The 70396-nt window shown below is 51.2% G+C and overlaps 2 protein-coding genes and 1 long non-coding RNA gene across 4 annotated transcripts; all 3 read right to left on the minus strand.

The window, feature by feature from the left end:
• Window positions 1-4811: 4811 nt before the first annotated feature.
• Window positions 4812-7006, minus strand: OLIG1 (oligodendrocyte transcription factor 1). The gene has a single exon (XM_061412783.1). It carries the CDS (start codon window positions 6884-6886, stop codon window positions 6086-6088), a length of 801 nt encoding a protein of 266 aa, XP_061268767.1. The 5' UTR covers window positions 6887-7006; the 3' UTR covers window positions 4812-6085.
• Window positions 7007-13423: 6417 nt separating this feature from the next.
• On the minus strand, window positions 13424-16898 carry LOC133244980 (uncharacterized). Its single transcript, XR_009735582.1, has 3 exons — window positions 16301-16898; window positions 14653-14831; window positions 13424-14499 (listed from the first exon to the last, which is right to left on the minus strand). It is a non-coding gene; the product is annotated as an uncharacterized LOC133244980 (long non-coding RNA).
• A 35366-nt stretch (window positions 16899-52264) lies between these two features.
• Window positions 52265-55818, minus strand: OLIG2 (oligodendrocyte transcription factor 2). 2 transcript variants are annotated; one of them, XM_061414665.1, is made up of 2 exons: window positions 55618-55818; window positions 52265-54692 (listed from the first exon to the last, which is right to left on the minus strand). In XM_061414665.1, exon 2 carries the CDS (start codon window positions 54621-54623, stop codon window positions 53652-53654), a length of 972 nt encoding a protein of 323 aa, XP_061270649.1. In that variant the 5' UTR covers window positions 54624-54692; window positions 55618-55818; the 3' UTR covers window positions 52265-53651. The 2 variants fall into 2 exon arrangements, with proteins under 2 accessions (XP_061270649.1, XP_061270563.1); XM_061414579.1 differs by having other exon boundaries at window positions 52265-54695.
• Window positions 55819-70396: the final 14578 nt, after the last annotated feature.

Here is a 70396-nt window from a genome sequence, read left to right on the forward strand (position 1 = left end):
CCACGCTGTTGAGAAAATCATGGTCCATCATTATCAGAACATCACGTGTCACCATGGAAACACGGAGGTGGAAGCCCGCTTTCCCCTCCGCCCTGCCTCCCTTGTCTGTTCGCAGTCTATTCCCTCCTCTTCTGAACAGTGCTTTCTGAAGCCCTGATGACAAACCTGTAACCATCAGAGCATCTCCCAAAGGGTTTGCTTTGCACCCTGGACTCCCTTGGGGCTCCCGGGCAAGACTGCTGGAGAAAGTTCAGGTGGCTAAAAGTGCCCCCGGGTCACCTGGCAGGGCACTGGCCCTGCATCTGTCCCTTCTGGATGCAGTCTGCAGGGGCAGACCGGGGCGCTGAGCAGAGATGCTGGTGGGCCAGAGGTTTTCAGGGGGAGGGGCAAGAAGGATGGGCTCACTCCCCATCAGGACTCCTGTTTCCAGGGGACTTCAGGCCCACTGGGACAAACTGAGGAAGGAGTTTTTGTCTATGCAAAGCAGGTACTGGATCCTGGCATCCCCACCTCTGACCACCTGTGTGGCCTTGGGCATATCTCGTGAGTTTATTCAGTAGGGAGAAGGGTGGACAGATAACCCCGAGTTTCTCTTGCCCATTGGCACTCTGCGGGACTCAGCGATGATCTGGTACCTGTGGCCTTTGTCCCGGCTCAATGGCCGGCTGTCCTCTGTGGCCATCGAGGAAAGCCAAGTGCCCAGGAGCTTTCAATCCAGGCATCACCTTGCTCCCGGGCCTCAGGCAGCCTGTAATGTTTAAGGTCTTGGTTGTCCCGATCTTAGAGTCTGAGCTCTGGCCTGTCACCCTTAGCTGGAGGCCTAAGGGAAAGTTTTCTAACTGCGGGGCCAGCAGAAAGAACTTGGCTTGACTTCAGATCAGGCATTTCAGCTTTTATGCTGGGCTTAGTTTAAAAAAGGACAAAATGGAAACTGCCTGAAGAGGTCATTTGCAATATCCCCATAGATAAAGGACTTCCCTGGTGGCTCAGATGGTAAAGCGTCTGTCTACAATGAGGGAGATCCAGGTTCGAACCCTGGGTCAAGAAGATCCCCTGGAGAAGGAAATGGCAACCCGCCCCAGTACTATTGCCTGGAAAATCCCGTGGGTGGAGGAGCCTGATAGACTACAGTCCATGGGTCGCAAAGAGTCTGACATGACTGAGCGACTTCACTTTACTTTCTTTCACTTTTCATAGACAAAGAGGTCAGTTTAGGTCTTGAGAATTAACTTGCTAACTCTTGTGTTCACATCCTGCATTTGGTAGGAGAAGCTGGACTTTGCTTGGAAACAATGTTTCCCTGAAACTAAAATTTTTTTTTTTTTTTTTCCTGAAACTAAAATCTGCTTGATAAAAGCCAATCTGTGTTTTAGAAAAACATGACATTTTCCAATCTGTGGCTTATTGAGCCTACATCAGGGAAGGTGCTAATCTTCTTATTGATATTTGTGAGTGTGCAGAAGAAGGGAGGGGTAGGAAGCTAGAGGGGAAAAAAAATCCTCCTGGAAGAAAGGCATTTTCCCAATAGATGTGTTATGTGACATGGTGAGAAAAAGCTCTTTCTAATCAGCACCTTGTTCTTGGCAAGATCATAATGTATCCTTGTGTGGCAGCCTCCTTCTGGCTGGCTTCCTTTATGGCTTACGAGGTCCAGCTAGCAGGCAGAATCTTTACTGACTGCCAGCTTGGACCTGGCCTCACCTGCACTCCTGGGAAGTCAGCAAAGACTAGATGCTGCTAAACTGCTAAGTTGCTTCAGTCGTGTCTGACTCTGTGCAACCCCATAGACAGCAGCCCACCAGGCTTCCCTGTCCCTGGGATTCTCCAGGCAAGAACAATGGAGTGGGTTGCCAGTTCCTTCTCCAGTGCATGAAAGTGAAAAGTGAAAGTGAAGTCGCTCAGTCGTGTCCGACTCTTAGCGACCCCATGGACTGCAGCCCAACAGGCTCCTCCGTCCATGGGATTTTCCAGGCAAGAGTATTGGAGTGGGGTGCCATTGCCTTCTCCGAAGACTAGATGGGTAACTCTTAATTAGACCCATATCATGGAAGCACCGTTGTTGATAATCTGAACTTTGGTAAAGTGAAATACTTTGCATGCTTGGGGTGGAGCCTCTTTCTTGATGGGAACGCTTGCCTTCTAAGTTATATATTTTACAAGGTTGTATTTTCATGCCTGGTATAACCAGTCTCCCTGCGAGGAGAACACCTATAAATAGACCATCACTACAGGTTGGGGAAACCCCACAGCGCACTGAATATGTCCTCTGTTTACTGATTGCTCAGCTGGGCTCCTGCACATAGAATAGCATAATTTCTCAGGGCCTTGTGTCTTTTCCCCTTGGGTCCTGTGCACTCTCATCGCTGGGATCACAAGTTGGTGGTTGACTGGATGCAGTGACCTTTTTGGGGGCATCAAGCCACACGTTCCTCTCTATCATGCTTCTGAACCCTGGTGAATCTTTCTCAAGGAGCCTGTCTTACACGCTCTTTGCTTTCCCAAGCCCTTCCAAGACCAGCTTCAACTTGTTCCTTCTGCTAAAAGCCTGCCTGCAGATTTCAAAAAGCAACTCCTTGCTCTACAACATACATGTCCATTCTTAAATATGGTGCCTACAGAATACACTGCCCTCCCATAGACATATGTCTAACTTTGCATAGGTCTAACTTTGCATTTGGGGCACTGTATATAGTTAACTTTTATTCCTCAGGACGCCTGAGTGCCTGCTGCTGCTGTTTTTCAGGATGCAAATTCCTTTAAAATGTGAGTCTGCTCAATGGAGACACTGACATGGAGAACAGGCTTGTGGACATGAGGGTGGGGGAGTGGGCGGGGAGGAAGAAGCAGGTGAGATGTATGGAGAGAGTAACATGGAAATTTACTTATCTTATGTAAAATAGATAGCCAATGGGGATTTGCTGTATGACTCAGGGAACTCAAACAGGGGCTCTGTATCAACCTAGAGGGGTGAAAGGGGAGGGAAATGGGAGTGAGGTTCAAGAGGGAGGGGACATATGTATTAGTTCAGTTCAGTCACTCAGTCATGTCCAACCCTTTGTGACCCCATGGACTGCAGCACACCAGGCCTCCCTACCCATCACTAACTCCTGGAGCTTGCTCAAACTCATGCCCAACCATCTCATCCTCTGTCTTCCCTTTCGCCTCCTGCCTTCAGTCTTTCCCAGCATCAGGGTCTTTTCTAAGGAGTCAGTTCTTCGCATCAGGTGGCCAGAGTATTGGAGCTTCAGCTTCAGCATTTGCCCTTCCAAAGAATATTCAGGACTGACTGCCTTTAGGATTGACCTATGTATACCTGTGGCTGATTCATGTTGATGTTTGGCAGAAACCAACAAAATTCTGTAAAGCAATTATCCTTCAATTAAAAAATAAATAAACTTTTAAAAGTGAGTCTGTTAATCTTCCTTGGCACGCTAAGATGCCACATGCAGGTAGATAAATAATTTGATGATACTCAAAACAGCCCTACTTATCCTTGTGAAATTCACTCATAATCTTTGGTTCTGGAAACCATGATAGGGTTTGATTTTTTGATATAAAAAATCACATGTAGTGTTATCTTTCTTATCTTTCCCTATAAAGCTTCAATTAATAAGAAGAGACAGGAGGGAGACCACACACCCCTTTCTGCCCTGTGGCTCTCTGCTTCTCTTAGAGATGGTTTCAAAGTAAAGATGGCATCTAGGTGATACAGTTGGGACGATGGGAGGAACTGTTTATTTCTAATATCCTAGAAATGTTTTTTTAGGGAGCGGACCTGATCTGGTTTTGATTAGTTGTTCATTTTCTTTCTGTCCATCGTCAAGATGCAAAGTAAGCAAAGACAGCCATTAAATACACAGAAGGTTACAATTCAAATTTAGTTATAATAGAAGCCTGTGACTTTTCTGATGGCAGAGTCAGGAAGAATGAGATATTCTTCCCCAAAATGGGTTGGAACCATAGAGTTACTTTCCCTCACATCCTCTCCTGCCCATCCTCCCTGAGTAAACAGACACTTATCAAGGATGGTAGAGAAAAAAATTCCATCCTGCTGGCACTCCCTCCCACCAATCCCATCTGTGTTCCCAAAGCGAATGCTTATTTTTCCTAAATGTATACATGATTCAGACTAGCCAGTGTGGATAAAATTCAGTAAATTGCCTTCTCTGGCCTTTCTTTAATTTCCCGCAGGTTAAAGGGGACACTACTTCATCCCCACAGTCCCCCTACCTTTAAATGTGGCTGGATTTCATTAGTAACTATGAATATTTAAATACTACATGTGAGCAAGTTCACATTCCAATTTCTTTATCACATCTTCAGACAGAACAGCTTTCTTCACCTGTTAGAACAAAATGATTTCCAAGGTCACAATTTCCTAGGAGACGGCTCCAACCTGATTTAAATGATGGGGGGAATGCTCACAGCTTTGAGTTTCTGCCCACTAAGACAGAAATGGTAGATTTCTGAGAAAGATGATGAGATGTAAAGTAAGTTTATCATAAATATATTTCATAACCCATTTTTCAGAGGCCAAAGTTGTAGTGTGAAAAGACCCACCCCCACCAAGTTTGGCTAAGAACTGATTCCTGGGATCCCTCCCTCTCTCCTCATCCACCCCTTCCCCTGCCTGCCCCTTCAGATGCCTCTCAACTTGACCAACAGTTGACTTCATTGGATTAGTTTTTACAAACCAGGAAGTCAGGTTTAAACCTTTTGATCAGAATCATTTAATTATTACCCTTCATCCTGAGGTTCTCAATCCATCAGGGTATCAGGACTTTTTTATTAACAAATCAGACGAAAAAATGTAAGGCCCTTACATGTTTATTTTGTTGATTCTTCACAGCGCAGGGAAACAAAGTTAGAGAGAGAGAAAAAAAAAAATGAAATGCCAGTTAAATTCGGCTGCTATCCACAACCCCGAAACCTTAAAATCCAAAGCAAGCTGCTGAAAGATCATGAAGTCATCTTGGATGAAGTAATTTGCTAACGTCTATAACAAACCAATGTAGTTTTTCCATCGCGAAGCGGCCAGAAGACCTGCCCCACGCGCTGGTCCAAGACCCCCGAACGCGAAGGGACCACGCAGAAGACGCCACCCCGCCGTGGCCACCGCAGCGGGGTCCCTGGTCCCCCTCCCTGTTTAACGAGGCAGAACGTTAATTAGAGATCTTGCCTTCTGCCAAGCCAGAAACCGCGAAACGCATTGTTACCTATTTTCTTTGAGTACGCCCGGAAGCCCGTCTGCGGGGAAAAGGTGGTTGTTTTTAAGCAAGCTCAAATGTTGCCTACGCTACCCCTGCGGGAAGGGGAGACAAAAGGAGGAATCTCGAGGTCCAAACCGCCCTTCTCAGAAGATTTCAGATTTAAGAGCGCATCATCGCGACAAAACATCCGGTTCTGCGATTCTCAAAAAACTGCACTCTCATAGACGGGGTATGAAAGCGGGCTTTCCGATCCAGCACACTCATAGACCTGGGAATTGTCACCGCCCCTCCCGCGGTACCGCGATGCCAACCGCCTGGCCGCCGAGGGTCTGTCTGTCCGTCTGTTATGCGCGAGGCCGTCTGCACTGACAGCGTGGTCTTTCTCGGCTTCCCAAGGGTCAGCCAGCCTCCTCTAATCGGGACTGGCTGCTGGTGAACAAGGGCGCCTGTGACCTCTGGCTGAAGAGAAGGAAACACCTCCAAGTCTACCCCCAGCCCCCCGCCCTCCGAGAGCAGCCCCTTGGTTCCCTGGCTCGGCAGGTGTAGGCCCACCGCCGCACCCGGGCTAGCCCGGCGCGCTAAAGTCCGCATCGCTCTTGCAAAACGCACGACTCCAGGAACCGTGAGACATGGGCGCGGGGTGAAGGTGAGAGCGCGCACGTGAGCGCAAAGCAGCTGGAAGCCACCCAGAACCCTAAAGAGCCCCGACGCTCTGTCGAACATCCGCTCGGGTCACTTTAATTTCCCCGGGATGGGGGCGGGGAAGGGGACGCCCAGCAGTCCCTGTCTCTGGGCGAGGAGGTCCGCAGTGCCCTCCTGGCTCTGCTCGGCTTGGGCGGCGGGAGGCCGGGCCGAGGTGGCGCCCGAGCCGGCCCTCACTTGGAGAACTGCGCCGGCACAGCGGCCAGGCCAAGGCCGGCCGGGACCAGGTGCGGGAACTTGCAGACGGCGCAGGTGCAGAGGCCAGGGCCGCCCGCGCCGCCGCCCGGACCGCCACCGGGGAGCGCGAACTGGCCGCACGGCGGCTCCTCGAGCGCCAGCGACAGGTACTTGGCCGGGCGCAGCGCATCGGGCGGCCCCACAGCGCCGGGCGCCAGCAGCACCGAGCCGGGCGCGGCGGCGAGCAGCGGCAGGCCGGCCAGCAGCAGGCGCGGCGCGGCGGGCCCCGCGCCCTCGCCGAGCGCGCGGCGCAGCTCCTGCAGCGAGCTGCCCAGCAGCAGGATGTAGTTGCGGGCTAGCAGCAGCGTGGCGATCTTGGAGAGCTTGCGGCCTGGAGCGCCCTGGCAGTGCGCCGCCGAGTAGGGCAGGATGACCTCGCGCAGCGCGTCCATGGCCAGGTTCAGGTCGTGCATCCGCTTCCTCTCTCTGCTGTTGATCTTGCGCCGCAGCTGCTGTTGCTGCTCCTCTTTGGCATCGGCCCGGGGCCCGCCGCCCGCGTGCGCCCCAGTCCCGGGTCCTGTGCCCGGCGTGTCGGCGGGCGCCTCCGGCTTCTCGCGCGCAGCCTTGGGGAGGAGCGCGGCCCCCGTCGGGGAGGAAGAAGAGGACGAGGAGGGCGGCTGCCGGTAGCCCACCAGCTCGTAGAGGGAGGCCCCGACCGGCACGTCTCCCGGCCTCGGCGGCCGCAGCATGCTCGCGGGGGCCGCGTTCACGCGCGCCTGGGAAACTGCATAATACATCTGGGGGAACGGTGGGGGCGGCCGAGGCGCCCTTCAGGAACGCCCCGGGGTGGGCCTGTCGGCAGGCCGCCCCGCCCCGCAGACCTGCGCGCGGGGAGCGGATGGCGAGGCAGGAGCCCGCGCGCGACCGCTTTAAACCCGGCTTGGGAACCTGCGGGGTCGCGGGCTGCAGGGCGCAGCCAATGCGGGTGCGAGGTGCGGCTCCGGCGCGTGCTCATTGGCCGCCCGCTCACCCGGGGCGGGCGCCGAGGTACCGCTGGCGCGGCTTAAGGAGATTATTGTGAGCACAAGACGGAAAATCACAGGACACTCCACCCGCTACCCGCCTACCCCCGCCCCAACCGCGGGATGGAGGGAGGCAGGGACGCGCGTTTTCGGGTGGAGTGGGGCTCTTGGAGGACTGGTGTTGGGATGGTGGGGCTAAAGCTCCTGTGCTCTCTGTCTCTGCTTTTTTTTTGTATACGTATGCATATTGTTGTTTGTTGTTCACTCGCTCAGTCGTGTCCGACTCTTTGCGACCCCATGGACTGCAGCACGCCAGGCTTCCCTGTCCATCACCATCTCCCGGAGCTTGCTCAAACTCATGTCCGTTGAGTCAATGATGCCATCCCACCATCTCATCCTCTGTCGTCCCCTTCTCCTCCGACCTTCCATCTTTCCCAGAATCAGGAGCTTTTCTAACGAGTCGGGTCTTTGCATCAGGTGGCCAAAGTACTGGAGCTTCAGCTTCATCATCAGTCCTTCTAATGAATATTCAGGATACACAATGGTTTGTTTTAAATTGTGGTCAAATACACATAACATCTAATCTAGCGTCTTAACCATATGTAACCGTACAGTTGCATGCAGGCACATTGCTGTGCACCCAAATCCGCAGAACTCTTCGTCTTTAAAAGCTGTAATTCTGTATTTACTAAGCAGTCCCCCATCCTCCCTGCAACTCCTGGCAACCATTATTCCTCTATGAATCCGGCTACTCTAAGTACCTCCTACAGGGGATCACACCGTGTTTATTTTCTAATGACACTTGTTTCAGTAGTATAATGTCTTCGCTGTTCATCCCAGCTTTAGTGTCAGGATTTCCTTTCTTTTTAAGGCTGGGTAACAGTCCATTGTATGTATATACCATGTTTTGTTTATCCAGTTCTCTGTAGATGGACATTTCCATTGCTTCCATGTTTTTGGCCATTGCAAATAAAGCTGCTATGAGAATGGTTGAAACAGGTGTTTTATAAATATGTGATTTTCTTCAAGGCTTTGAGAACCAAATTTCTGGGCTCAAGGACCAGTAGCATTAGAATATTTACTTCCAGCCTCTTTCTCTCTTCTCTTTCTGATTAAAAAGGGCTTTAGGGACTAAGGAGCTTCTTTCCTACCCCAAAGGGACACGTATTCACTTTATCAGTGACTCGATTCTTGGTTAAACAAAAACACAGAAATCTGCCTTTTATCAGAAAAAAAAAAAAAAAAAAAGCCAGCCAAAATAACAAAACAGCAACTCACCCACACACTCGTATCTGTTCAGGGTAGAACTGAACCTTTCTCTTCCCTAAATGAAAGAGCATGGCTTGGTGGCTGTGAGTGTTTTCTTCCCCAGCACCAGGGGATACTACTGCAGCTTGTCATCATCCCACGGGAGAGTAGCATAGGCTGAGTACCTTTTGGTATCTAAACCTCCACTATCCACTATGGTAGCCGCCAGCACCTGTGCCTGTTACAATTTAATTTGCTAAACTAAGATGAAGCTAGAATTCAGTTGCTTGGTTGCACTAGCATTGCCTCAAGTGCTTAGTCGTGGCTGTCATGGCCATCTGTTGGACAGCACAGAGAACACTGCATCGTCACAGGGAGGTCTACTGGACAGCACTGATGTTGACGCTAACTTCGAGAAAATGAGCTTCTCCCCCGTGGTCCCCTTTCGTGTAAGAAGAAGGATGCTGTTGAAGGACCTATCATTGCAGGGACTGATTACAGCTCTCGTGGTCCATTGGCTGTGCTTGCTGATTTCAGGGCTGTTTTGTTCCGTTTTCTTCCATTAACATTCTCCCCGTAGGCTCCCTCTGACCTTTTGCTTCTTTTTTATTGTTGTTAATTTTTATCACAGTATAGTTGCTCTACAATGTTGTGTCAGTTTCTACTGTACAGCAAAATGAATCTGCCACACCTGAATATATCCCCTCCCTTTTGGATTTCCCTCCCGTTTAGGTCACAACAGTGCATGAAGTAGAGTGCCCTGCACCACACAATATATTCCCATCAGTTCTCTATTTTATACATAGTATCAGTAGTGTATGTGTCAGTCCCCACATCCCACTTTGATCTTTGCTTCTGACCTCCAGTTCAGTACAGTTCAGTTGCTCAGTTGTGTTCCACTCTTTGCAGTCCCATGGACTGCAGCACGCCAGGCTTCCCTGTCCATCACCAGCTCCCAGAGCTTATTCAAACTAATGTCTGTCGAGTCAGTGATGCCATCCAACCATCTCATCCTCTGTTGTCCCCTTCTCCTCCTGCCCTCAATCTTTCCCAGCATCAGGGTCTTTTCCAATGAGTCGGTTCTTCACATCAGATGGCCAATGTTTTGGAGCTTCAGCCCCAGCATCAGTCCTTCCAATGAATGTTCAGGACTGATTTCCTTTAGGATTGACTGGTTGGATCTCCTTGCAAAACAAGGGACTCTCAAGAGTCTGACCTCCAGTTTTGCGTAACATCCTGTCCAGGCCTTGGGTTCAGCTCCAATTTACTTTCTTCTCAAAGTCTTGGTGATTTCTCATCTTCTTCCCCTCATCAGTCTTGGCAAACCATTGGCAGCTTTTCCCTGTAGCCTAGATTGTGTTATGTGGAGGTTATCCCTGCATTTACTTGTGATTGTTTTGAGGGTGGGAACCACTTGTTCATTTCTTTATCCTCCCAGAGCTTTGCAACGACAGTGTGTCCTGGGGGTGTCTGAGTATTTGGTTTGAAATCTCCACTAGCTCACAGGTTCCTCCTTGAAATGTGTGAAAACTCCATTGGAAAATGGAGCTTTAATCCAAGAGTTTCCCCTAGGCTTCACAGAGAGTCAAGGGTCTTGGTAGGATCCCCTAGCACACTAGAGGGACTCACTTAGGGAGAGAGGAAGAGGCCTCAGGAAGGATCTGAGTCCCCTGCAGAATTGTATGGACAAGAGGGAGAGAGATCAAGGAAATCACCTTAAAAGTGAACTCCGGGAGTTGGTGATAGACAGGGAGGCCTGGCATGCTGCAGTCCATGGGGTCGCAAAGAGTGGGACATGACTGAGTGACTGAACTGAACTGAACTGACCCGCTTGAAACTTTCAAGGTGATTTCCTTGATCTCTCTCCTTCTTGTCCATATAATTCTGCAGGGGACTCAGATCCTTTCTGAGGCCTCTTCCTCTCTCCCTAAGTAAGTCCCTCAAGTGTGCTAGGGGATCCTACAAAGACCCTTCAAGCAGGTAAGTGTGTGTGTAATCATTTGCCCTTGTGTTAAGGCATCCTGTTTCTCAAAGCATTTTCACAGACACTTGCATTTGACTCTCAGGGGAACCCTAAGAGCTGAGCATTTTTAAAATCCCTGCTGCGGATGGTGAAACTAAGGCTCCCAGAGGGTGATGAGTTTCTGGGGTTGAGGATTAACCTTCAGACAGGACAGGCAGAGCTGCCCCATCGGTGACCAGCTTCCAGAATTCCCTCCAGCTGGACCAGGCCTCCAGGAAGCTGGGGAGGGGGCCATGATGAGGAGGGTTGGGGACGGGGTGAAAGGCTGGAGGAGACAGCCTGGGCCAAGCCAGTATGGTGGAGTTGATGGGTTTGGGCTTGTCCTAGAAGAGAGGGCTCCTGGGATCCCACCTACATGGCCCTCCTCTAGCAAAGCTTGCCCTCACCCTGAGGACCCCACTGTCCTGTAGCTGAGGACCCTCTGGCTTCCTCCTCTGCCCACATCCTAGGTGTGGACCCTGGGGCTTTCACCTGCCAGCAGAAAGAGAAAGTGGATGAGAAAGAAGCTCAACCAAGGAAAGTAAAAGTGAAGTCGCTTAGTCGTGTCCAACTCTTTGCCTACCAGGGTCCTCCATCCATGGGATTTTCCAGGCAAGAATACTGAAGTGGGTTACCATGCCCTTCTCCAGGGGATCTTCCCAACCCAGGGATCAAACCCAGGTCTCCTGCATTGTAGGCAGACGTTTTACCACCTAAGCCACCTGGGAAGCTCAACCTAGGACAGTGGCTTAAAAACTCCCCCTCCACAGACAGGGGTGCCCAGGGATCAAAGATGGAAACACACACATTGCTCTTCCCCACAAAGGGCCCCTCTTCCCTGGAGGTGTCCCTGATGGTTCTTTTTAGCGCCCCCTCTTTTTTGGTCAGTTGCTAAGTTGTGTCCGGCTCTATGACCCCATGAACCACAGCACACCAGGCTTCTCTGTCCTTCACCATCTCCCAGAGTTTGCTCAAACTCCTGTCCATCGAGTCCGTGATGCCATCCAACCATCTCATCCTGTGTCATCCCCTTCTCTTCCTGCCCTCAATCTTTCTCAGCATTCAGGTCTTTTCCAGTGAGTTGGCTCTTTGCATCAGGTGGCCAAAGTATTGGAGCTTCCGCTTCAGCATCAGCCCTTCCAATAAATATTCAGGGTTGATTTCCTTTAGGAGGGACTGGTTGGATCTCCTTGCAGTCCAAGGGACTCTCAAGGGTCTTCTCCAGCACCACAATTCGGAAGCATCGATTCTTCAGCCCTCAGCTTTCTTTATGGTCCAACTCTCACATCCGTACATGACTGCTGGAGCCCTGAACCTCCCCAGATCTCTGTCCTGAGGAAGGAGGGATCCCTTCTTCTACCCGGGACACCGTCAGTAGGACCTGCTGGTCAGTGCATCTTAAAGTGCTCTTGCCCGAGCCCTAGGAGAGGGCTCCGGGTAGCTGTGCAGGCCTAGCATGGGCACAGGACTTGGTGCCTGTTGAAGCTGGTTACTTGGATGCCCCTTCTGCTGGAGCAGAGCTCCAGCGGCATGCAGAGTGTGACAGCTGGCAAGGGCCAGCAGGCCATTGTAGCCCCTGGCAGGAGCCCTGTGGGCTGGCTCCAGGGGAGCCAGCTGCAGTGGCCTACCGCATTCAGGACATGCTTGGGGAGCAACTTACGTCCGCCATAACAACGACTCTTGTCTTTGCCTAAAGGGTGTGTGTTTGTGTGTGTGTGTGTGTGTGTGTGTGTTAGTGACTCCTTTCACCCCAAGTAGATACGTGTGGCAGGCTTCATTTTTCTTGCATAGAAACTTAAAACATCCCCTGCCTGTTCCCCCAAAGCTGCCTTCCACCCTTGCTTTAGGTGGAGAAGCTGAAATTTTTGCAGTGGCAGACGATGGGACCCCAAAGCCTCAATGGGTGTGTGGTACCACCCACCACCTCTGTAAGCACAGACAGGCTGCAAAGTCCCCCTGACTTCCCTGGAGACAGTGCCTTCTCGAAGAAGGCTAGCTAAGTGTAAAAAGTCATCTTTGCTGAAACGTGCTGTTGAAACTGGCTGGAGCTTGACTTGTAATGAGACCAGGGTTCACTTTAAAGTGCTGCTTTCTCCTAAGAAGGGCAGAATTCTCTGGAAAGCTTCCATTACCCAAGAGGTGTTGACGTGTATGCTGTGGCCCTGTGAGAAGTGGCCAGCGCGTCTCTGTTTGCCCTGTTATTAGCCTCCCCATCCTGTCCATGCAGAACTCCGCCCAGAACACAGGAGACAGGAAGGAGCTGCAGAAGGCAGGGGGCATGGAGGAGAGAAGCAGAGAGAGAAGACGGGGAGGAGGCGGCTGACCCTTGGCAGGTTTTCTTGGTAAAACAGAGATCCCTGGACACGTGTGGATACCTCTCATTTGGGGACCATCTCAATAGACTCTAAGTCACGCTTAGCAACAGTTCTGATTAAATAAAGATTCCTACTGGGAAAATAAGAAAGAATAGGCATTTTGTTCAGTTTTAAAAGGGAGTGCAAGTTGATCCAGTTGTTATGACCTGATACGTTGTTAGTATGTGTGTGTGTGTGTGTGTGTGTGTGTGTATTAATCGCTCAATCATGTCTGACTCCTTGCAACCACATGGACTGTAGCCTGCCAGGTTCCTCTGTCCATGGGATTCCCCAGGCCAGAATACTGGAGCCATTCCCTTCTCCAGGGGATCTTCCCCACCCAACCTGGTCTTCTGCATTGCAGGCAGATTCTTTACCAACTGAGCCACCAGGGAAGCCCATACATACCATGTTGCTTGAACGCTCTGCGACGGTCACAAGTGTCCCCCTTCCAGGGAGGAGGGGCGCAGGCAGCAGTGCCTGGTCTCTGTTGTGGTTAAAACATTACAGATCTAACGCTGAATCCCGTTGCTGCACAGCAGAAGCTAACACAATGTTGAAAATCAACTCTACTCCAATAAAAATGGATCATCAATGTAACGGGTGTGTTTTGCACATATTGTAAGAAGGTTTATTCTATTTCTGGTAACTGTCATCTCAACTCAATTTTAATGAAGTTTACTACTTCAGAATTACTTTTTAAGTCCAAATGTGTCCCCTGCCATCTTCTCTGTGGAAAAAAGTTAAACGAAAAGTAAGAAAAGAAATGAGATAGCATTTGAGTTTTTCTTTTTCAGATTTCCTTTTAATAACAAACACTTGATCTGGCTGTTGGTGACAGAGCTCAAGTGGATGCATAGATGTTTTCTTTTTTAAAAAAAACACAGAGTGATTTAACAGAAATAGAAATTTTCATTGCTTCTGTGAGTACTGAATGCTGAAATTCTATATGTCACCTAGAGCAACATAATAACACATTTTAATAACTCTCACTGGAGTTCTGAAAAGAACTCCTCCTTCAAAGAAACTTCCAATAATCATTGTGAAAAGCCTAAGAAAAGAGAAGTACATCTTTTTGTTTCAAAGACAAATGGAGATGGTTCCTGCTACATCAAAACTGAGAAGCCCATTAACCGAATTTTAGGCAGAGAAATGAAATATAACCAACAGGAATCTTCTGAGTAAGTGTGGTAAGAAGAGCTGTCAACTAAGATACATATATTAGCCCATGCAGCTTAGTGTCTGAAGGGCTGGTTTGGGGCCGAACAAAAATATTCTCTGAGTCTCTCCGAAGTCAGTAGCTGGAGCCAAACGTTCCAAAGGCTTACACTGACACAATGAAAAGAGACAATTTGCTTGGAAGGCTGTGGCTAATTTATAACACAATGTCCAATGTCATGGTTAGTTTTGTTGCAAAAATTTGGCAGTTTCACCCAGTCTCAGGCAGCCTGAAAAGATGTGAGCGATTCTGGCCACAGCATCTCCCACTCGCGAGATGTTCCAAATGGTTCAAACAAGCCCTTTCATAGAGACGCGGGGGCCAAGTGTGCTCAAAGGAATGAGGGAAACAAAGGTGGCTCTGAAGTCATTTCCCCGCACTGGGTCCAGCCATCCGGTTTCACTCTTTCCCCATTGAACAGGCAGAATGCGACAGGAAGAGCCCGGATGAAAGGGAACAAACAAGCTGATGTGTTTGGGGAGAGAATGGAGAGAGGCCGGGGCTCTGAGCTGCTAAACTCTCATTCTAGGTTTTCAGAAGGGACTGAATGATGAATTATAGAAACCTGAAAGGTAATAAAATATGGGTCACTGAAGCGCTGAGGCCAAGTTCCTAAAACACCTGCAGAGACAGAAGGTTCTAGAAGTCAGCAGGGCCCTGCAGTCGCCCGGGCAGACACCCTGCCCAAGGCACAGAAGGGGACTGTTTGGAGGCTCACCTGTTGTTTTCCTGTTGGCTGGCAGTCCTTCCCCATCTGCGAGAGCCAGCGGCTGGATCTGACTCCAGATTAGACCACCAGGAGGGGAGAAAGAAAGGCAGTGTGCAGACTTCCCAGGGTGCAGTTAAGGAGACTGGAGCTGGGGGGCCACCTCCTTCCTCTCCCGAAGGCGCTCTGACCTGGAAATGTTTACTCCGGTGAAGACATCCGCGTTGAGCATGCAAATCTCCTCCTCTGAAATAGTCTAAGGCTTTTCTGCTCAAAGCCTCAGCCTGTTTATGTCTGACAGAGTCCTGATGCCTGGCTGGTGGATAGCAGCTAGCCTGTAGCCTCAGGAGGACTTATTTGAGCCTCAGTTTCCTCATCAGTAAAATGGGAATAACAGTGTTTATCTCCTAGGGCTGTTATAAAAGTTAGGAGAAAATATGAGGAAGGTGCCATGCCCAGAGTCTGGCACATAGTAGCTGCTTAGTAAAATCATAATGGGGGGGCTTCCCAGGTGGCGCTAGTGGTAAAAAAAACCCATCTGCCAATGCAACAGACATAGGAGACGCGTGTTTGATTCCTGGGTCAGGAAGATCCCCTGGAGGAGGACATGGCAACCCACTCCAGCATTCTTGCCTGGAGAATCCCATGGACAGAGAAGCCTGGTGGGCTAGAGTCCATGGTGTTGTAAAGAGTCAGACATGGCTGAAGCAACTTAGCATGCAACAGGCAAAATGATAACAGTAGCTAATATTATTGAGCTTTCGCCATATGCCAGGTACCTTGGAAGGCCTTACTTTACGGCTTTCATTCAGACTGAGGTGGTGTTCCAGATGTGTTTGCTTTAGGCGAGTGCTTTCTCTGGACCACGGATATGGAGTTCTTATTCATTTATTTCTGGTTGCTCTGGGTCTTCACTGCCGCATGTGAGCTTTCTCTATTTGTGGCAAGCAGGGGCTCCTCTCAAGTTGCAATGCAAGGGCTTCTCATTGCGGCGGCTTCTCTTGTTGCAGAGCATGGGCTCTGGGCACACGGACTCAGTAGCTGCACCTTGCAGGCTTGGTTGACCTTCGGCAAGTGGGATCTTCCTGGATCAGGGATCAAACCCATGTCCCCTGCACTGGCAGGCAGATTCTTAACCACTGCACCACCAGGGAAGTCCTTGCCCATGAACAACGCACATGTGCGTTTGCTCCCCCTCTAGTTCAGAGGCTCCACAGGAGTGGTGTTCTCCTCTGTGCCCCGCACCTTGAGCAGGGCTGACCCCTCCCTATTAGGTGCTCCATAAACACTTGAATGAACGAGTGGGCTCACTGCCTTCTAGTAACTTCTAATCAACTTGAGGGCACGGGGCAGACACATCTGAACCTCTGACTAGCCATGTCAGGTTATGGGATATGGCTGAGCTGGGAGGGCATCAGAGCTGCTATGGTCCAGAGCACACGGAGCCACCAGGTTCCCTGGTGGCTCAGATGGTAAAGTGTCTGCCTGCAATGCTGGAGGCCTGGGTTCAATCCCTGGGTCAGAAAAATTCCCCTGGAGAATGAAATGGCAACACTCTGGTATTTTTGCCTGGAAAATTCTATGGACAGAGGAGCCCGGTGGGCTACAGTCCAGGGGGTTGCAAAGAGTCGGACACGACTGAGCAGCTAACTTGACTTACAGAGCCTGGAGCAGGGAGCCAGTGGAGCCCGAGATGCTGAGATGCTTTAGCACAGTCAGTGCACAGGTGGTACCGATTCTGCTGGTCTGAGAATCAGGGCTCGGAGGACGGCGAGGCGTTAAGAGTTTCGAAGAGGGAGCAGTTGCTCACGGTTGAGGCCTCTTGGAGGAGAGTTTGGTAAGCAGGGGGACCTAGAGGGCTGGTTGTACAGAGGAGACAGGAGGGCAGGGGGCCGGCCAGCCCCAGGGGGTGGAATGAAGAATAGGGACAGGGTGGAAAGACAAGCCGAGAGGGCGGCGGGCAGCGGGAAGAGGGGCAGAGAGGGACAACCGCCAGCCACAGCCACAGTGATACGCACCCTCTCTCTGCCATCTTCCGTCTTCAAAAGCAGTTCATGGAAGGATTGAGACACCGGCACGCTGCCTTCCTCTGGCCTGTCAGTTAGTCTAAAACATGTTTTCAGAGATGTCACAACCCAGGGTTGCCCCACAGGGAGTGGTGGAGGGGACAGAGCGAGCTCTGAGCTGCTGAAGTGTGCGGGCAGATGTCTTGCCGGGGCAGCCGCCTGGCCGGTTTTCACCACTGGGATGGCTGTGTGACCTGCCCATGGACCCTCTTGCTCTTTTTTTTTTTAAATTTAATTTATTTTAATAAATGCTTTGGCTGTGTTGGGTGTTCCTTGCCGCACGTGGGCTTTCTCTGGTTGCAGCGAGCAGGAGCGGCTCTCTGGTTGCCGTGTGCAGGTGTCTCATTGTGATGGCTTCTCTTGTTGCGGCCCACAGGCTTGTTTGCCCCATGGCATGTGGGGCTCATTGGAAAAGACCCTGATGCTGGGAAAGACTGAGGGCGGGAGGAGAAGTAGGAGATGGTTGGATGGCATCACCGACTCAATGGACATGAGTCTGAGCAAGCTCTGGGAGTTGGTGATGGACAGCGAGGCCTGGTGTGCTGCGGTTCATGTGGTCACAGAGAGTCGGACACAACTGAGCGACTGAACTGAGCTGATGTGGGATCTTCCCACACCAGGGATTGAATCCGTGTCCCCTGTATTGCAAGGCGGATTCTTGATTACTGGACCATGAGGGAAGCCCTTGCCCTTATTTTTTTGCTAACCATTTTCACATCTGTCATCTCCTGTGAGCCTTACGGTATTCCTGCGAGGTTGAGAGGGCAGCTGCCCATTTTGCAGGTGAGGAAACCAAGGCCCAGAGAGAGCGGACGCCCGTCTAGTCTCACTTGGGTGCAGAGCCCAGACTAAGACAGCCAGGGAGGAACTCCGCTTCTTTCACCTGGTGAGTCCTGCCTTGATGGGCATACACGTTAGTATGCAGACAGGATGGAGATCAGGAGACTAGCAGTTCTTCTTCCTGGAAAAAGCCTTCCAGGAAGCGTGTGGAATGATGAGTTCATAGTCACCAGGATGGGACCCCATCCAGGTTCCCAGTCGCTGGAATGCCAGAATGTTCTAGAATCTCCCCTGGGTGGACTTGGCCTCCGTCATCTCCTCCCACTAATGGGAAGGAAAGGGGTGCAGCTGTGGCAGCTGGATCTGCTTCCCACATTGCCTGGAGGCTAAGGTCAGGGCCAATTTCATGCTCCTTCATCCCTTTTTATGACCCTTGTTTCCCTGGCACATGGCAGCTGCTTGAGTCCAAATGAGGAGACAGGAAGTATTATATTGTGTTAACACTCGGGGAGAGCAGCAAGACCATTTATTAGCTTGCTTGATTCCTCCCGATTTAACGGTGGATCCATTTAAAGCGATGGAGGGCCATCAGGGCAAGGTTTCACTTGCTTTCGTAAAGCAGGGACTCGCCTGCATTTTCAGGTTCTTGGCCGTGCATCCATAAAGCTGGACTCCTGGGCCCTTTGTCCCAGGGAAGAAGCGAGGCAGCTCGTGGTCTTCAGGTGTAAAACCCTGCGGTGCTGGGAGTGGCAGGGACCAGGCCAGCAGTGTTGCGGGGGCCAGCCTAGATCGAGACAGGGGCTTCGTTCCATCTCCTGTGCCCAGCGTGGCCCGAGCCAGCTGGCTGCTCCCCTGCCCCTGCCGGCTTCTTCTGGTCTCCTCCACTGCTAGTCTGCTTGCTCTGAGCTAGCGTCGCAGAGAGGGGGCAGAGGGGTTTGCTGCTGCTCGAGAGGCCTCGCCATGCCCTCTGGGGTGCAACTGCTCTCGGTCACCCCCTGCGTGTCTCCTGCTTTCAGGCCACCTCGCCAGTGTGGCTTCATGGCCTCTGAGTCAGCACCTCACACATCGCCCTCAATCATACGCAGCCCAGACTCTCCACCAACCGCTTCTCAGTAACATCTACTGTGTGCTCAGTCCCTCAGTCGTGTCCAACTCTGCGACCCCATGGACTGTAGCCCGCCAGGCTCCTCCATCCATGGGGATTCTCCAGGTAAGCATGCTGGAGTGGGTTGCCAGGCCCTTCTCCAGGGGGTCTTCCCAACCCAGGGATCAAACCCAGGTCTCCCACTCCACAGGTGGATACTTTACCACCTAAGCCACCAAAAAAGCCCAAACAAACGACCCCGAAGGGACACGTTATCCATTAGGCTATGCGGCCAACATCTATTACCGGTTTTAATTTTTGCTCCCTTCCTTTCCTGTCCCCCTCTCTGGCTCCTCGCTTCATCACACACAGTCACTCAGCACAAAGCCAGCCCCAGGCCCTACTCATGTTTCCCCAAACCCACCCCCTCTACCCCCACCCATCCCCGCCATCCTGGTGACAGAATTCACCCTCTTCCAATACACTTTTCACCTGAGTGTATCTTTGCCAATGGTCACTCTGTATCTTCTAGGCACATGCCATGCCTGCCCCAACAGGACTTCCAGGGAATAAAATTCTGTTTATTTTATTGCACTAATAAGAGAGAGCCCACCTGCCAATGCAGGACACATAAGAGACACATGTTCGATCCCTGGGTCAGAAGGATTCCCCTGGAGAAGGGCATGGTAACTCGCTCCAGTATTCTTGCCTGGAGAGTCCCATGGACAGAGGAGCCTGGCGGGTGCTACTGACGCAGGAGGTGCAGGTTTGATACCCAGGGAGTTGAGATCCTACATGTCACGCGGCCCTGGTGAGGAGAATGTAAGCAGGTCAGGTTGGTCCTTCCCACTCAAAAGCTCGTGGAGGCTTTCCAACATACTTAGGATGGAATCCAAGGGCCCAATAGCTCCACTCAATTCTGCCCTTGAATTTTTCGTGTTTGGGGAACCAACTGCCACTTTTGAAGTCTGGCGCCTGTTCTGGAGGGCCCCTGGGAGACAGAGGCCTGCCTCTTGACCCCTAGTCCTGCCTCTCCTGCATGCCCAGCATCCCTGCCCTGCAGGTGCCGTGGACCTTCCTGCAACATCCAGCCCTGTCCCCACCTTGGCTCCACTGTCCCCTGGTTTGCTCTCCTGCAGCTCCTTCCCGGCAGAGCCTCTTGGTGTTCACCCTTCTGCCGATTTCTTCTCCCGTCATCTTATCCCTGCTACCTTCCCTGACCCTGGAAACATGTGGTGACCATCACGCCTTTGCCCTTGAGCTTTGTTTTCTTTCTTATTCCAATGTGTGTGTGTGCTCCCTCCTGTCTGCCTCTTTGTGACCCCCTGGACTGTAGCCCATCAGGCTCCTCTGTCTGTGGGATTTTTCCAGGCAAAATTACTGATGGTTGCCATCTCCTTTTCCAGGGGATCTTCCCAACCCAGAGATGGAACCAGCGTCTCTGCATTGGCAGGCAGATGCTTTACCACTGCGCCACCTGGGAAACCCTTCCTATTCCAAATCATATTATACATAATTTTGTTCTTGCAGCCTAGGATGGTGCCTGGAACATGTAAACTCCCGGATAAGTACTTGCTGAATGAATGAATAAGTGGATCCCAGCCATCATGTTCCTCTATCACCTTCAGACTGTTTTGCTGCCTAAATTAGAGACTTTCTTAAGACGCTTTTGTGACTTTAGGAAACAACATCCATAGTGGATTTGGTGCATGTGTGCTAAGTCACTTCAGTCGTGTCTGACTCTTTGTGACCCTACAGACTGTAGCCCACCAGGCTCCTCTGTCCATGGGATTCTCCAGGCAAGAATATTGGAGTGGATTACCATGCCCTCCTCCAGGGGATTTTCCCAACCCAGGGATCGAACCCACATCTCCTGCATCTCCTGCATGGGCAGGCAGTTTCTTTACCACTAGCACCATCTGGGAAGCTCCAGTGGATTTGGTAACTGACCCCTATTCTCTCTCTTCCCAGTTTCCTGGGTTACTGCACAGCCTCAGACAGCCAGCGCCCATCTGCCACCAGCCTCTGATTAGCACTGGATGCCAAGTTCTGTGGGAGGTCAACTCCAGCCTGTCGAGAAAGCAGCCAAACCTTCCCTTCTCCTCTGCTGGACCTGTGTAAGTCCCACTGAGGGGCCGGCCACCAGACAGCCTTGCATTTCTCCTTTGGACTTCCTCCTGGGCTGTTAGCAGGATTGAGCAATTGCTTTCATGCTGCAAGCTGCTTTTGTTCACTTTTGCCCCGGGGAGCATTTTCCTTCCTTGGTTGGATGGTGGCATCAGAATGTGTCCATTGCCAGTGCTCCTGGTTGGCTGAGAACAAATGGCTAACCCTCAGGATCTTGGGGTTCCCTGGTGGCTCAGCTGGTAAAGAATCTGCCTGCAATGCGGGAGACCTGAGTTCGATCCTGGGGTTGAGAAGATCCCCTGGAGAAGGGAACAGCTACCCACTCCAGTATTCTGGCCTGAAGAATTCCATGGACTGTATAATCCATGGGGTCACAAAGAGTCAGACATGACTGAGCAACTTTCACTTTCAGGATCTTGAGAAATAATAAAAGGGTGGTTTCAAGCCACTACATTTGGAGGTAGTTTTTCTACCCCAATATATAATCGAAACAGCCCCAACCCTTATTGGTGCATAACTCTTATCTTCATTTCCTAACTAAGAAATATATTTCCAGGGGCTTGCCCCACCTCTGACCACATGCAGTGAAAAGAGCTCTCATCTCCTTTTGTCAGGGTATGTGGATTTGGCTAGGTGTATCAATATTAGGGTCACCTGCATAAAACAGAAAACACAAGATAACAGTAGCTGAAACAAGATAATTTTTTTTTTTCCCTCTCTTGTAAAGGAAATCTGAGGATAGGCGATGTCAGGGCTGCTCTGGTAAGTCCTCTAGCTTTTTGCTCTATTTTATATTTGGCTTCTACCCTCAAGATCACCTCACTTTTCAGGATGGCTGCTGGAGCTCCAGCCATTAGGCCTATATTCCAAGTGGTAAGAAAAAGGAATGACAGAGGATTTAAAAAAAAGAATACCTCCCAGCATCCTTTACATAATTTTCTCTAAAGCCTCACTTAATACCTTCACTTTGGTCTTATTAACCAATATTTATTAATCACATGGCTGAATCTAGGTTCAAGGGTCACTGGGAGGGACCCCTCTGACACTATTGGTGGGAATGTAAATTGGTACACCACTATGGAGAACAGTATGGAGCATCCTTGCAAAACCAAAAATAGAACTACCCTATGATCCAGCAGTCCCACTCCTGGGCATAAATCCATAGAAAACCATAATTTGAAAAGATACATGCACCCCTATGTTCAGAACCAAGACATCAGTTCAGTTCAGGTCAGTCGCTCAGTCGTGTCCGACTCTTTGCGACCCCATGGACTGCAGCACGCCAGGCCTCCCTGTCCATCACCAACTCCCGGAGTTCACTATCCAAGATATGTAAACAGCCTAAATGTCCATCAACAGAGGAATGGATAAAGAAGATGCAGTACCTACATACAATGAAATATTACTCAGCCATAAAAAAGAATGAAATGATGCCATTTGCAGCAACACACATAGACCTAGAAATTATCACACTAAGTGAACTAAGGCAGAGAAGAATAGCACTCATATGCTGAATCTAATTTTAAAAATGGTACAAATGAACTTATTTACAAAACAGAAAGAGACTTACAAAACAAACTTATGGTTACCAAAGGGGAAACATACACACACCGCTATAAGTTAGATAACCAACAAGGACCTACTGTATAGCACAGGGAACTCTATTCAATATTCTGTGACAATCTATATGAGAAAAGAATCTGAAAAAGAAAAGAATATACATGTGTTTGTATAACTGAATCAGTTTGCTGTACACCTGAAATTAACACATTGTAAATCAATTATACGCTAAAATAAATTTTTCAAAAGAAATACTGGGGAATGTGGGCTTCCCGGGTGGTATTAGTGGTAAAAAAGTCTGCTTGCCAAGGCAGGAGACCTTAGAGATGTGGGTTCGATCCCTGGGTGGGAAGATCCTCTGGAGGAGGGCATGGCAACCCACTGCAGTATTCTTGCCTGGAGAATCCCAGGGACAGAAGAGCCTGGGTCTTCAGTCCTGGAGGTCACGAAGAGCGGGTCACGCCTAAAGTGACTGGGGAATGTACTCGTACGTCTCAGCCCATCGTGACTCTTCATGAAACCTGATGCTAAAGGTTCTGATGCTAAAGAAGAAAGAGAGGCAGTAGGTGACTAAGCGAGGATGAAGTTCTGACTGAGCAGGCACAGCAAGGGAGAGGCAGCCTTCCAAGCTGAAGGAAGGGAGGGTGGCTGCAGGCTGCTATGTCCCAGACAGCCTCGGACATTAGCTGCGACCTCTCTGCTCTCGCCAGCCCCACGGGCTCCCAAAGCCTGCTTTGTAACCTCCTCCTTTCTCAGCTCTGCTGCCTGGAACCTCACACCACCCCACCTGCCCTCAGGGAAACAGCTGCAGTCTTTCAGGGCTCTTGCCCCGGTGGGGTCAGGCTCCCTCAAGAGGAGAAGGGGGCGACAGAGGATGAGATGGTTGGATGGCATCACTGATTCAATGCACATGAGTTTGGGTAAACTCCGGGAGTTGGTGATGGACAGGGAGGCCTGGCATGCTGCAGTCCATGGGGTCCCAAAGAGTCGGACATGATTGAGTGACTGAACAACAAAATCAGCCTCTCAGCTGCACTCAGCAGGGAGAGGGGGTCCCAGTCCTGCAGCTTGAGTTTAATAAAACTTTTCTAGGTCAGCGTTGGGCTCCTTGTGTCATACTCTGTTGTGCTTGTCTTGTGGGAACCACAGGGTAGGACCGCAACTCTGGCGGGATTCCCGGCTTAAGCCTTTCCCCGCCCATTCTCAGTCATGTGGGGAAGTGGCCTCCTGGGCTGGGCACTAGGACCCAGAAGCCTCTTTGGACAGGCCCGCAGGACAGCCGACCTCCCCCACTCCCTTAGGTGTTGAGGGATCTCGGTGGGTGGAAGGGGCTGCTGGAAGGAGAAGAAAGGTGGTCTTCACTGCCAGGGCCACCAGGATGGCCCCATGTCATGGAACCCAAGTTGTATGTGATTAACTCTATTTTCTTTCCTTCTTCTAATGTAAGTCTGGTTTGCTTTTCTGCTTGCTTAGTTGCTCAGCCGTGTCGACTCTTTGCAACCCCATGGACTATAGCCCACCGGCTCCTCTGTCCATGGGATTTCCCAGGCAAGAATACTGGAGTGGGTTGTCATTTCCTTCTCCAGGGATCTTCCTGACCCAGGGACTGAAACTGCATCTCCTGTGTCTCGTGCATTGCAAGGGGACTCTTTTACCCACTGAGCCATCGAGGAAGCTCCAATAAGACAGTAGACAGAGCTCCAGTTCACTTTTGTCTTTAAGTTACCTAATGTCTATCACAATCAAATCTGTCCTCTATCTAATAATCGGAGCTCTAATAGGCTTCTGTGTGTACCAGTGTAGCTGAACCAAATGTGCTGTGATTCATGGGGGCCGTTGTTCACCTCACAAAATAAAAGACCTACGAATACACTTCTTGCATCTTGCTTTTCTTACCCTGTTAGAATCCCTGGGGCAGAATCACAGACTTGAGTCCTTTGGCAGTTGGTCACCTAAAAAGGTGGGGAAAAAATTCGGGGAGGGATGGTTCTTCCAGTGGAGGAAACAGATTATTACCAAAGGCGGCACCCTTATGGAGAGAATGACCTGGGAGCTGGTTGATCTCCAGTGGCCTTGTCCGATCTGCAGTGGCCTCGCTCGGCCTGCAGGGACTTGGAGCAGGGCCTGGGTTCCCAGCCAGAGATTGAGGCCAGGTCACAGCAGTGAAAGCATCAGCTCCTAGCCACTAGACGAGGGGTCAGTGACAAGTGTGGCCCTTCAGCTTTACAGAAAAGGATTTCCATAAAGATGGAAAGTAGAGAAGAAAGTATTAAGAGGAAAAGGGTACAATATGAGTGGATAGACACATGGGCAGAATCAGAGAGCAAGTGCCTGAGTTGTACCCTCATGCAATTTAAATCACTTAAAATGGGCATTTCCTCCAGTTTTCCTTTGGCCAATCATTTTGATTTGCCTGGCTCACTGTCCATATTTGGTATATCTCAGGATCCTCCTGTGGATGTGCATGCATCTCTTAGCGTAGATGGATCCTACCACAAAGGCCTGTGGGTAGCTTAGCATCACTCCCCTTTGACCTCCAAGGAGTCTTTCTGCACATGTGTGGTCAGGGAGGTCTCCTGACTCTGATAATGAGAAATCTGTGGTCTGGGCAGGGCCCAGCCACCTCCCTTAATTGTCCTGCTATTTTTGTCTTGGAGTTTCAGTCCTCAGGGAATGAAAGTGTCTAAGGGAAACCAAGTGTCTAAGAATATCATCTAATGTAAGTGAAAACTTGGAGTCAGATGGGTGGGTGGAGGGCGTGACTGAACATGTCTGCTGAGTGGTTGTGGCCCACCAGGCTCTTCTGAGCTTTTCACTCAGACAGCCTCATTTCATCCCATAGCCCTATGAGGTCAGTGAGTATTTTTTGGTTTGTTTTTGGTTCTTTAATTTTTACTTTATTCGGCCGTGCCGTGCGGGATGTGGGATCTTAGTTCCCCAACCAGGGATTGAACCTGCGCCCCCTGCTTTGGAAGTGTGAAGTCTTCACTGCTGGACCTCCAGGGCAGTCCTGGTCAGTGGTGTTATTATGTTTCCTTCTTTCTCGGGTGGGGAAACTGCGGTGTGGAGAAGTGACTTGCTCCCAGCTGGTCCTGCCCACAGGCAGACTTACTCTGTCAGCAGCATCTGCCAGCCCTGGGGACACAGCTGGGGCTCTGGGTCCTGGGCCTGTTCATAGAAAGAAGCCCAGGAGGAACCTCATTTTCTGGAAATGGCACCAAAGTCAAAGAGAAGAGACTGTCCCCGGCTCCATCCTGCCCACGGCCTCTCTGGGCCTCCGTTTTTCCATCTGTGAAGCCAGGGGCTGTGCTGTGACCTCTTTGGGACCTTTCTCCCTTACACATCTCTAATCAGCTCGCTCACACAGAAGGACGTTAATGACGGATGAGGCTCCTTGTGTTTTTTTTCTATAAACCTTTGCACTCAGCTCTATAGCTATTTGAGACGAACGAGGAAATAAGAAGCTGGGAAGTTATTATTTGGGAGATGAGTACATGGAGGACCTTCAGGTAACTCCGTAATAACCTCATGCAGGGGATCACCCAGTTTCCTTGTGTCTAAGAGATCCAGAGACGTTAATGAGGTTTAAAATGGTCAGAGGGAGGTCACCCTCATTAATAGCAAAGATAAAATGGCTCAACAAATCTCTCAGACATTTGGAGTATGCTTGAAAATAGTGAGCAAGTGACATAGTCATTCAAGTTTCCCTGCTTTGGGTCCCAAGATACAATCAGACCATGTGTAACACTGTAGAACTGTGTGGAATAATGTTGAACAGTCTAGAACCATCTAGAACAGTGTGTGTGTGCTAAGTTGCTTCAGTCGTGTCTGACTCTTTGTGACCCCATGGACTGTAGCCCGCCAGGCTCCTTTGTCCATGGGCTTCTCCAGGTAAGAATACTGGAGTGGGTTGCCATGTTTGTCTAGAACAGTGGAGAGAACTATTCTTGGTCTTGGCCTTGGCCTTGCCCTGTAATCCTGGGACTCTCCTGGTCCGGTCAGCCTTGATTTCTTCCCCTGCCATATTGAAGCGATGGTACCCACTCTGCTGACCTCATGGAGGTGACGACTATGGGAAACGGAAACAGAAACATTTGGTGGGACCTGCCCCCTTGAAAGAGATGCAAGTTCACTGCAACGCAGCACAGATCCTCGTGACACACTGGGCTTTCTTTGAGGCTAATGGTTTGGAAGAGACCCTGATGCTGGGAAAGATTGAAGGCAGGAGGAGAAGGGGATGGTTGGATGGCATCACTGACTCAATGGACATGAGTTCAGGCAAGCTCCAGGAGATGGTGAATGGCAAAAAGCCTGGTGTGCTGCCGTCCATGGGGTCTCAAAGAGTCAGACATGACTGAGCAACTGAGCGACAGCAATGATTTAATTTGCCAGAATCTTCTCAATAGAAATAGACTCTTCTCTTGACATTCCATCTGTTTTCCTCTGACCTAGGAGAGCGGCTCTTGATGATTGATGAAGCTGAGGAGCTGACGGGAGTCACTATAGCCGGCTTCTTAATTTTTTCTTGCTGACAAATTCTGACAGTTTATAACCTGTAGGAGAAGAATAAAGTGATACCTTGGGGAAGGAAGACATATCTTCCACACAGCTCTCTCGCTCTGAAAGAATTCTGGATAAGATGAAAATGAAGTTGTATTCTAATTTCTGTAAAAACAATGTCCTATCCCTGAATCCACCTTGCCCACTCTGTTTGTGTCCAAGAGCACTAACTAGATGAAAAGAACCCTTTTCAAAGTCGGTTCTGTGTTAATTTGTTATCCAGGATATACATGATCAATGTTGATCTTTCTGGTGACTTGGAGAGGTAGCAATTTTCCAGAAGAAATTAAGTTAAGGAGTGGGTGCCAGGTATACAACACGTAGGTGGTGCTGGGATTTGAACCAGGATATACCTGACTCTAAGACCTCAGCTATTCCCTATGCTATTAACTTGGCTTCCCAGGTGGCTCAGTGGTAAAGAATCTGCCTGCAATGTATAAGATGTGGGTTCAGTCCCTGGGATGCAGTCCACGGGGTTGCAAGAGAGTCAGACACGACTTAGCTACTAACCAGCAACGAAGCAGCAGAACCTTGGAGCAAGAACTTCAACTCTCAGCTGATGGAGGTGTTAGCTCTCTCCTGGCACCTTAATTCCGCAGCTGTCTAGTTTTTGGAAGCCTTGTCCTGTTGCTCATTGATAATGTGCCTTTCTTTAGAGATCCAGACTTGACTCCTAGACTCCCGAGACCCTCTCCCCAAAGAGGATCATAGTCCTGCCAAGATTGACCAGGATGGTGCTCCCCAGGCTCCAGGGCGCTCAACTGAAGACTGAAGATTGGCATGAAGCCGCATTGCCATTGCTCTGTGCGGCCACCGGAGGAGTTGATGCCCCTCCACCCTGTCCTCTCACAAGCGGACTGGGCTGGCCTTTGAGGCCCCGGGTTGCAGGCTTCATCCTACCACCACTGGCTGGGTCACCTCTGGCCATCACATCTCCGGGATTCACTCACGTAGGGGTTCAACTCCCTCATTAGGGCTTTTCAAGTTCTAACTCCGAAATTGTCATGTTCTAGAGAGTCAGGTTCCACCACTTTGGCCCCTGTGGAACAGTAGGGAATGAAAACAGGGGTGCCCTTTTCTGTTGGAAACTGATTTATTTCACAATCACACTAGCGGTCACTGGGGATACCTGGCCAGTCACCTACCTGGTCAGCTCTCCATTGTAGCTGTTCTTTGACAACTGAAGGGAAATGAGAGTTTTGTATTTTCACAGTGTCCATAAACTCCAGTATCTCACTCATCATTCTGGAAGTGAGGGTTGGAGGAAATGGTGCTTTATTGTTATGTCCCTTAAACTGTGTGTTATGATTGAATTGCATCTGCCAAAAAACGATAAACGGAAGTCCTAACCCCCAGTACCTCAGAATGTGACTCTACCTGGAGACAGGGTCTTTACAGAGGTCTTTCACTGTTAACCCCATGGACTATAGCCCACCAGGCTCCTCTGTCCATGGAACTCTTCCAGCAAGTTACCAGAGTGGGTTGCCCTTCCCTTCTCCAAGGGATCTTCCCCACCTAGGGATGGAACCGAGGTCTCCTGCATTGCAAACAGATTCTTAAGCATTTTACAGAGGTAATCATGTTGAAATAGGGTCATTACAATGGGCTCAGTTCCATATGACGGTGTCCTCATAGAAAGGGGGACTCAGAGACAGACAAACATAGAGGGAAGACGATGTGAAGATACAGGGAGAAGACGACCATCTCCAATCAGATGCTCCCACACAGCCTCAGAACCCTGCAGACACCTTGGTCTCAGACCTCCAGCCTCCAGGCCTGTGAGAAAGTAAATTTCTCTGAGTTGTTTAAGCCACTCAGTTTGGGGTATTTCACTGTGGCAGCCCTAGGAAACCGATGCACAGTGTAAGATGGCTTTCCAGCTGAAAGAAACTGGACTTGGTTCTGAGAAGGGGGATAAGGGCCCAGGGTCACATGATGGAAACAGGAGACAGACACCACTGTGGACCCAGGGACATTCCGGCTTCTGTCCCTCATTGCCGTTTTCTACCTTTCCCAAAGAGAAGGTGAGACCTGGGCTGACTTTCCTCCACGTAGTACTGTCCCCTATCCACATTAGTTTGAAGGGATATATATATTTTTTCGTCTTTGAAGTGATATATATATTTTTTTTCTTCTTTTTTTGAACCATAGTTGGTTTACAGTATTGTGTTAATCAGGTGTACAGCAAATTGATTCAGTTACATATTATAATACATTAGGATATATATATTCTTTTCCATTACTGATTATTTTAAGCTATTGAACACCGTTCCCTTTGGTATATAGTACATCCTTATTGCTTATCCATTTAATATATAGTAGTGTGGATCTGTGAATCCAGTACTCCCAATTTACTCCTCACCCTCCCTTTTCCCCTTTGCTAACAGTAAGTTTGTTTTCTGTATCAGTGAGTCTATTTCTATTTTATAAATAAGTTCATTTCCATTGTTTTTTGGACTCCACACTAAGTGATAGCATGTCCTATTTGTCTCTCTCAGCCCGACTTTCTTCACTTAGTATGATCATCTCTAGGTCCAATTTTGTAATGATATTTAAACATGGTTGTTGTTTAGTCATTCAGTCGTATCCTACTGGCATCCCTGTCCTTCACCATCTCCCAGAGCCTGCTCAAACTCATGCCCACTGAGTCAATGATGCCATCCAACCGTCTCATTCTCTGTTGCCCCCTTCTCCTCATGCCTTCAACGTTTCCCAACATCAGGGTCTTTTCAAATGAATCAGCTCTTTGCATCAGGTGGCCGAAGCACTGGAGTTTCAGCTTCAGCATCAGTCCTTCCAATGAATATTCAGGACTGATTTCCTTTAGGATGGACTGGTTGGATCTCCTTGCAGTCCAAGAGACTCTCAAGAGTCTTCTCCAACACCACAGTTCAAAAGCATCAATTCTTCAGCACTCAGCCTTATTTATGGTCATACTCTCACATCCATACCTGACTACTGGAGAAGCCATAGCTTTGACTAGATGGACCTTTGTTGGCAAAGTAATGTCTTTGCTTTTTAATTCAATGCAAAATCACTGCAGATGGTGACTGCAGCCATGAAATTAAAAGACGCTTACTCCTTGGAAGGAAAGTTATGACCAACCTAGATAGCATATTCAAAAGCAGAGACATTACTCTGCCAACAAAGGTCCGTCTAGTCAAGGCTATGGTTTTCCCTGTGGTCATATATGGATGTGAGAGTTGGACTGTGAAGAAGGCTGAGCACCAAAGAATTGATGCTTTTGAACTGTGGTGTTGGAGAAGACTCTTGAGAGTCCCTTGGACTGCAAGGAGATCCAACCAGTCCATTCTGAAGGAGATCAGCCCTGGGATTTCTTTGGAAGGAATGATGCTAAAGCTGAAACTCATTTGGCCACCTCATTCGAAGAGTTGACTCATTGAAAAAGACTCTGATGTTGGGAGGGATTGGGGGCAGGAGGAGAAGGGGACGACAGAGGATGAGATGGCTGGATGGCATCACTGACTCGATGGACGTGAGTCTAAGTGAACTCCGGGAGTTGGTGATGGACAGGGAGGCCTGGCGTGCTGCGATTCATGGGGTCGCAAAGAGTCAGACACGACTGAGCGACTGAACTGAACTGACTGAAGAACTTAAGTTGCTTTAAAATTCGCCAAGTCTAGGTGAGCTCAGACTTGCTGGTTCCTTGTGGAGTGGCCTTTGCAGCTGGAACTGCCTCCTGGTGGATCTGCTTTTTCACATTTGACTTGAACGATGTTTGCACATCGTTCATTGTGTGGAAAACCATGGCACACCCAGACCCACCCAGTTTCCCAGGAGCTGAGAAGCTGCTCTGGGTCTGGCAGTGGCAGGTGACAGTCCTGACCGGTCCAGGAGCCAATGAGAAGTTCATTTTAAAATTCGCCAAGTCTAGGTGAGCTCAGACTTGCTGGTTCCCCGTGGAGTGGCCTTGCAGCTGCCTCCTGGTGGATCTGCTTTTTCACATTTGACTTGAAAAATGAACGACGTTTGCACATCGTTCATTGTGTGGAAAACCACGGTGCGTCTGGCACGGCACACCCAGACCCTTTTCCCAGGAGCGGAGAGGCAGCTCTGGGTCTGGCAGTTGCAGGGGCCAGTCCTGACCGGTCCGGGAGCCGATGAGAAGTTCATAGGCTGTTAATAAACTGGAACCAATCGGTGAATGCGGGCCAGGCGTGCGGGGGCCGGCTGGGCCCGCGGGTCCTTGGGAGAGCTCGCACTTGTGCTGCCTTTATCTGCATATCGCAGGAGCCTGGAAGCGCCCGGCCGTTCTCAGCGTTTGTTACAGTGAATAGACATATGCCCCTCACACCAGCACAGGGAATATCTAATTAAGCTACACAATGATTGCTTATGCCCGGGGCTGTCACAAACAAGGCTCTGTCACTCTCCGCTGAGAACCACAAAATGGGAATTTGCTTTCAGGGCACAGTAATGAATATATTCGACATATATTAGAATTGATTTAGATCCCACACCCCTTAAAGAAACACAGCAAATGCCATTTTCACAGGAATAGTTTAGAGCCCATTTAAATATTTATTTTTAAATATTTTAACTCCTATTTTAACTGGGAATAGGATCGTGGGCTGGGGGGGGTGGGCAGGGTAGAAAGCTCCTGGTATATATTGGTTGGTTAATTACAATGTTCAGTGTAACTTGCAATGATTGTTTTTCATGAATAAGTTAGGACCTTAAGGGTGGGAGTTGTATTTTGCTCAATATTAACAGAAATGTTTGCATGTGTTCCATGAGAGCCAAAATCTTTGAGCTTAAGAAGGGAATATGTTTTTCTTAAGTTGGTCTTCCCTTCCATTACTTTAGTATATGTGGGACCCACAAGGAAATTTTCCTTTCTTTAAAGTCAAATCATTTTAGTACCTCAAACTGAAGTCCTATATCCCTTACTTAGGACTTGTGTTGCTACTTTAAAGTGGACTGTAATTTTTAACAGGGAAAAAAGCCCTTGTCTTGGTTTTGTTGCTGCTGTTTAGTCGTGTCTGACTCTTTGTGGCCCCATGGACTGTAGCCCACCAGGCTCCTCTGTCCATGGGATTTTCCAGGCAAGAATATTGGACTGGGTTGCTGTTTCCTCCTCCAGGGGATCTTCCCAACCCAGGGATGGAACCCATGTCTCCTGCATTGGCAGGTGGATTCTTTACTGCTGAGCCACCTAGGAAGCCCCTTATCTTGGTTTTGGACCTAAGAAATTACCTTTCCTTCTACTGTCATGGCCAAGAAGGAACTGATGGAAGTGGGGACACTGTAAGAAGTTCCTTGGCTGGAGTAGGAGAAACTGTGAAAACCACGTCAAAGAGTTTTTCATCAAGAGAAGGACTGGCTACCTAAGTTGCAGGGCCCAGTACAAAATGAAAATATGGGTTCCCTCATTTAAAAATCATTATTAGGGATTTCTGGGTGACAGCAGAACATTAAACCAACCACAGAGCTCTACTGAGCACCAGAACTTGGGTGAGTGACTGCAGGGGTCCCACACCCATGAAACTGGCCCTGCCAAGGACGCTTTTTGTCCTCTATAAGGAAAAGAGGAAAAGAGGACAAGGAAAGAAGAGGTGACGTTAAATCCAAATTTTATACAGCCCATGAGCCCAGAGATACTCAGTCAAGATGAAATGAAGTGAAAAACTATTTCAAATTTATTTTGTTCATCCTGGCCAGGTGAACTTGAAGAGAACATGCATGCTCAGTTATTCAGTCATGTCCGACTTTTTTTGGACCCCACGGATTGGAGTCTTCCAGGCTCCTCTGTCCATGGAATTCTCCAGGCAAGAGTATTGGAGTGGGTTGCCGTTTCCTTCTCCAGGGGACCCTACCAACCCAGGGATCGAACTCGAGTCTCCTGCATTGGCAGGTAGATTCTTTACCACTGATCCACCTGGGAAGCCCGTTTAAAGAGCAGAGCAGGCCTCCAACACTAGCAGTTGGGTTCCAAAGGCGTTTTTGTGCTTTTGTCTTTCCAAGTGTAAAGCTGCTTTTTTCTTTGCCTTTTCATTCACGATTCTATCAGTTCAGAGAATGAGCTCTGTAAAGAATTATGCGTTTGATGAATCGGTCAGAATTCTGGAGAGAAAGCAGAGATGGAAAATTCCTGCCTTCCCTAGAAAAATGAGAAAGAGAAGCCTTGGGTAGCATTCTCCCAGTTGCTGAGAGCCCTGGCTGCCGTTGGGTTTTGCCCGGTGGAGCAGGTGGGGTGTGGCGACTTGTGGCTTGTCTGTCCCTCATTTGCTGTGTCCCTACAACCCAAAACAGATGAAGATGCCTCCTCATCCTTGGACCCTGGTCTGCCCCCACACCCACCATGAGTTTCTCCTGCAGGGCCAGGGTCCCATCTGGTCCTGCCCATGAACCACTGTCCATGGGGAAATAGCTGGTTTTCCTCAGAGGAGGATATTGCAAGAGATCTGTCAGGCTTTCTTTTTAAATTGTGCTAAAAAACACCAAACATAAGATCTAAACCACTTTTAGGTGTACAGTTCAGTGGTGTTAATGATATATATATATTGTTGTACAACTGATTGCCGGAACAGTTTTGCGCCTGTTCAGCAAAGGCGAAGGGAGAAGCAGGCAGCAGAGGATGAGACATCGATGACTCAGTGGACTTGAATCTGAGCAAACTCCAGGAGATAGTGAAGGACAGGGAAGCCTGGCATGCTGCAGTCTGTGGGGTTGCAAAGAGTTGAATGCAACCTGGCGACTGAACCACAGCAGCAACACAACTCCACAGTCATGGTTGCGGGCATCTGAAAAGGAAAGATCGTCAAACTCAGGAGGTCCTTAATAAACATCCTTAAATGAATGGGACCACACTAAGCTGTGCAACTAAGACTTTGTGTATGACCCGACCAAGTCCCTGGGCCCCATACAAATTTTGTGACATGATTTTTGCTGTCTCCTGATAACTATCCACTTACCAAAAAAAAAGGTGTGTGTGTGTGTGTGGTGGGGTGGCGGGGGCGGGGGCGGGGGGGGGAGACTTTTGAATCACTTGGATTCTTTGATCCATTTCTTCTTTTTTTTTTTTGAACCCATGCCCCCTACAGTGAGAGTATAGTCTTAATCACTGGACCACTAGGGAAGGGCAACTCTGGATTTGATTGCTAAATAATCTCTAAGCCTTCATATTGAACAGCGTCTTTGCAACCTCTCAGCTATCCCAGAGCTTAGTTCGGTGTCTGATATACAGCAGGTGCTTCGTAAATATTTGGTGAACAAATGAGTCACTGAAAGGCTTTTCAGTATTAATGAGGAGGGGGAAAAATAAATGAAATCATGTAATCCCTAAACCCCACTTATGCCGGTGGCCTCAGCCCCCTGCCAGAGAGCATCCTTCAAAGCAAAGTTGATGGGGTGTCGGGGCAGGGTGCAGAGGACAGGGAGGGGAGGGCCGGGGGTGTGCACACGGCCAGGTAGCCAGAAATCCCTGGCCTGGGAGGATCCACCTTTGGAAGGAGAGCTAAAAGACTCTCTTGGGAAACAGAAAAACCCCGGGAGGACTGAGGTGGAGGGTGGGGCATCCAGCAAAAATGTCAGAGTGGTTTAAAAGCAGCTGAGGGTTGATCTGAGTGCTGCCCGCGAGGGTGCTAGATGAGGAAGATGGTTGGGCAACAGGTCGGGCAGGGCTGGCAGGAGCTGCAAAGCCTCATGGGAGGAAGTGTTGCAGGAGGACAGAACCTGACAGTGGTCTGGCTTAGGGATTCAAAGACATCTGGAAGGAAATCTGGAGGTGGGGTCAGATGGTAAATTATGAGAGAAATGGGGAGATGCACCATTATTTAAGAACATGAACCTATTTGTTTTGTCTAAGACAGAGCAGGACTTGCATGCTCATTCACATCCTTTTTTAAAAATGAGAAAAGAGCCTAAAAGCCTTTGCAAGGAATGTCCAGGATGAGTCTGGGGGGAATGAGGTTTGGGCTGAGGGGTTAGGGAGTGTGCTTACTTACTCAGAGATGGTATGTCTGCAGCTGGGGAAGCATCTGAGATTGAGGTCAAAGGCAAAGCAAAAAAGCAAAAACAAAAGGCAACATCACCAATTTTGTTTTTACCCTCCCCCAGCTCTCTAGGGACAAGTGGTCCAATTCCAAAGGTGGATCAAGAAGCTGCTTCTTTTTCCTCCAGGTGAAGGGGTTGTTAGCGAAGAAGCAACTGCAAGGTACGGAAGCTTCAATACACAGACCCTCTGGCACCCAGTGGGGAGTCAGGACCTGGCCCAGGAGATGTTAGGGTCACACTTGCTTGCCACTGTCATGGGGTTTTCAAGCATGGCACTAGGGCAGAAGGGCTAGGGGAGAATGCTTGGGAATTCACCTGTTAAAGCAATTCACTCTGGGTCCTGTGGGCCAATTCCCTCCTTTGTCTGGGCCTCAGTTTCTTGTCTTTGAGGTGGGCTCATTGGAATAGCTCACTGAGTCAGAATCACCTGGTGATTACAAACACACACATCCCTGGCCCCCGCCCCCAAAGATGCTGACTCAGTAGGTTTGGGGTCAAAGCCTGCTGTGGATGTTGCGTGCATGCATGCTAAGTCACTTCAGTCATAGCCAACTCTTTGCCACCCTATGAACTGTAGCCCACCAGCCTCCTGTATCCATGGGATTCTTCAGGCAAGAGTACTGGAGTGGGTCGCCATGCCCTCCTCCATGAGATCTTCCTGACTCAGGGATGGAACTTGCCCCTCTTGTATTGCAGGCAGAGTCTTTACCGCTTAGACACTGGGGAAGCCCACAGTGGATGTTTTAAGAATGAACAAACAAAACACCCACTTGGTTTTACTCATTACTACAAGTTGATGTCTCTCTCTCACAGTTGGAAGGATGCCAAAGTTCTCTTGGCAGAATAAACCCCAGGGTGGACTAAGTTTTAACATCCCCCAACCCCATGCTCAAGTTGGATCCATCTTTCAGGGCCAGTTTAAGTGCGCTGTCCTTCCTGAAGTCTTCCCCACCTTTCAGATCCCTGGTCTGTTCTTGCTTTCTCCACCTCCTCAATCACCGTGATGCATCAGTGGAACAACATGACTCGGTGCAATGGCACAGCCCATTCTCCCTCTAGCTGGCCTTCCCGGAAGGGCGTGCTCCTCGTTGGGCGATCCTTGTCTCCCAGCCGCCCTGACACCATGGTTACTGACTTCAGCTGGACCACTCTCTGATGTGTCGGCTGGGTCAGCGAGCCATCACAGCGCAGCTAATCATCACTTTGCTTATTGTCAGTTCAGCTAAGTTAGCATCTGCTCTTTGATCTTTCCAGTGGGGTGTGTTCGAATTTATTCATTTTAGTCACCTTCATGCAAATCTCCTGTACATTTATTCCTTGTGATTTCCATTAGCCTAAAGGGTTAGGTTTGTTCCACAGCTTGTTAAATTTCTCCAGTGATATGTGTTCTTGGCACCTCTCTGCCCTGATTTGGAAAAAACTGTGACATCCATTCTCCTGGTAAGAGTCATGCTTTTCTTACCCATTGTTAAGTAGACTCTTCCATCTCAGAAAAAAAAAAAAGAAAAAGGAATGAATACTCCAAATTAGGAACTTACATACGGAGAAAAGCAGAGATAGAGTTGGGAGTGTTGGGGGTGAGGGGAGGAATCGAGGGCGGGGGCTGGGGGCAGAGCAGCGCCACATGCCAGATGGAGAAAGGCTGCTTCCAGTGTATCGTGTTTCCTTGTTTTTCAGTCTCCTGATCTCTCTCCTCTTCTCCAATATCGTTTCATGGTCCTTTAAAAAAATCACAGTAATGCCAGTATTAATGTTGACGTGGTGGGGACAGGTGGAAGCCTGCTTAAGAGGTGTGCAGAGAGACCTAAGCTGCATGGCCTCTTGAACATGCCTAAATCCAGTGCTTGTTCCTTATTTTCTGGCAGAAATCGTTCTGAACTCCTCAGTGATGCAGCTAGGTGTGCTGGTGGTGCCTTTAAGTAAAGGTTCCTTATCCAGTGATTCTGATAAAGTGGAGTCTGGAGGTTTATGGCGCAGATTTGATGTAAAAGCAACCAGGCTCCCTCTAATTACAGAAGTGAGGCTTTGCTGGCATCTGAAATAGGCGTGATTCTTCTGCGGCATCTAGACGGATCCACACATAGACTCCTATCTCTGTTTTCTCCTCTCGCATTTCCCCTGGTAAACTCTTCATCACTCAGCAGCATAAGTCACAATGGAAATTAGACTTCTGCTAAGAAGATTTTAAGAGGGAGGTTCTCTTTGGGTTTGACTTGCACACACTGCATTATAGCACAGGGAGCTCAGGCTGGTGCTCTGTGATGACCTAGAAGGGTGCGGGAAGGCCAAGAGGGAGGGAACATAGGTACACATATGACTGATGCACTTCGTTATACAGCAAAAACCAACACAACATTGTAAAGCAACCATCAGTGCATTAGTCTCTCAGTCATGTCCAACTCTTTGCGACCCCACGGACTGTAGCCCTCCAGGCTTCTCTATCTCCAGGCAAGAATACTGGAATGGTTGCCCTTCCCTTCTCCAGGGGATCTTCCCGACCCAGGGATTGAACCTGGGTCTCCCGCATTGCAGACAGATTCTTTACCATCTGAGCCACCACAGAAGCCCCAAAGCAGCTATCAGTTCAATTCAGTTCAACTGCTCAGTCATGTCTGACTCTTTGTGACCCCATGGTTGCAACGATATCCCAATTTAAAAAATGGGAAACCAACAAGGTTTTAGAACAGGGAACATCACTCAATACTCTGTAATAACCTAAATGGGAAAAGAATTTGAAAAAGAATCATACATGTATCTGTATAACTGAATCTCTTTGCTGTACCACTTAAATCATCACAACATTGTTAATCAACCGTACTCCTATGAAATAAGTTGTTTTTTAAAAAAGAGGAAGGGTCTATCGTCACTTTGCAAAACAGGTCCTTCCCTGCTCTGAGCAGTCCTTATGGCACTTCTTCTTCCCTGCATCCTTTTATTTTCCAGGGGAATCGTTATCTGTTGTGCTCTAATTATGTGGTCCCTTAGGATGGTTCAGTCCTTTCCATTCTCATTGATTCTAATACTTCCTCCCAGCGTACCATGCTCACCCGATTTCCCCTTAATCTCATAAATCTCCTTCCACCAAAACTTAATCCAGAGATCATTAGCTTTCTCTGTGTCCATTTTTCACAACAGTGGATTTTTTGTATCACATGTTCTATAGGAGCAGTATCTAGAATTTCATTGAGCGAGTCTTTGTTCAACACTCTTAAATATAAAGACAAACTCAATGCAATGTGGTATCATGGATTGTATACCCTCCACTCTTCTCTGGAACCAACAAGAGATGCTAATGGAAAAACTGGTAAAATCTAACCAGAATCTGTAGTTCAGCTAATATCAGGGTAACAGTGTTAATTTCGTAGTTGTGCCAAATGCTCCAAGGTTATGTCAGATATTATAGGGGAAGCTGCCAGAAGGGTATATGGGAGTCCCCTGTGCTACATCATGGCGGCTTCCCAGGTGGCTCGGTCGGTAAAGAATCCTCCTGCAATGCAGGAGACCCAGGTTCGATCCCTGCATCGGGAAGATGCCCTGGAGAAGGAATAGCAACTCCAGTATTCTTGCCTGGAGAATCCCACGGCCAGAGGAGCCTGGAAGACAACAGTAGTGTGTGGGGTCGCAGAGATTGGACACAACTGAAAGACTAAGCCTTTCGCTTCCTTCACTTCATATCATGGCAACGTCTCTGTGACATAAAACACATTCCAAAGTGAAAAGTTAATTTGAAAATGGACAACTTTAAATATGGTGAGAAAAAAGAGAGAAAAGAAACAATAGGAAGGCGAAAGACTTAGCACATGTGCATAGTTGCTTTGAAACGCTGTGTTAGTTTCTTGTACAACGAAGTGGACCAGCTATATGCATACCCGTGTCCCTTCCCTTAGGACCTCCCTCCCGTATCCCCCCACCCCACCCCTCTAGGTCATCACAGAGCCCTGAGCTGAGCTCCCTGTGCCATACAGCAGCCTCCCACTGGCTGTCCAAGTCACTCGAGGTCGTGTATATACGGCAGTGCTGCTCTCTCAAGGCGCCCCGCCCTCTCCTTTCCGCTTCCCGTGTCCTCCACGTGTGTCTGTGTCTCTATTCCTGCCCTGCAAATAGGTTCCTCTGACTGACCTCTGCTCACAGCTTGCCCTGTCTTCTCTCCAGGCAATGGGTGTTTTTATAGGGCTTCCCAGAGACACCACACTTTTCCAGACATTGGCAGTAGCAGGAGGAATGCTGAGCGCCACCAGAAGCTGGTGGGGAGAGACTGGGGTGCTTGCCAGCTCCCTGGGTCTCCCCCCATGAACACCATGAAGAGTAGACCAATTTTGAAGACCAAAAGGCAAGGGTAAGCCTGCCTTTCTCTTTCAGAGAGTCAGAGGAGAGCAGTTTGGAGTCCTTTCTGGCTCTTTCTGTCCCTGTGGGTGCTTCTCTGCCCCTGTGTAGAGCTGGGGTGAATCTGAGATACTGCCTCCATGGGCTGCTTTCAGGCTTCCCAGATGGCTTAGTGATAAAGAACCCACCTGCCAATGCCAGAGACATAAGAGATGTGGGTTCAATCCCTGGGTCAGGAAGATCCCTGGGAGAAGGAAATGGCAACCCACACCAGTATTCTAGCCTGGAGAATCCCATGGACAGAGGAGCTTAGTGGGCTACAGTCTATGGGGTCGCAAAGAGTTGAACATGACTGAAGCCTTCATCACGGGAGGCTTGGCCCAGGGTGAGTCCTGGTGCCCATCCCTGGGGACACGGGCAGGAGAGGGGGTGCAGTGCTGGCTCGACTGCTCGGCCTGGCTTTACGGACGGGGAGACAAAAACAGTCAATGAGGGTCCTGCCTCCTCTCCTGGAAACCGTGAGCCTCAAGATGAAGGCGCAGCCCAAACTGCTCAAGCCTTCACTTCAAGGTGAGGGTGGAAAGAGTGAACATGGTGGCTTCTGTGGGTTTCCTTCTCAGTGATAGAGAGGCAGGCATGGAATTTGAGGAGGCCAGGTGCACCCCACTTAGCTATGTTTCCAGAGGGATTTCTTTGGACTCTTCTGTGTAGTTGCAAGAAAAGTGAAAGTGTTAGTTGCTCAGTCATGTCTGACTCTTTGCAACCCCATGGACTGTCGCACATCAGGTTCTTCTGTCCATGGAATTCTCCAGGCAAGAGTACTGGAGTGGGTTGCCATTCCCTTCTCCAGAGGGTCTTCCCAACCCAGGGATTGAACCCAGGTCTCCTGTATTGCAGGCAGATTCTTCACCATCTGAGCCACCAGGGAAGCCCAGTTGCAAGAAAGCTGGGTTTTGTCTGCTGAATTTGAAGCTCCAACACTTTGGCCACCTGATGCGAAGAACTGACTCATTGGAAAAGACCCTGATGCTGGGAAACATTGAAGGCAGGAGGAGAAGGGGGAGACAGAGGATGAAATAGTTGGATGCATCACCGACTCAATGGACATGGGTTTGAGCAAGCTCCGTGAGTTGGTGATGGATAGGGAGGCCTGGCGTGCTGCAGTCCATGGGGTTGCAAAGAGTCGGAAACAACTGAGCAACTGAACTGGCTTTTGTTTTTGTTTTAGAAAGTAGGTTACTCTCTCTTCTCAGTGGTTCACTGGGATGTGGGGAAGGAGACTTCTCAGAGGGAAGGGGAGAAAAATTAGAACTATACCTCAAATGCCAAATCCTGGATGTAGAAGAGGAGAAATGTGAGCAGTACCCATGAGCTAACGCGTTGGAACAATACAGCATGTGTCTCCCTTCTTCTGACTGTCAATCATATGAAAATACTTTTCCAATCTACAACACGGTTCACACAAACCAACAACACCCCGCCCCCCAACAATGATTCCTTTGCACCTTTGCCCTCCCATCGAGCCCTGCATTGCAGAAGGGGCCCAGCCTGGCTCCTTTAGACAGCCATCATCTCTCCAAAGAGGAGCGGTGTTTTGTAACTGGACAGAACTGGGAAGCAGGCTCTGGGCGAGGCGTCCTGACCCTGGCAGGCGCTGCCCGGGTGCCCTCACAGCCATCTGCTGCGGCCTGTAATGTATGAGCACATTAGCACACGGCCCGCCAGCAGACTGGACATTGTTCTCCGGGCGAGTTGGTTCAGCCGACCTCAACAAAGAGGCCGGTTTTTGCATTCGGGATAAATACAACCACTGAGAAGTTTTGTTTTGTTTTGTTTTCCCCCCTTGGGACATGTAATGTGAAGGTTTACACTGACTGAATTGAAAAGCTGCGGCCACCCCTCCCACCCTTGGATGTGGATGGTTTCAGGAGCTGCTAAGGTACCAGGAAATCTTTTTCCTCTTTCAGATATGCTCCCACTGGACAGATACATCAAACTGAATTTTTGGCCTTTTTTTCACTTCTTTTTAACCCAAGGAGTTTGTCTCCCAAAAGATTAGGACCAACTGTTTGACTATGAATCCACTTAATTTAAAGGTCAGTCTGAGGCTTTAGGGCTGGTAAAGAATCTGCCTGCAATGCAGGAGACCCCGGTTTGACTCCTGGGTCAGGAAGATTTCCTGGAGAAGGGATAGGCTACCCACTCCAGCATTCATGGGCTTCCCTGGTGGCTCAGCTGGTAAAGAATCTGCTCGCAATGCAGCTGCAATGGATTCGATCCCTGGGTTGGGAAGTTCCCCTGGAGGAGGAAATGGCAACCCACTCCAGTATTCTTGCCTGGAGAATCCCTGTGGACAGAGGAGCCTGGGAGGCTACAGCCGGACACGGGGTCGCAAAGGGTCGGACACGACTGAGCCACTGAGCACAGCACAGATGAGGCCTCACGGTCTGGATCCTAATTATGCTCAAAAACTAACCAAAGGACTCAATGAAGAAGTGGAGAACGGTACAGTGTTAGTAAGTTTGTTAAGTGTTACAGCTTTAGTAAGTTTTTAAGATGTTATAGCTTTATTTGTTGATCCTGACTAACAGGTTACTTCAGGAAACTCCTAATTTGCCTCTCATCTCAAGTCCAATCCAAGACCAGCCTCCAGGACTTGGTTGATGTTTTAAAAAACACTTTGGGGACTGCAGAATTCAACCATGCACTTTTCACAGCATCAGGTTCTGCTGGTGTTTTCTTGTGTGGGAGTCCCAGTGAAGTTTCTGCTCTAGTTAGGAAAGGGCTTGGTGGCAAAAATCCTCCATGTGTATCCATTCAATGCATTCACTCATTCATTCATTCAACCACTGTTCATTGACCTCTTACCATGTGCTGGGCACTGTTCTATATCAGTGATCAGGATGGAAAACATCCTTGCCTTGTGGAGCTTATGTTCTGCTGGGGAAGACAGACAATAAACAACAAAACTAAGAAATTTTTAAAAATATAGCAAGAAGGAAAGAAAAGTGAGCCAAGTAAGGGGATTGAAAGTGCCCAGGGAAAGCTGGAGTATTAAAAAGGAGGGAGGTGATATTACTATCTCACTTGACAGCTCTTCCATATTCCCAAGAGAATGTACAACATCCTTGGATAATGGTACCTCCCCTACATTATAGCCCCCTGCTCCTCCAAGTTCAATTCTAATTAGAAAAAGTCAGTTGACCAACCAATTGGAATCAGTTGACTCCAATTAAGTAGGTCTCAAAGGTCTGAAATGCTAAGAAAGACCATGTTTCTTAACTTTTGTTTCCATATATTTCCAACTTACCCAAAGCAGGAGATGGGGTGAAGGGTAGTGAATGTGTGTTGAATGAAAGATGGGGATTACAGGAGTCAGGATATCAATTTGTACACTCCCCCAATTTATGTTGAATCCTGATGATCTAGTTCAATGTCCACTTCTTAAAATGTGACTCTTATCTATATCACAACGAGGTCCTGTACATGCGACAAGTAAGCTAGCCATCTCATCACCAAGTCACAGATTGCACTGGGTGACTTGAAACATGCAACAGGATGGATAAACCTCAAAGTCATAGTGCTGAGTGAAAAACAAAACAGATGCAAAAGCGACATATTGCATGTTTCCATTTATATGAAATGTCCTGAGTAGGTAAACTGGTGAGAGTCTGGCTGGATGTTTAATAAGGGAATAACTCACAAAACACTGCCCACTTCAGCCAGGCTTCTCAGTAAGATTTGGCCTCTCTAAGACCCAAAGGTACAGACTTGTTAGAGGGACCTGATCCACTGGAGGTGCCTGTCAAGTCCCAGGGCTTTCTTTTGAATGGGGTCCTTGACACAGGGTTGTGGCTGGCAGGAAAGACACGGGGCTTCTTTCTACAACTGGCAGGGAGAATGTCAGAGTTGTGGAAAGTCACAGAGGACCTTAACTTGGAATGGGCCTTGCCAAACTTTTCAATTTCTGTTATGTAATAGATGAGTAGATTGAAGCCCAGAAAGATCAAGCAACTTGCCTTAGGGCACCCAGCCTGCTCTAGATTTTTAACTCCTAGCCCAGGTTTCTTTTCACCATGGAAGGTCACATGCAGTGACCTGGGCATTACTCAGGAGTAAGTGAGACTATTAACAGATGAATGAAAAAGAAAGAAAAGTGAAAGTGAAGTCACTCAGTCCTGTCCAACTCTTTGCAACCCCATGGACTATAGCCCACCAGTCTCCTCCATCCATGGGATTTTCCAGGCAAGAATACTGGAGGGGGTTGCCATTTTCTTCTCCAGGAGATCTTCCCCACCCAGGGATTCAACCCAGGTCTCCCGCATTGTAGGCAGACACTTTACTGTCTGAGCCACCAGGGAAGGTCTGACAGATGAATGGATAAGCAAAATGCAGTACATCTATACAATGGAATATTGTCGTTGTTTAGTTGCCAAATCATGTTTGATTCTTTTGCAACCCCTTGGACTGTGGCCTGCCAGGCTCTTCTGTCCACGGGATTTCCCAGGCAAGAATACTGGAGTAGGCTGCCATTTCCTTCTCCAGGGGACCTTTCCAACCCGGGGATTGAACCCATGTCTCCTGCAATGGCAGGCGGGTTCTTTACTGCTGAGCCACCAGGGAAGCTCACAATGGAATATTATTCAACTTTGAAAAGGAGTGAAGCACATGCAATGCGATGGATAAACCTCAAAATCATTATGCTGAGTGAAAAACAAAACAGATGCAAAAGCGACATATTGCATGTTTCCATTTATATGAAATGTCCTGAGTAGGTAAATCCATAGAGACAGAAAGCAGATTAGTGGTTACCAGAGGCTGGAGGGAAAGGAAGTGGTTAATGAGCAGGATTTCACTCTGGCGGTGATAAAAAAAAAAAAAATGTTTTGGCACTGGAGAGAAGTGGTGAGTGTATAACATTGTAATGCCCCTGAATTGTTCAGATGAAAATGGCTCATTTCATGTTATGGAAATTTCACTTCAATTAAAACAAACCAAAAGAAGTGACTGAAACCAACAAGGACCTGCTGTATAGCCCAGGGAACTCAATATCTTGTGATAAGCTATAATGGAAAAGGATCTAAAAAAGAATATATATATATATATGTAACTGAATCACTTTGCTGTACATTTGGAACTAATACATTGTAAATCAATTATCTCTCAATAAAAAAAATTTTTAATTAAAAAAAAAAGAAGTATCTGGGTAAGAGGAACTGATGGGTTAAACACCAAACATGGGGTAAAGACAACCAGATCTGCCTGTGGGTGGGAGGGGCCTGATGGAAGAGAGACTGGAAGGGAGAGGGGTGGAGGTCTCTTCCAGGCTTTTTTGGTTCAACAGTTCTCTGAGTTTCCTGCCCCTGCTGCAACTTATACCAGCGTCTGGGCTGCACTAGATCACTTCCTTCCTCTCTGGCTGAGCCACACAGGTCTCGGGTGTCTTCACTAGCTGAACCGGCTTGAATAGCAGGGCGAGCTCAGAAGCAGGGTGATGGGGAGCTCCTCGTCCCATTCTCCAGAGGGGCCACCACAGCTCTCCCTGTGGCTCCCAGCCGCAATCCTAGAGAGGGGAGATCCTCCACTGTCCAGCTGACCACTTGCACTGGGCATCCCAGGGGCATGGATAGAGGCCAGGCCCTGGGCGGTGGGGTCAGAGAACTTTGAGGGTGGGGCCTCAGCTTCACAGGTAAATTTCCCTTCAGTTAGTCCTCCTTGATCCTAGCTCCTGCCCTTGTGAAAGTCACTCAGTCGTGTCCCACTCTTTGTAACCCCATGAACCATACAGTCCATGGAATTCTCCAGGCCAGAATACTGGAGTGGGTAGCCTTTCCCGTCTCCAGGGGATCTTCCCGACCCAGGGATCGAATCCAGGGATCTAACCCAGGTCTCCTGCCCTTACAAGGACTCTATTCTGGTTTCTGGGCATCCCAGGTGATACTAGTGGTAAAGAACCTGCCTGTCAATGTAGGAGACGTAAGAGACATGGGTTCGATCTTGGAGGAGGGCGTGGCAACCAACTTCAGTATTCTTGCCTGGGAAGTCCCATGGACAGAGGAGCCTGCTGGGCTACAGTCCATAGCGTCACACAAAGCCAGACATAACCTGAAGTGACTTAGCACACACGCACATTCTGTTTTCTATGCAGCATGTAGGCCCTGCTCCAGTGCAAGGCAATTAGACAATGCAAGGACAGCATAACAGGCCTGTAACACCCACCCTGGGGCATGCAGAGGTGAGGCAAGGCTCTTTGCCCTGCATAGGGCAGGGGTGACTAGAGTCTGTATATCACGCTCAGGGGACTTCTGGGCCTTTCCTGGGGTCCTGGATCAAACAGGCCCCTTTCAGATGCTGCAGGGCAGGTCATGTGACAGAGTAACAGGGACCCTACCTCACAGGACCTCCCAGAAGATTCAGTGAGATGACACCCCACCAGGTGGGTAGACTCTTCTGCTTATTGGACCTGCCCTGTATGCCAGGCCCAGGGCCCATTTGTCCCTTTCAATCCTGACGCCCTGCGGAAATGGTATTAGTACCACACCCATTTTAGAGATAAGCAAGCTGAGATTCAAAAAGCCCAGGCCTCTCTTCCAGGTCACACAGCTGGTGGAGCCAAGGCAGCATACCATGGCCCCACACCCAACTGCCCAAACATGGTCTTCATGGTGCTAGATCAACACCCCCGCAACCCCCACCCACTCCTGCCTGTCCCAACACATGACCTACATATTGGTGGCTGCATCCTGGGGGCCCAGGCTCACAAGTGAGGGTGCAGAAGTGGCATTCTGGCCAGACGCCTGGGCTCAGGGCATCCATTCACAGCTAGAACCAGGCAGGAAGCCATTTCGTTTATTCTTGGCAGTAACACAGTTGTGAGGTGCTACTATTAACTATTCTATTTACATAAAAAGAGACAGGCACGCTGGGAGGTCTGATAGCCTAGCTCTCTGTCAAATGGGAGGTCTGTCTGGGTAGAATCAAAGTTGCCCTCCAGCCCCTGGGCCCCAGTGGCACGTATCCGTGCACGATTTCCTGGCCTCTCACACTTGTGTTTCCCCCACACTCTGGAAACCTCTTCCTTCCCCGAGTCCTCCATTTACCATCCACAGTCATTCATTTACATCAAGCAGGCAGGTCCAGATAGAAGTCTAGATACAAAGGTATCTAAGCCAGTTTCTACCTGGGGAGCCAAAAAGTCAAGGCCAAATAGTAGTTGTTTCTAGAATTGTCTACACTCCCATTTCAGTGGAGGCTGTGAATTTCATTAGCCCCTATATGCTTGTGTGCTCGGTCTGACTCTAGGCCACCCCCACAGACTGTAGCCCACCAGGCTCCTCTGTCCATGGGATTCTCCAGGCAAGGATACTGGAGTGGGTTGCCATTTCCTCCTCCAGGAAATCTTGCCCACGCAGGCATCAAACCTGCATCTCTTGAGTCTCCTGCATTGGTAAGCAGGTTCTTTACCACTGCGCCATATGGGAATCACTGGTCCCTGCCTACACAGGACACCAAGGGGAACTGTTTTCACCCATCACACTCTCCTTCCCAGCCAGGGGCTCCAGGAACCTGTGCCCAGGCGTGGACCAGGGCACCCAGAGCCTAGCCTCATCCTCCCACAGAGCTTTGGTGATCACCCAACCTGGCTCCATTCTACAGGTGAGGAAACTGAGGCCAGAGGAAACTCAGGCCCCACTGAGCTTCTGAGGAGCCACTCCAGCTCTGCTCTTCAAGGCCAGCCTCTACTGCCCAGAGATCTGAGGATGAAGAGGGAGCCAGTGGCTCATGGTCCTGTTCTTCCACGGGCTCTCGCTGGAGATCCAAGACTTTAGCCTGGAAAGCTGAGGGCTCAGAGAGCGGGTTTGGACTGGGGGGTTCGCAGAGGGAAGGTTAGTGAGCCAGCCCACAAGGCCTAGAAGGACCAGGGAGAGGACAGATTCCCAGGCTCCCAAGGATAGTCGAGGAAGGGGAAGATAAACCGAGCTGTCCCCGGCCAACCGTCGCTGTCTCACGGGGCCTCAAGGACTTCCAGACCAAGGCCAAGGCTTCGAGGTTCCAGACTCGCCAGTGTGCCTGTGACCCCCGCCCCCCCAACCCCGGGAAGCGCGTTGGGGTGCCTGAGTCCTTGTGCGTAAGCGCGGATCAGGGGGTCAGGGATGGTATTTGGTCTCCACATGAACTCAGGCGCTTCTGGAGAAATCCGCTTGTTTCCCTCTCAGGGAGGGGTGGAGGGGGGTACTCTCAATCCCTCCCACAGCTAGTGGACTCAGAGGCCCTGCGGCCGCCGGACTCAAAGCTCTCCAAAGGAAAGCCGCGCGCCGCGTCAGGCAGCTGCTTCAACCCGAGCCCGAGCGGGACGAGCTGGGGCTCCGGCGGGCGGGCGGAGGGGCGTGCCTGCGAGGCCGGGGCCTCCCTGGCTGCGTTCCGCCTGCTCGCGATCCGGGAAGCCAGGGGACCGCGGCGCACAGCTAGGCACGAGATCACGCAGGAACTCTGTTCCCAGAGGCTTCGAGGCCCGAGGACCCCAGCAGATCCAACGACCCGAATCTGCCGTCCTGATCATCCGCATCACTTTCAGAGGTTGCAGACTGGAAGCCCGCTGGCCAATTCGCGCCGCACACCCGCCATCCCCGGTGTCGGGGGCGGGAGGGGGGCCTTAGCGTGTGATAAAAAGGGACCCGAGGTCCCTTGGAAAGACACTGCGCTCTCCCAGCTTGCGCGCCGCCGTCGTTTGCACGGACCGCGCGCGTGTCCTGCGGCCCCTGCAGGCATTTCAGTTCGCGATTCCTTTCCAAGTTGTTGGGGCACGCGGTGTGGACCGCGCCACTGGGCAGGAGATGCGGGCGGCGGGCAGGCGGCGGGCGGCAGCTGTCCCGCCTCGAACGCCAGCCAGTCCACCTCAGCGTCGCCGGCCGCCTCATTAGCGGCCGCCCGCGCCGCGCGCACCCACCCGAGTCGGCTAATTGCTAAAGCCTTTGGGCACCGCCCGCTGCCCAGATGGGGGCGTCGGGGCCAGATGGGGTCCAGGCGCACAGGGAGAGCCCTAGGAGTGTCACCTAAGGGGGCTGGGGACTGGGGCCTGGGTGGTGGTGGGGGTGGTGGTGAGCAGCAGTGTGGGAGCTCCAAGGATTCCCCAAGAGGTCAGAATCTAGAGACTAGATTGGCGAGGAGGAGAGATGGCTAGGGCAGCCTGGGTATGGATGGGGCGACTTCCTCAAGGTGGGATCTGGAGCCAGACCCCCGGATCACAACGTTGCTGCTTCCATTTACTGTGTCTTCCCCTGAGCAAGCCATTTACCCTCGCTGAGCCTCAATTTCCTCACCAGTAAAATAATAATTAAACAAATATAATAATAAACAGTAGCACCATCCTCAAAGGGTTACCAGGAGAGTTGAATGAATGAGTAACAACCACAGCTCTCAGGGTGATGCCCTATACGGACTGCTGCTGCTGCTGCTGCTGCTAAGTCGCTTCAGTCGTGTCTGACTCTGTGTGACCCCATAGATGGCAACCCACTAGGCTCCTCTGTCCCTGGGATTCTCCAGGCAAGAATACTGGAGTGGGTTGCCATTTCCCTCTCCAATGTGTGAAAGTGAAGTCACTCAGTCATGCCCGACTCTCAGCTACCCCATGGACTGGAGCCTACCAGGCTCCTCCATCCATGGGATTTTCCAGGCAAGAGTACTGGAGAATCCCATGGATGGAGGAGCCTGGTATACGGACTAGCCTTCTGTAAATGTTGGTGCCTCCTCTTCCAGCCTCTTCCGCCTATTATTGGCATCCTGAACTTCCAGGGTGCAGCTGGGCACCGCCTCCAGGCTCCCAGATCTGCCACAACTGTTGGCCACTGCACAATGCATGTGGCCCTGTAGCAACAAGGCAGCCCCTGAGGTAGGAGGAAGTGATGAGGGGTGAGCCCCGTCTCCACCCTGCTGGCCCATTACTCTGACCAGGAATGGAGGGTTTAACCCCAGGGGTTGCACTGCCTGCCCCCTCCAAACTGAGCCACGGGATGCTGACCCATACTATTCCACAGCCACCTCTCCCCAGCCAGGGTAGGACTCACTGTAGCAACCACTTACCCTGAGAACAGCCAGGCCTGATTCTGGCCTCCCTTGAAGGTGTGCAGAGACTTAGGGGGCCTGTCAAGAGACTTTGGGTGTAGGGCTGATGTCAGAGACCCCCAAGAGTCTTACTGGCACTGTGAGGCCCTTGTGTGGAGGCCCAGATTTGGCCCGAAGTCTGTACTAAAAAAGGAACTTAAAATGAGAGGAAGGCCTATATAGCAGGTATTTTTTGCCTTTGATGAACTTCTAGGGGGCATCAAGGTATTTACTTGATAGAAGGAGTTCAGACTCGTTGTTAGCTGGATTCTATCCTAGGGATAGCAGACAGATGGCTCTCCAGTCTGAGAGTGTCTAGGGGGCTTTTAAAATCCAATGTCCTGGCCTGGGAGCTCCTCCCCTTCTCCTGCCTTCCCATCTGGGATGGAGGAGGATGGGTCATGCTTGCTGGGTTGCCCCAGCCCCAGCCTGCATGCATTTCCCTGGTACTTAAGTCTTCCTCCAGCCATCCTTGCTGAGATCTCAGGAACACATTCTCCAGTTGAGATGCCCTTTAGATGTGAGGGTTTGCTTTGCCCCTTGGCTCACTTCCAGTTGCCAGAATTCAGAGTTTCAACTTTATGGGCGCTGGAGGCATGGGATACCCCCCCCACAGGGGTTCCCATGTGCTCCCCAACACAGGATCAAACCAGGGATTCCTCATTTCTCTGTCTCCTGCCCAGTAAGTGAGAGGGGAGGGAGGACCGTGCCCTGGAGGGCAGAGACCACGCAGGAGGCCCCCTAAACCTCAAATCAGTCCGTTTTTAGGCAGGGGAGAGGGTGGGGGAGAATCTGGAAGACCTTGGGAGCTGGTGACGGAGGTCTCTGGGTGCCCAGGCTGAGAGCTGAGACACTTCCAGGGCCATGTGCGGGGATAGGGAAGCTGAGCTGTGGACCAGGGTCCTAGAGAACCTAATGAAGGGAAGGGGGTCCTAGGAGCCAGTGCCCCGAGGACCGAGTCACTGCCCAGTGTCCAACTGTTAGGATACCGCCTTCTCCCTGCCTGCCTCTCTCAGTGTATAGGGGCGGTTTGGGGGGTGGGGTGGGGGGAGGGTGGCGCGGAGATTGTCCCTGGACATCAGAGTGGGAGTTTAACTTCCTTTCTCTCTCTACTCCGAAGCCCAACCGCTGACCTGAGTCCGTCACCCAGGCCTCCCGCCACGCCAGGGACAGTCTCTGCAAGGAGCCATCTGCCCGGAGTGGTCCTGCCGGCCAGTGTGCGCCTCCTGCGCGGCGTCAGAGCGCTCGGCTCTCACACGTGGTGGCCCAGATCCCTGGCTGGTGCAAAGTTTAGGCAGATGGCTCTGGGGAGCGCCCGGAGCCTGGCTGGATTCAGGCCCTCCTTCCTGGGGGCCCGAGGTCTAGTCTGACTGGTGGCTGGACACGAACCGAGAGCTTGGACATGGGGGACGGGAAGGGGGGGGGGTGACTTGATTTCTTTCAACAACTGCCCCTCTACGGATACATTGCTCCCTCGGGCAGCCCCGCCTGCACCTGCCAAGCCTTGGGGTGGGTGTAGGAAGCTGAGACTGCCACTGCGACAGGGACGCCCCCCCACCTTCAACCCAATCTGCATCGTGGGGTCCTCTGTGTGGCTTGTCGGCTGGAGAAGGACCCAGTTTTAAATCCTTGACAAATTTCGTTTCAACTGGGATTTGAAAGCAAAACCTATTAGATTCTGCCCTACCCTCTTTGTGGATTCCTGTGGAGCGGTTTGGGCCGGACCCCTTTATTCCGCCCTCTGCAGCCCCCCGGCCTTCATCCCAGCCGAGGGTGAGAAGCGAAGCCCAGTACGAGGCATCTGATCCTGGGGGGCGCCGGCTCTTTTAGGCCAGTCGCCTGACAGTATCTGCTGGCGGACCCAGAAACTACGTGTCCAGGAGCGAGGAGATGGAACCAACCTCCGTCTCCTGAACGCCCAGTCTTCGTGGGCCCGGCTCAGGGGCGATCCGGGGCGATCTCAAGAAACGGGGCGGGGGAGGGGTTCCAACCAGGGAAACCTCCGCCCCAGGTGCTCTGGGCGCTGGGACCTTCCACCGGTGGCCACCAAAGGTATCGTGAGCGAGCGCGCCCAGGGCGATGGACCATCCACCACGTCCGCACTTCGCAGCGTTCCGGATGCGCGCTCTCCTGTGAGCTGGAGGACTGGAAGGCGGCAAAACGTTCTCTCCTCTTCCTTGATCGGGAAAGGCCGAAGCTTCTTTACCTTTTACCCCCAAATCTCTCTTAAGAGCCACGTCCTAAATTTGCCTTGCAATTTTGGATTGTGAGGAACCCGATAGCAGCGAGAAAACAGAGGCGGGAGTCAGGATTAGGAAGCCCTAGACCAAAGCGCGGCTGGCGACAGCCTCGCTCCGGGCAGGCAGTTCCCAGCACCTGACTTTTTGCGGTTCAAGGCCGGCGAGGGAGCCGGGCGAGGGTCGTGCGTAGAGCAGGGAAGGGAGCGAAGGGTTAGTGGAACCCGCGCCACAAGCGCCCGCAGCCCTCTGGCGGGAACCACATGGCGATGCCGGGCCGAGGGGACCTCGCGTCGCTCGTCCGCAGACGGATGCGGGTGGACGACCGCCCCTCAGCAGAGAGAAAATGGAATCGCTTCAGGACACGGGGACCTAAGCGCCCGGACTCCCAGCCAAAGACACGGGTCTCACCCGGGAGGCCCAAAGTTCGGGCCTCGGAACTTTGCACGGAGGAAAAAATTTTCACTTTCAATGAACCTAATTCTCAACCCAAGAGAAAAGGAGTTACAGGTTAGGCGTCAGAAGATAAAAATAAAAACAGGTGAGGAGGAGCACGCCGAGGAGGTGCTCAGAACGTGTTTTAAAGAGAATGTTTGTTACGGGGGAGAAAAATGGGCCAACAACCCTCTCAATCTTTCTCTAGGACAAAACCAGCGGAGCGGTCCCCAAATCCAGCCCAGAAGGATGGAGTCCGGCCGCCCGCTTTTCCCAGGCGGCTCCCCGCACCTCCTTCCACCCACAAGGCTGGAAAACACCCGACTTACTCTAAATTTTATTTAAAATCTCAACACTCGGTCATTTATTTCATTTTTTTGCAACCAAACAAGTAATAAATATTATTTAGCACTTTTATCTTTTTACAAAAATAAAACAGATGATACACTCTCTGCAAGGGGCAGCGATCGGAGAGGGGATGTTACGTGGCCGACGCTGTGAAGCCCATATTGCAACTCTGCAAGCCGAGGCGGTTCGCGCGGAGGGAGGAAGCACGTGGAAAGAGTTTGTCATTTGTGTTAAGCTGGCAAAAAGAAACCAATATGGAAGAAACCCGGCTTAGACTGGGGAGGAGGTGGGAAAGTGGCAGTCACGTGAGCAATCAGCTTAGCAGCACGCACTTACCTCATTATTGATCTATTTACACATCCCAAAGAGAAAAAAAAAAAAACTAAAAAGTCAACAGAACCCCCAAATAACCCAAACTATATTCACAGCAACATCCTTTGAGTTCTGTCAAATCTTCGGGTACCCAAACGACTGTCCCCAGCCAGGTAAGAAACCAAATCACTTTGTGCTCAGAGACGGAAAAAAGGGGTAGGGAGGGAAATTCTATTTTAAAATAACTAAAAAAACCCACCCGCACCCAAAGTCGACAGTTGTAGGTTATAACAATCCACAAGTGGTTCTATTCTGACTGTCTATAAAGCTTGATCGCACTGTTGAAAAAGGAACGTCGACAGATTCCTTCGAAATCCACAAACCCAAACCAATCAGAAGCGACAGGGAGAAACAGCCCGAGACCGCTGTGGGTTTATCCAGATACAGAGACTGGACGCGACCGTAAGTGCTTCTGGTGCCGAATACTAACTCGTAGCCCGAGCCCTGGGCAGGGGAGGACCTTTGAGGGCGAGTCCGGACGGCCGCTTCTGGACTTCGGCTCCAGAGTCTCCTACCCGCCCGGAGAGGCGAGGAAGTCCCCAACGCTCCCCTCCTTTCCTTCCTCCTCGGTACTACGAAGTGCTGCCCGGGCCGAGTGAGGCCGAGTTCGTAGGGAAAGCAGTTTTTAGAATCACCTCTTCTCTGGGGTTCTGACGGGGGGCGGGGAGGGGAGGGAGGGTTGAAAGACGAGATGCGGGTAGCTGCGCCTTCTTATAAAAGTATGTCCAAGGGAGCAGCGCTGCTGTTTAAAAGCCAGAGAGGGTTGAACGAAGTCCCAGAGCAAATGCAACCTCTCACTGCCCAGGGTTCAGCGCACGCCTCCGCTGCCTCGGATCCCGGGTACTGGAGTCCTCACCTTTGCCCCCCACCCCCAGCTCACGGCGCTCCTGCTTGGGACTGAGTTCCCAGGCCCCAGCGCCGGCCGGTCCTGGCTTCCCCCCCACGCAGCCTCGGGGCTCCCACCCTCCCGGCTCGCCAGAACGCGTCTGCCCCCAGGCCCGCTCACTTGGCGTCCGAGGTGAGGCGCGGCAGGCTGCCGGCGCCCATGGCCGACACGTGGTGGTGCGGCGGAGGCACCTGGCACATGCTGCAGGGGCAGGGCATGCCGCCCCAGTGCTGGAAGCCGCCAGTGCCCCCGCCGCTGCCGCCCCCGCCCGCAAGCGGGGCCGCCGCCGCCGCCGCCGCCGGAGACTTGAGCAGGCCGTGAGGGGGCCGAATGGAGCCGACCGACGACAACCCGGAGCCGGGCAGGGAGGCGCTGGACACCGCGGCGGCCGCCGCGGCGGCGGCGGCGGCGGCGGCGGCCGGAGGCAGGATGGGATGGTGCACGGCCGGGTGGTGCGCCGCGTGCGCCGCGGCCGCCGGATGAGCCGTGGCGGCAGGCAGGGGCGCAGAGTGCGCCAGGCCGCCGCAGGCCGACGGGTGGAAGCCGGCGTGGTGGCCTCCGTAGATCTCGCTCACCAGTCGCTTCATCTCCTCCAGCGAGTTGGTGAGCATGAGGATGTAGTTGCGCGCCAGCAGCAATGTGGCGATCTTGGAGAGCTTGCGCACCGACGGGCCGTGCGCGTACGGCATGACCTCGCGCAGCCCGTCCATGGCGATGTTGAGGTCGTGCATCCGCTTGCGCTCGCGGCTGTTGATCTTGAGGCGCAGCTGCTGCAGTTCGGGCTCCGTCATCTGTTTCTTATCCTTCTTGGTGGACGACGCGGCCGCCGACGACGTGGACGAAGAGGTGCTGGACGAGGATGACTTGAAGCCGCCGCCGCCGCCGCCCCCCGGGTGCGCGCCCGCCGCGCCCATGGCACCGCGCAGCTCGGCGCTCAGATCCGGCGGGCAGTCGCTCGGCGTGGACGACGACACGGTGCCTCCCGTGAAGCCGCCGCCCCCGCTGCCCTTGCTCCGGGCCGGCAGGAAAAGGTCATCGGGCTCCGGCGACGACGGCCGGCTAGACACCAGGCTGGCGTCCGAGTCCATGGCCCCGAGGGATCGTCGCAGCCTTCCCGGGGTCCTCCCCTCCCTGGGTCCTCAGAGCTTCCAGGACGCCTACTGCGGAGAGAGGAGGAGAGAAACACGAAAGAGACGGGAGATCGAAATCGAGATCGAGCGGCACTGGGGTCAGTGAGAGAGAAAAGCTGCTCCCGCCTGCACCGCAGCGCGGGGTCCAGGCGCTGGTGGCCGTTCGCTTCGGGTCCACCTCGCTGTCTCTGGTCTTGGCATGCAGGTAAGCTTAAGTCACCGCTCTTTCCCTCCCTACCGCCTCCCCGCCGCTCTCATCCACAGGTTGTTTAATCCCTGGAGGATGGAGCTCTCCTCTGGGAGGGTGGCATTCTACGGTTTTTATACCTTCTGTTAGGAATGAGGTCTTCCCTGGTGACTCAGACGGGAAGATCCCCTGGAGAAGGCGATGGTAACCCACTCCAGTATTCTCGCTTGGAAAATGCCACGGACAGAGGAGCTTGGCAGGCTACAGTCCATAGGGTCGCAATGAGTCGGACACGACTGAGCGACTAACACACTAAGAAAAAGTGTCAAGTGAGGGTTTTTCTTTGGGAAGGGTGGAGATCTAAATAGAGAAGTATTTATTTGGTTCCTCAAACGCATCCACCTTATCTCCATCGACACCGCTCAGCAAACACACGCTCACAGACCGGCAGCCAGCGCCCGCCACGGAGCCCAGACTCCACGCGCTGCGCCAGGGGCGGGCTGGGGGCTCGTCCAGCTGACTGGGGCTGGGGCAGAAGACCGCTATTGTGGCCCCAATTTCTCGCTTTGGGGCAAAAGGGATGGTGCGGTGACCTTGGGAAGGGCCAGGGCAGCGAAACCGCTGGGAGAACTGGCGGGCAAGAGAGGGATCTGGATCCACTTTAGCGGAGCTCCCCGGGTCGCAGCCGAAGTGAGGGGCCTCTGTCCCTGGGGTGTAGGCTGGAGTTGCTTGGGGCGGGGGGTTGAGAGGGGCGGGCGCACTTACCACGGATGCGGTTAGAGGAGCTCGGTCCCCAAGACTGCGGCAGAGAACCGGGACCGGGCGCCGATGTCGCGTCGATCTATAATGAGCATCCGCACCTTTCCCCGCTCGGAGGGTTTTTATAGCCGGGTGGCGGCGGCGACGGCGGCGGTGGCCGCGGCGGGGGCGGGGAACAATGTGCGGGTCTTGGAGGGGCCGCCGCGCCAATGAGCTGGGCAGGCCCGGGGTGGGGGTGGGTGGGGGGAGTGGGAAGCTGATGTCATCCGGGCTAATTCCGCTCAATGAAACTCGCGGGGCCGGGCACACGCCTCCTCCCAGCGCTCAGCCAATGGGCGCCCGCGGCCGGGAGAGTCTTACCGGAGGGACTGCAGCGTGGACCCCGAGAGGGCGAGTGAGAGGCAAAGCCCGAGGAGGAGGGAGGGCTCGCGGGGGAAATGCAGAGCGCCGCGGTTGGGACCGAGGGAGAGAGGGGACACTGTCAAATTTCTATTAAAATGCGGGAACGCAGAGTCAGGCTCGGGGAGGAGGTGCGCGGGGGGGCTGTGCGCACGAATTAACCCGGTGCGCAAGGCGTTCAGATCTTGGGTTCGGATCTTCGCAGATAACCCTGGCTACTCGGGAACTGGGCTGGAGTCTCCTCCCTTCCCACCCCCGTGTGTGTGTGTTCTCGCCACCTGTTCCCACTTCGTGGGTTTCATCAGCACGTGGGCATTTGGAGCCCCAAATGTGCACGATAACCAGGGACGAAACTCCTGCTTTCTTTGCACTCGAAGCGCGCCTCTAAGAGGTGGCGGCGGCTGCAACTCGGCAAGCGGCCAGTAGCGCCCCCAGCTGGGCGCCGGGCCTGGCGAGGAGGAAGGCGGGGAAGGCAAGAGGGGACCCGCTACCGGGACGGGGCTTTGAAAGAAATCACCTTCTTCATAAAGTTGACGATGGCGCAGACACCGGGACAAGGCGTTTGCACTGAGAAACCGCACTAATGCAGGCGGAGAGTTGAGCCCAGGGTCAGGCGTCCTTTCGTAGCATCAGGAACCAGAGGATGGTATTTTCTGCACCATTTTTGTGGCGGTCACCACGCCGTGGCGTAGAGGGGCAAAGCTGGCTTGTCTGCAGAAAGAAGTCTCAATCTTGGGCCAAGACCGCGGGATCCAACCCTTTGGGGCCGAGATCCATGGCGTTTTACCAGTCGCAGCCTGGCTCCCAAACCTGGAAATCCTTGACCTCCGAGGAACTAAATCCGATCTGCAGAAGCGCCCAACTGAAGTAGTTCTGTGGTACCGACGCCTCCACCCATTTTACAGATGGGAAAATCGAGAGACTGTGTCTGTAGTAAGCCTACGCAGGAGGGGAGGGGGGACCCAAACTTTACTTTACTGTGCACCTCTGCCTGAACTGCAGATGGGGGCTCTGGTGGTTACTTTATAGTAGGGGCCCCGTCTCCCCAACCTCAGACATTTTATCGTAGTTGAATTTCTCACAGCCATATATTTTGAGCACAGAGGTTTGTTTCTTCAAATCCAGGACCCTAGTAGTGCTTTACACTGCAGCCGCAGGGACTCGGCCCCAGTCCTCTCTCCAAGTGGGTGTTATCAGCCTCTTGGTTATCTGCATTATTTGGGACCTTTTCATTTGTATGCACGGTTTGAAAAACACAACAGACAAACAAACTTGGCTAGTAGTAATTCACCTTCAAGCAGCACAGTTAGAAATAAACCAACAAAACCCCAGGTTATTGCTCCCAGTTTGGGGGTAAGTCTTCCAGTCCCTTCTACACCAGAAAGCCAGGCGGGCTCTCCCCCTTGCCCCCAGCTCGTGCCTTCTGGGGCGTTATTTTTCAATCCGCCTGTTTCCCAGCTGGCTCTGCAGCCATCCGTTAAATAGGTATTTAAAACATGAAGAACTGAAGCGTGGAGATGTGTCATCCAACGGTTCCAGAGGATGACCCACAACGGTTCAATTAGGCGAATCTGTCACTTGGAAGAACGCAGGGAGTGGGGATGGGGAGCTGGGGATTGCAGAGCTGGGGTATTTGAGTACCATTCCTTTGGGCGTCCCGGGCCACCGGTAATGAGGACATTCGTGGGGGGTATGCTCTGCGGACCCCCAGCCTGGGCGTGGACTTGTGAGCTCTCCAGTTTGTATCTCACAAACACCAGAAGACACAACGAGTGCGCGCCTGGGTCGCAGTCGCTGAGGTTAGTCCAGCCGGTGGCACGTGTCCTGGAGCCCCGGTTCCTTCTTTCGTGGCTTGCCACCGGCGACGGTCCTTGCGCCCGGGTCCACGCGAATCCGCGGTTCTTTACGCGCTGGCTCCAGAGCCTAGAGTCGGAAGCAGGGGCAAAACTCGAGGGGCCCCTCCTGGCACGGCGCGAGTTTAGAGCCTGGGAAGGCACAGTCCGGAGTCAGGAGAGCTGGCTTATTCGCCAGATTCCCGCGTGGACGCGCGTAAGGATGCTCTGGGCTCTGGCCCCGCGCCAACGACCCGAGGCAGTGGTGGCCGTTCCGGGGAGGTGCAGCGGCGCCTCGCGGTTCTTACTGCGCACTCCCGGAGCTCGCCTCGGGCTGGCAGGTCAGCGCTGTGGACCCTTTCCCCAACATCCGCATGGAGGACCCCATCCTCCAGTTGCCAGGGAGTTGCTCGGGGTGGGGGGGGGGGCGGTCAGTGTCCCCAGGGCTTCTTTAGCCCTGGGGCTGGTCGGTCGCCAAACTCTCCCGAGTGTGTCTCTGAGTCCTCCCACCCCCTCCAGGAATAATCAGAAACTGGAGTCCGCCACTGGCGCTTGCTCTCCTGTGGGTTCTAGGGCGTCCCGGACCTTGTCCAGGTCTTGCGCCCGGCGCCTGGTGTGCGCGTCCTGGGAGTGTCCCTGGCACCGCGATTCCCACCCGCGCGCATACAGCCCCTTCCCGCGAAATGGAGTGCTCCTTTGCCGGGGCTAAATGGGCCGGGCTCCGGGAGTTAGTTCCTGGCTGGCCCAGGCGTCCTGGCGCTGTCGGCCTCCTCCGTCGAAACGGAAGACGTATTTTTTTTCCCTCTCTTTTGTGTTTCGTTCCCACAAAAGACCGGGTGCGTGGAGGGGCCGGCCTTTGCTCAGCCGCCTGGCGGCCCGGGAGGCGCTTGTGCCAAACGGGCCAGGGAGGGCTGGCGCGGGGGCTGCAAAGAAGCAGACCTCCCACGGCTTCGCGGGTTCCTCCCGGGCCTTTCTGGCCTGTTCTCGCCTTGCCCATTTCTCCGAGTTCCTGCGCACATTCGGGCAGCGAATCCGCCCGGCTGCCAAGGAGAGCGGCGCCCTTGCGCCAGGCGGACTGGGGCTGGCGGTGGGAGGCCAGGCTCCGGAAAGAAAAGAAAAAAGCATTTCAGCCATCGCTCCTGGTCCGGAAACCAGAAGGGATGCGCAATGCCAGCGTTTGGCGCCCAAACGTGAGCGATCAGACCGCTTAGGAGGCAGAACTCTGCAAACAAATCCTGTCTTCCATGCAAGATTCTGGGCGTCCCTGGTGGCTCAGAGGGTAAAGAATCCTGCCTGCAGGGCAGGAGACCTGGACTCGACCCCTGGATTGGGAAGATCCCCTGGAGGAGGGCGTAGCAACCCACGCCAGTATTCTTGCCTGGAGAATCCCCATAGACAGAGGAGCCTGGAGGGCTACATCCTTGGGGTCGCAAAGAGTCGGACACGACTGAGCAACTGAGACTCAGCTACCGGAGTCATCCCAGGTCATCTCTGGCTCCCGGGCCCCAGCCCCCAGCCCCCAGCCCAAGGCCTGACACATGGAAGGGGCTTGGTAAATACTTTGGAACGCGTTCACATGCAGATATACCGGTGGGCTGGTGTGAAACCAAGCTGTCAACATTCTTGTAAAAGGATGGTGCCTGTGTATGTCTTCGGTTTACACAGTAAACCAGGAGATCTGTAATCTGGATTGCTGGGGATATGGGAGCATTTAGAATAACAGGTGGAATGACTTCCACCTAATGACCAACTGTGAGTGTGAAAGTCGCTCAGTCGAGTCCGACTCTTGGCGACCCCATGGACTATACAGTTCATGGTATTCTCCAGGCCAGACTACTGGAGTGGGTAGCCTTTCCCTTCTCCAGAGGATCTTCCCAACCCTGGGATCGAACCCAGGTCTCCTGCATTGCAGGCGGATTCTTTACCAGTTGAGCCACAAGGGAATGAGCACTTAGAGGTGACCTAGAGGAGCCTGGTGGGCTGCAGTCCATGGGGTCGCTAAGAGTTGGACACGACTGAGCGACTTCACTTTCACTTTTCACTTTCATGCATTGGAGAAGGAAATGGCAACCCACTCCAGTGTTCTTGCCTGGAGAATCCCAGGGACGGGGGAGCCTGGTGGGCTGCCGTCTATGGGGTCGCACAGAGTTGGACACAACTGAAGCGCCTTGGCAGCAGCAGCAGAAGCAAGCTGTGCCTAGTGGGTCTTGGGTAGACTTCATCTCATTTAATCTCTCCCTGACCCTAGGAGGGAGGAGTACTTACTCCCATTTTACAGATGGGGAAACTGACCCTCAGAGGGATGTGGGCGTTTGTTCAAGGCCCCTAAGCAGAGGGGGACGTCCAGAAAGACAGCATGGTGATGGAGACAATGCGGTGCTCGTCACCTGAAACTTAGGGATCTGAGGTTGTGGGATCTTGCCTTGTCTGCTCTTGGCCTCAGGTTCTCGTTCCTAAAATGGGTTTCTAGAAGCTACCTGTGGTCTCTAAGGGTGTGTGTCTGCCGTAAGATTTGAGGACGGAGTGGGAGGGTTGGACGATACCTTCCCTTTGTGATTTCTCTATTCTGCTAATACTGTTTGAGGGACTGTGAGGGTTTGAGAAATGAAGGACCTCTGCCCAGGCCTGGCTCACCCTTGGGTATCAGCTAAAGGCAAACAACAACAAACAAAAAAACTGTCAAACAAAACCCCAAACTAATAACCCTTTCCTTCCAGTCAGTCCCTCCATCTGGAGCACCCCCTCCCCATCAAGTCCGTGACCATCACCTGCTCCTAAGGAGCCCTGCCATTGACGTCAACAGGCTACAGCGGAGTAAAGTTGGAATCTGAACTGAGAGATGACCCGGAACCAACTTTCACAGATCTTAGTTTACAAACTGTGATTCCACCCAAGCTCTGCCAGCAGCCCTTCCGCGGCACCTTGATCCCATTTTACAAATGAAAAGACTGAAGACTGAAGATCAGGGCAGAGGCTGAGTTCAGCCCCTGGCCCCCCAGGTCCCCAGTCCCGGAGGCCTCCGTGGCTTGGTCCTACCCCTCCAGCCACTCCCCTGCCATCCTTGAGACACTAGGCATCTCCCCCTCTCCCCACTGAGGTTCATCTGGAAGGTGGGGATGGGCTGAACAGAGAGATTAATCTGGAGAGCGAGTCCCCAGGTGGGGTATGCTCCACGCAGTTACAGAGTGACGTGGACAAAGTGGACCAGGAAGCCCCTGACCCTGCCTTGGGCCAAGACCTTACACTGGAGGAGGCGGTGGGTTTCTGAGTGTGGGAGAGGCTCTTCTAGGCTACAGGTGACAAGTCTGCAAGGCCAGATTCTGGAAATGGGACAGAAAGTGCATGTGCTCCCCACACTCCCCACACCTGCATAGATTGAGTGTGGTCTGGGTGGGGAGCTTCAGGCTGGAGGGTGTGGAGTGCCTCTGAGCTCCAAGTGCAGAGGATACAGGGCCTGAGCCCTGCTCCGAGCACCCGATGGATGGCCTGCCTTGTTATCATGGAAGATGTAGCAGCTTTATATCTCCCCACTGCCTTCAGGATCCTCAGGTTGGAAGTTCAAGGCTAACTGCCAGGTAGACTTGGCCTCCACTGGCCGCTCCTCCTTCCCTTCACACCCTCTCAGGACCTGGAGCACCTGGTGGGCTCTGCTCTCCCCTCATCTTCCCCCGAATTCCTGTCCATCCCATCTTGTGCCACCCTTCCAGGGGATCACCCTCTTCTTGAGCCTCTAGAGCACCCAGAGCTCTCTCCCTGCTCCCTGTCAGGGTCCACTCTACTGCAGTGAGGGTCTGGCTTCCTCAAAGCAGGGCCAGTCCCTGCGGGTCCTCACTGTGCCTCAACTCGCTTTGCACCCCCGGGACCCAGAGCAAGGGACAGGCCCCAGATGGGCTCAGTAGATCCAAGTTAATGTCGGTGGTTAAGACAGTTACACCCAGAGAATTTCCCTGGAGTTTCCACATACCAGAAAAGACAAAAATAAAAATAACCTAGCATCAGAGGTACAAGATTTTCCCCCTTGTCAAACCAAATTCGAAATTGCCAGATGCGGACAACGTTGGTTCACTCCTTGTCACGTGGGGAGAGGGTCACAGATTCCCCCCAACCCCCCAAGGCAAACGTGTTATCTTATCAAGTGCGAGGGCCTGGAGGTGGGCTCAAGAGAAGGGAGAGGCGTGCGGGGGTCGAGAGGCCCGGGGGCCTCGCGGGGGCCAGCATCGCTCCGGGATCCCGGCAGGGCCCCTCCAGAGGCCCGAGCCCTTCCCCCGGCTTCTCCGGAAGGCCCAGCCGGCGTGGGTCTCCCTAGCCGCGTCTCCCCATTCTCGGCGGTGGAGCGCACAGAGAAGCGGGGGACCCAGCTGGCTATCGCGGGGGGCCGTCCGTCCGAAACCTCCGCCCGGTGAGGACCAGCGGGCGGCGCCCAGGGAGAACCTCAGGGCGCTCCGCACCGTGCTCATGGCCTTGGGCTTGGGCTTGAAGGAGGCGGCGGTACAGGATCCGGGTCTCCCGGTCTTCTTTCCCTTCCAGCTCTCTTCCCCTTCGCTTCTATGAGTCTCCCTTCTTGTCCTTTATCTTTTTTTCTCAGTCCCCTCAAGCATACAGCGCGCCCGCGCGCGCTTGTACCTACCCACACACACACACACACACACACACACACACACACACACGTACACATATACGTTACTGAAATGACTCTTGCCGAGCTGGGAAGAGCCGGAACCATCGGCGGGACTACATGCACCCACCCCCTCCTGCCTCTCTCCAGATCCTGGTGGTCTGGGGCCCGCAGGATCAGCATTGGGAGGAAGCTCGTTGTAACACCCAGTCGCAGGCGCTTCCGGACCCAGTGAGACAGCATCCAAATCAACCAAGGTCCCCACGTGATTCATGGGCACAGTCTTCCGTCTTTTGGGGGCGCAGGTATGCTCGTCTCCCCAGGGTCCTTGGGACTTCGCGTTCCAAACACAGATCCTTTCTAGGGCTGAAAAAATGCTGTTTTCTGGAAATTCCACGGTCTCTCCCCATCATTTGAATACTTTTTCTCACTCCTTTGACCATCTGTCAAGTAAAATTCAATAAGCATTAAAAGATTAAAAAAAAAAGGATGCATGCCCAATTGTAAAAAACAAAACAAGACCTTTTAAATCATACAGAAGCAGAAGGCACCATTTGACCAACTCCCCTCCCCCACAAGTCACAGTCGATTTTGGTGAAGTCCTTTCAGGCTGTGTGCAGGCTTTGTAACCTGCTTCTTTCATTTCTTAGCGTCTTGTGGACATCTTTCCACATCACTGTAAGTTCCACCTGACCCCTTTAACAAGTTAAGGCTGCAACAGTCTATCCCCTTTGGATCCTTCCCTCCTTTGCCTGTCCAGCCCTGAGAAGCATGTCAAAGCCAGAAACCCTGAAAACAGTTTTCCTGTATTTGTGCCCTGGTGGTGGGAGGACCCTGGGGTCAGGGTTGCTGCCTGGCAAACCGGAAGTCTAGGTTTCTGGCCCCCACTGGGCTCCCTGGCAGTTGTGGATCATCTTGGAGAAGTCCCTTCTGGCAGATATAGTAAGAAAGACTGGGCCCCCTTTTGCCTGCATTCAGATGTACAGGAAACACTAACCCATATGTCTGCAGCTTCCACTGGCTCAAGGAGAATGGTTGAAATGTAAACAGAACACCCATGGCCTGGGACTGAGACCAGGGCGGAAATTCTGTGATTTTTGGAAGATGCAGAAGTTTTAAACATTCGATTTCCTTTTTCTTTCTGCATTTCCAACAGCAACCCCAAAAGGTCATCCACTTCTGGGTTGACCTTAATGCTAAGTGTAAGCAAAGATGTTGGTCTGTTTAGGTAGAATTTACAGTCTCCATTGAAAGAAGGAGAAGGAGAGGAGTAGGAAGAAGGGGGTGGGGGTGGGGGTGGAATAGAAAGAAACTATATCATATAAACTGGATTCTATCTTTTTTACATGTTTTGAATAGATGCTATATCAGTCAGTTCAGTTCAGTTCAGTTCAGTCGCTCAGTCATGTCCGACTCTTTGCGACCCCGTGGACTGCAGCACACCAGGCCTCCCTGTCCATTGCCAAATCCTGGAGTTTACTCAGATTCATGTCCATTGAGTCTGTGATACCATCCAACCACCTCGTCCTCTGTCGTCCCCTTCTCCTCCCGCCTTCAATCTTTCCCAGCATCAGAGTCTTTTCCAGTGAGTCAGTTCTTCACATCAGGTGGCCAAAGATGCTATATAGCACATACTTAAAACTCAAATATCACAGAGTATTTGGTTAAAAGTTAGTTTCGTACAACTGACCTCCCCACAAAGGCAACTAGTGTTCCAGTTTCTTGTGTATTCCAGAAATACTCTTTGATAGTACAAATTATATATTTAAAGGTCTCTCTCTTTTCTTTTTTGAACCCAAGTGGTAACATACTCTGTACACTGTCCTCTATTTTGATTTTTTTCCCCCTGAATAGAGAACACTCTCTACCTTATAGCATGCACACACACATACTTACAATAATACACCTGCTCCTGAAATGCTCACCAGAGCAGTCAGAGAGGGTAAGAAAATTCTCCTTGTTCTCAGTGGGGTCAAGTACCCCCACCTCAAAATGGAGCATCATAGCATCAGAATCTGGGCAGGATCCTGATGGTATATTTCTGCTTCTCTCAGTCACAGAGAAGCTAAGACACTGTGAGCCAAAGATAACAAGAGATCGAGGGAGTGATCCCTGCCCTGAGCAGTGGTGCTTCTTCACCATGTTCCCAGGATGGCACTTTTAGCCACTGCCTAAAACTTGCAGGGGAGTCCACAAAACAATAATTTGTCCTGTCTGAAGGACCATCAACCAGAAAGATACAGGCAGACATACTTTAAAAAATATGTATGAGACCATGAGGTGGCACAGTGGTAAAGAATCTACCTGCCAATGCAGGAGATGCAAGAGATACAGGTTCGTTCTCTGGGTTGGGAAGATGCCCTGGAGTAAGAAATGGCAATCCACTCCAGTATTCTTGCCTGGAAAATTCCATGGACAGAGGAGCCTGGTGGGCTACAGTCCATGAGGCCTCAAAGAGTCTGACTTGACAGCATACAAGCAACACAACAATTCAACATGTCAGATGAAACTAGTTATTATTATTATTATTATTTGTTGAATGAGTGATACATTCACATAGTTCAAAATTCTAAGTTCAGTTCAGTTCAGTCACTCAGTCGTGTCTGACTCTTTGCAACCCCTTGGACTGCACCACACCAGGCTTCCCTGTCCATCACCAATTCCTGGAACTCACTCAAATTCACGTCCATCAGATCCATGATGCGATCCAACCATCTCATACCCTGCCGTTCCCTTCTCCTCCTGCCTTCAATCCCAGCATCAGGGTCTTTTCCAGTGAGTCAGTTCTATGCATCAGGTGGTCAAAGTATTGGAGTTTCAGCTTCAGCATCAAAATTCTAAAGCATATCTTAAAAAGTTTGCTTCCCTCTTCTGTGGGCTGAGGGCAGCTCCTCAATTCCCTTCCTTAGTCATCATCTCTTGCTTTTTCTTCCAGAGGTATTCTATGCAAACTCAAGCAAGCACACAAACACACATTCTCTCTTTCTCTGTTTGCCATTTGTGTTAAAAGGGTACAAATGGTAGCATACTATACACTTGGCTCTCTACCTTGCTTTTTTCAGTTACTGTCTCGGAGGTCACTTCTTTGCTGTGCATTGACAGCCACTTCTTCCTTAAAATAAAGGAAGGCTACTGTTTGCTGCTGTTCAGTCCCTAAGTGGTTCCAACTCTTTGCGACACCATAGACTGTAGCCCACCAGGCCCCTCTGTCCATGGGATTTCCCAAGCAAGAAAGCTGGAGTGGATTGCCATTTCCTCCTTCAGGGGATCTTTCCAATCCAGGGACTGAACCCGGTTCTCCTGCATTGGCAGCAGCTTCTTTACCACTGATCCACCTGCAAAGCCCCAAAAAGGAATAGGGATCCTGTAATAGGGCTTCACCATTATTTATTTAACTATGCAGACTTTATTTTTTGGGGCTCCAAAATCACTGCAGATGGTGATTGCAGCCATGAAATTAAAAGACGCTTACTCCTTGGAAGGAAAGTTATGACCAACCTAGATAGCATATTCAAAAGCAGAGACATTACTTTGCCAACAAAGGTCCGTCTAGTCAAGGCTATGGTTTTTCCAGTGGTCATGTATGGATGTGAGAGTTGGACTGTGAAGAAGGCTGAGCGCTGAAGAATTGATGCTTTTGAACTGTGGTGTTGGAGAAGACTCTTGAGAGTCCCTTGAACTGCAAGGAGATCCAACCAGTCCATTCTGAAGGAGATCAGCCCTGGGATTTCTTTGGAAGGAATGATGCTAAAGCTGAAACTCCAGTACTTTGGCCACCTCATGCGAAGAGTTGACTCATTGGAAAAGACTCTGATGCTGGGAGGGATTGGGGGCAGGAGGAGAAGGGGACGGCAGAGGATGAGATGGCTGGATGGCATCACTGACTCGATGGACATGGGTCTGAGTGAACTCTGGGAGTTGGTGATGGACAGGGAGGCCTGGCATGCTGCGATTCATGGGGTCGCAAAGAGTCGGACACGACTGAGCAACTGAACTGAACTGAACTGATTGCCCTGTTGAAAGACAAATTTATAACGTTTGAAGTCTTATCCTATTACAAACAAGGATGCAAAAAATATCTTGTAGATTGTCATGTTCATATATGTAGCATATCATGTGGATAAATCCCTAGAATTAGAATTTTTAGGTCAGCCAGTCTATGCAGTTGTAATTTTGATACATGTTGCTAAAATTTCACCCAAGTGTTGTCCCGATTTATGTCACAATGTAGAAGAGAGTCTGCCTGGCTGATAGCTAACTTAAAGGCTCGGTCTTTATTTTCCTGAATGCAGGGGAAATGTGATCTTTAATTTGGATGTCACATAGGTGATAAACTGACCTCTGTGACTCTTCAGGATAGAATAGTAAAATGCCATTTCCCCCTTCAAAACATCAAGCTACAAATTGTAATAGATTTCGACATCTGGTACCATTTTCAGTCCTTTCAAAGATTTACTAATGACTTTTCCAAGTGGTTGGGTAGAATGTTTCAAGTATGCCAGTGCCTTATCTCTGCTGAGGAATATTTATCTTCAAGCATATAATCCAATAGATACTTACTGGGCTTCTTTCCTGTGCCAGGAGCTGTCCTAGGTACTAGGGATCCAGCAGTGAAAAAAAAAAAAAAAAGACCACATCTCTGCTTTCAAACATGGTAACAAAGTAATTACTATCATGATGATTATTATAATTTCTTTGGATTCTCTCAACAGCCCTGAAGGGTGGTTACAGTAGGATGTATGCGATAAAACCTACTGCCCCCAATTTGTGTGGCGAACAGTGCTAGTTGCTCCCCCAGATCTGTTCTCCCTTCTGTATGGAGCTTCTGATTGAGCACATAGCCACCCAGAACAAGGACTACATTTCCCAGCCTCCTTTGTAACCAAGTCCTGGCCAGGAGGATATAGACACAAGTGGTGCGTGGGGCTTCCAGTGGGGTGTTCCCATTCTCTTCCTGCTGGCTGGAATCTCGACCTGATGGGTCGGGCTGTAAGAACCATCAGGATGGGGACACATATGAAAAAGCTTTAAGAGAGGTGCCTGGGTTCCTGACAGTACAGGGAGGGGATACCAGACCCACCCAGGATCAAGCCTTTGTTCTCTAGATGAGAGCAAAACTCCTCTGCTTTGCTAAATCCATTGTTGTCTTGGGTTTTCTTGATGTCTGTAGAGGCATCTCTCCACTGCAGACATCTTTGTTCTATCAGTTGAGGCTGACTTTTAATTAACATAGTTGTTGCTGTTGTTCAGCCGTTCAGTCGTGTCCAACTCTTTGTGACCCCATGGACTGCAGCACACTGGGCTTCCCTGTCCTTCACCATCTCCTGGAGCTTGCTCAAACTCATGTCCATCAAGTCAGTGATGCCATCCAACCATCTCATCCTCTGTTGTCCCCTTTTCCTTCTGCCTTCAATTTTTCCCAGCATTGGGGTCTTTTCTGATGAGTCAGCTCTTTGCATCCAGTGGCCAAAGTATTGGAGCTTCAGCTTCAGCACCAGTCCTTTCAGTGAATATTCAGAGTTGATTTCTCTTAGGATTGACGGGGCACAATCTTAACCAGATGACATTTCACCATGTTATGAGGCCATCCTCCCTTCAGAGGAGCTCTGAAGGTGCCCATCTTGGTCCCTCGCTGTGTCATTCAGGAAGCAGTGTTGCTGAGGCCAAGGGGGAGGTGGGGACAGCCAGAACCCTGGGCAGAAAGCTGGTGTGAAGTGGGCAGCGTGAGTTTCTAGGAGATGAGCATCCCTGCTGAGATGAGGGCAGGAGACAGCTGGTGGGAAGCCAGTCCTGGCCCCTCATTCAAGGAAGGGCTGTTCCTGGATCCCCCAGGACAATGTGGGTGCCTGCATTGAGCTCTGCCTAGGTCTGTCTTGGTGAGGCAGGCAGCTATTCCCAAGGGGCAACCTGGTTCATTCAGCTGCCCTTGGTCCCTAACTGTGACACTGATTCAGGCAGAGCCTGCCACCTGAGCCTCCGTCCTGGGGCTCAGGGCATGGATTTCAGCAGGAGCCAGCAGATCTCCTGATGGTGTGGGGCTTCCTTCCAGGACTATTTTCCAAGACTTAAAAGGCTTCTTCCTCATTGAATGACAGTGCCCCCTACCAATATGTCCATGTGAAAATCCCTGAAAATTGTGAATGTGGCCTTACTTGGAAAAACAAAAAAGGTCATTGCAGAATCTTGCAATCATCCTAGATTATCCATGTGGGCCCTAAATCTAAAGACAAGTATCCTCATAAGAGCAAGATGGTTGGGGGCGGGGCGGTGTTGGACACTTGACATAGAAGAGGAGGATAAGGCCACGTGAAGATGAAGGCAGAGACTGGAGTGATGCCACCACAGCCAAAGACTACTGGATGTCGCAAGAAGCTGGAAGAGGGAAGCAAGAATTGTTACCAAAGACTTTGAAGGGAGCACGGCCCTGCCACCTCCTTGATCTCAGACTTGGGACCTCCAGAGCTGTGACAGAATCGATGATGATGTTTTAAGCCACCAAACTGTTGTTGGCAGCAGCCGCAGGAAACGCTTCCAAACTGGACTCAGCTATTGGCTTGGAGGTGAGACCTTGGTGGGAGTCAGTGTAGAACGTCAGGAGGTGGGGTGAGCTTTCTGAGGACCAAAGCCCTCCACGTGGGGAGATCTACACACTGGAGAGGCTGGGGAGGGAGGCTTCAGGGACAGGCTCTGCAGAGGCTTTCTTGTCCCTGCCCCATGTATCTCTCTGTCTCAGGGGCTAGGATCCAGCCTCCACTTTCCAGAGGACCACGCCTGCTGGAGTCTAGAGGTGCTGTTGTTGCCCCTCCCACTGTGAGAGCATCCCCGGTGTTACTAGTTGTAAAGAACCTGCCTGCCAATGTAGGAGATACACAAGATGCAGGTTTGATCCCTGGGTTGGGAAGTTCCCCAGGAGGAGGGCATGGCAGCCCACTCCAGTATTCTTGTCTGGAGAATCCCATAGACAGAGGAGCCTGATAAGCAGGCTATGGTCCATAGGGTCCCAAAGAACTGGACATGAGAGAAGGTACTGCACCATCCACACCCCCCCACCCCCGCTCCTCCCCACCACCCCAGGTCTGGAGAAGCAGCCACAGTGAGGCTCCACCTGCCTGGCAAAGCCTGAGGCAGGGGGGCTGGAACTTGGATGGAGAAGGGGAGGGTCTTATGTCTCCATTACCTCCCCAGGAAGGGTAGTCAACCACAATTTTCTAAATTACAGAATTAGGATAAAGATCCTGAAATCCACTGTAGAACAGAAGACCATGTTTTGATTTCAAATTGGGTGTCTTTGTTCCCTGACAAGGGCTAAACCATGACTCACCACCCCATTCAAGACCCTTGTGCCCTCCAGGATTTCTGTGGTCTGTTGACTGTTGCATGTGACACCGAGGAGGGTGTCCTCACCCCAAAACCCAGTTGACCGTCTGGCTGACTTGTCAGTCTGTAAAAAGGGAATCAGTATAAGAGAGTCCAGATGCGAGGTCATGGGACGGCAAGCAGAGAAACATGGCAGGAGAGAAGAGACATCAGGCAGGACACAGAGAGTGTCCACGGAGGCTTCCCCGAGTTCAACGGTGACACTGATTTCCTCAAAATGCATGGATTATTGTTTTTCTGATAACAGAAGTAAAACATGGACCTTGTTAGAAAAATCTGGAAAATAAAGGTTTCATAACTGTAGAAAACTTGGAGAATTCAGGGTTTTATTGTAGTTGAGTAGGATGTGACAAGGGCTTCACTGGTGGCTCAGACTGTATAGAATCTGCCTGCAGTGCAGGAGGCCTGGGTTCAATCTCTGAGTCAGGAAGATCCCCTAGAGAAGGGAATGGTTACCCACTCCAGTGTTCTTGCCTGGAGAAGCCCATGGACGGAGGAGCCTGGTGGACCACAGTCCATGGAGTCGCAAAGAGTCGGACGTGACTGAGCGACTATGCTATAT

The sequence above is a fragment of the Bos javanicus genome, chromosome 1, assembly GCF_032452875.1.
Source record: "Bos javanicus breed banteng chromosome 1, ARS-OSU_banteng_1.0, whole genome shotgun sequence".
NCBI lineage: Eukaryota > Metazoa > Chordata > Mammalia > Artiodactyla > Bovidae > Bos > Bos javanicus.

Coding starts and splice junctions, on each gene's coding strand:
- OLIG1 (XM_061412783.1), bottom strand. CDS start 6,886: ATGTATTATGCAGTTTCCCAGGCGCGCGTGAACGCGGCCCCCGCGAGC.
- OLIG2 (XM_061414665.1), bottom strand. CDS start 54,623: ATGGACTCGGACGCCAGCCTGGTGTCTAGCCGGCCGTCGTCGCCGGAG.